General features: G+C 31.1%; 6 protein-coding genes and 1 non-coding gene across 8 annotated transcripts; 3 read left to right on the forward strand and 4 right to left on the reverse strand.

Moving 5' to 3' along the window:
• The first annotated feature begins 2,873 nt into the window (after positions 1-2,873).
• Positions 2,874-8,217, forward strand: LOC129319027 (enolase). Its single transcript, XM_054964061.1, has 17 exons — positions 2,874-3,031; positions 3,404-3,467; positions 3,761-3,825; positions 3,918-3,965; positions 4,144-4,230; positions 4,317-4,397; positions 4,660-4,761; positions 4,858-4,938; positions 5,236-5,310; positions 5,417-5,479; positions 5,585-5,662; positions 6,851-7,045; positions 7,252-7,302; positions 7,409-7,497; positions 7,608-7,659; positions 7,760-7,816; positions 7,918-8,217. Exons 1-17 carry the CDS (start codon positions 2,966-2,968, stop codon positions 7,996-7,998), a joined length of 1,335 nt encoding a protein of 444 aa, XP_054820036.1. The 5' UTR covers positions 2,874-2,965; the 3' UTR covers positions 7,999-8,217.
• A 6,154-nt stretch (positions 8,218-14,371) lies between these two features.
• On the reverse strand, positions 14,372-14,454 carry TRNAL-UAA (transfer RNA leucine (anticodon UAA)). The gene has a single exon. It is a non-coding gene; the product is annotated as a tRNA-Leu (tRNA).
• A 3,717-nt stretch (positions 14,455-18,171) lies between these two features.
• LOC129295151 (splicing factor U2af small subunit B-like) lies at positions 18,172-21,548 on the forward strand. Its single transcript, XM_054933627.1, has 5 exons — positions 18,172-18,564; positions 18,726-18,812; positions 18,906-18,987; positions 20,709-20,835; positions 20,937-21,548. The coding sequence occupies exons 1-5, from the start codon at positions 18,325-18,327 to the stop codon at positions 21,331-21,333; spliced, it is 933 nt and encodes a 310-aa protein (XP_054789602.1). The 5' UTR covers positions 18,172-18,324; the 3' UTR covers positions 21,334-21,548.
• Positions 21,549-24,675: 3,127 nt separating this feature from the next.
• On the reverse strand, positions 24,676-25,794 carry LOC129302125 (uncharacterized). The gene is made up of 2 exons (XM_054940804.1): positions 25,184-25,794; positions 24,676-24,937 (listed from the first exon to the last, which is right to left on the reverse strand). Exons 1-2 carry the CDS (start codon positions 25,792-25,794, stop codon positions 24,676-24,678), a joined length of 873 nt encoding a protein of 290 aa, XP_054796779.1.
• An 8,519-nt stretch (positions 25,795-34,313) lies between these two features.
• On the reverse strand, positions 34,314-36,661 carry LOC129302135 (replication factor A protein 1-like). Its single transcript, XM_054940814.1, has 9 exons — positions 36,541-36,661; positions 36,206-36,302; positions 35,981-36,105; positions 35,814-35,898; positions 35,557-35,689; positions 35,306-35,463; positions 35,112-35,232; positions 34,664-34,885; positions 34,314-34,580 (listed from the first exon to the last, which is right to left on the reverse strand). Exons 1-9 carry the CDS (start codon positions 36,659-36,661, stop codon positions 34,314-34,316), a joined length of 1,329 nt encoding a protein of 442 aa, XP_054796789.1.
• A 3,579-nt stretch (positions 36,662-40,240) lies between these two features.
• Positions 40,241-44,098, reverse strand: LOC129293712 (histone deacetylase HDT1-like). 2 transcript variants are annotated; one of them, XM_054931801.1, is made up of 10 exons: positions 43,058-43,277; positions 42,766-42,836; positions 42,467-42,678; positions 42,325-42,347; positions 42,198-42,236; positions 41,948-42,105; positions 41,280-41,372; positions 41,119-41,209; positions 40,698-40,836; positions 40,241-40,597 (listed from the first exon to the last, which is right to left on the reverse strand). In XM_054931801.1, exons 1-10 carry the CDS (start codon positions 43,125-43,127, stop codon positions 40,540-40,542), a joined length of 954 nt encoding a protein of 317 aa, XP_054787776.1. In that variant the 5' UTR covers positions 43,128-43,277; the 3' UTR covers positions 40,241-40,539. The 2 variants fall into 2 exon arrangements, with proteins under 2 accessions (XP_054787776.1, XP_054787784.1); XM_054931809.1 differs by lacking the exon at positions 43,058-43,277 and adding an exon at positions 43,861-44,098 and having other exon boundaries at positions 40,242-40,597.
• Positions 44,099-49,109: 5,011 nt separating this feature from the next.
• Positions 49,110-55,372, forward strand: LOC129292484 (delta(14)-sterol reductase). The gene is given in 14 exon segments (XM_054930037.1): positions 49,110-49,166; positions 49,271-49,388; positions 49,503-49,529; positions 49,532-49,572; positions 49,916-49,972; positions 50,469-50,560; positions 51,326-51,373; positions 51,939-52,059; positions 52,152-52,198; positions 52,944-53,025; positions 53,815-53,891; positions 53,987-54,106; positions 54,803-54,877; positions 54,982-55,372. Coding segments are annotated over 14 exon segments (1,107 nt in total). The 5' UTR covers positions 49,110-49,118; the 3' UTR covers positions 55,136-55,372.
• Positions 55,373-72,089: the final 16,717 nt, after the last annotated feature.

Raw genomic sequence — 72,089 nt, forward strand, 5'->3', positions numbered from 1 at the left:
AGAAAATACCCACTCAAGCAAAAACTCTCCAAACAGGCATTTAATCAAACATTTTATAAGTATCAATCTTTAAGCTCATATTAATTTTTCCTTCCTCGATATCACTTCCTTAAATTTTTCAATAACAATGTTATAATCAATAATCCAATCAACTTCAATTAAAACTCAAAACCACTCCATCATCTCCTTCTCTTATACGACCACACGTTTCATCTTAAATCAGGCTTTTCCTTCACACACACATATGCAACCAGTCACGTTTAACAGCAGCAGCAGAGGAGAAAATTTTTGCAACTCAAATCATCAACTCACACACTCGCTCGCATGAAAAATAAATAGGAAGAAGGCTTGAAGTTCCTATACTAGAAATTACCAAACAAAGATAGCGAAGGGAAGAAGAAATCACACCTTAAGCTGAATAGGGGAGGCAAAATCTGATACATCATGTGGAAAAAGGAAGACCAAAGCTAGCAAAATCAAAACAAGAATAAAAAAGAATTATGGATAGTAGCTCAGTCTAGTATTTCAACTTTCATGCATCAGCTCCCACGCACCAGCAATGATGTAGCCGTGAATGGAGAAGGCAAATCATCAAACGAGGAAGACAACTGGGTGACGGCAAGCGCGCTATTGTCACTGGCTAGAGGATAAGACCATGGAGAGGAAGATGATAGGAAAGGATTTTCGGATCTGAGGTTCGAAGCTACTAGAATCGAGAGAAAAAAAAATCTCCAACTGTCTCTCCCTCTAGTTTAGAACGCGTGTGCATTGCCGAAAAAGAGAAGAAAAGAAGAGGAAAAATGGAGAAGACTTGATCTGAGGCAAAACGGAGAGAACTCACCGAAAAAATTGAGAAAGAACAAAAGGAGATAGCAACCATAAGACCACCTCAGTTGAAGGATCCAGAAATATTTTTTTCCCTTCTGCGTGCGTCTGACAGAGAGGGAGGAAAATAAAAATATAAATATTAGAAAATTACAAAATTTACAAAAGAAGACACAGTATTTTCCTCTAATAACATAAGAGAAATGGGCATTTTTTATAATTTGTTCCAAAATTTTAAACTAATAAAATTTAAGCTATCAATTAAAAGAATTTAAACTCTAAATTTTTAAATAAACTATTAGTATAAGTTTCACTAAGTCATCACTTTTCATTTACTATAAAATTAATTTAAATAAAATATAAATTAAAATAATATTTTTATTTTTTTATATTTTAGGATTATTGCACATGCAGTCACGTTAAAAATATATAAAATATAGTAATGTGCTAAAAATAATCATTTTATATCATCTCAGCAACGCTGGATTGCAACTCACACACACACACACACACACACATACATGTGTGGGTGTATTTTAATTACAAAGGCAAGCCCAGCAGCTAGAGTACTTTGAAATTGTTCGTCTACAGGGGTACTGGCAACTAGTTAGTCATGCCAATAGAAATAGTATAAATTACCTTTACATGCCACGAACTATAAGTGTGTATATATATGTAATATATAGTATAGTCTTGGAACCTGATTTAGAGATGAACGCGTAGGCGTGGATGTGTGAAATCATCAAGGTAATTAGCAATAACGTTTTTGTTTGCCCTGATCTCGGAGAAGTCGGCAATTAATGGCACAATGGCATGCTGCATGCCAACGTGGTGCATGCGTCTACCAAACTTTTTCTAAGTCTGAACTAACAATTCAGCATTCACCTCACTCTTGGCAGATAGAACATGTAAAAAAAAAAAAAAAATCCCAAAATTGAACTCTTGGGTTTTTTCGTGATACAGTTAGTTTAAACACAAAAAAAGGGAAATATATTGTTAAAAAAAAGGAGGAAATATATTTGCTTGCAGGTTAGGAAAATGTCTAATGCCTTTGACGGATTTTTTTTCGTCTGTCCTTTCTTTTTTCACATCGCCATCCTTTTTCTGGTATTGTCAAATTTTTTTCTTACATTTTTTATGTAATTCCTTGGCACTGCTAGCCTTGTTTTTTTTTTTTTAAAAAAGCTCTCTCAATCAAAAAATTAAGATATTTTTAATTGAATCTTATATTTTGAGAAATTAATATCATTCTATATCTACCCTTATTCAATGAGATATTTTATTTTAAAATAAATATAAAGTAATTTATTTATTATAAATACTTTTATAAAAAATACATTAATTGTATTTTAAAATATTAAAAATATTTTATATTTTTTAATATTGAACTTTTCAAAGAATATTACAATAAAAAAGACGTATCCTTCATGTAAAAGGAAGAAAAAAAAATAAAAGGACACATTATACACACAATACATAAGATTTCAAGCTTATCTTTTATTTTGAAAACATGATTTCTCGGGTCCATTACATACTCCAAATCAATTTAAGTAGTCGAAATAACATGATGATATTTCTTGTGGCGACGATTTTCTTTTCAACTGGTCAATATAGGTAAATTTAACTGGACATTGGTTTGCATGAAGTATGATAGTTTTTATTTAATTGTTAAATATGACATTAACGATAGCATGATTTAATTCTAAAAATGGAAAGAAGTGCTTCCATTTCCATATTTTAATGCTTGCCACAAAAAAATGGTCAAATGATATTATTAGGACATAATCTTATAGAAAATCCGCCTTTGAATTGAAATTGAAATAAACGTTAAACTACGTTTAAAAAAAAAAAAACTGTTATGAGTATATGACTTGTCATCGTGTCGAAGGGATGGCATAATTTTACTGCAAGCCAAAAGGAACCAAAAGATTAAAAAAAAAAAAGGAATTTTTTATTTTTATTCTTATTTTACTGGGTGCGTGCTGAAACTAGTGGGTTCTCCGAGTCTAAACTCTAAACCTAGTGCCTGGAAACTTAATCAGGGGTTATAAATAACAGCCATTCTTCAGTGTTTTCGGTGTTCCCGTAAACAAACTGCTTGCAAGTCGCCACTTCTTCATCTTTCACTCGCTTTAGATCTATGGCTACCATCCAAAGTATCAAGGCAAGGCAGATCTTCGACAGCCGTGGCAATCCTACCGTCGAGGTTTAAATCTTTCCTTATTCCCAGTCCTTCTTCGCCGCCATCTTAATCTTTACGATTTTGATCATTTCTAGGCGTCCGATCTGTTCTTTAACAGTCACCGTCCCTACCATCCTTTCTTTCTGTCTTCCTTTACTTTCGCAGTTTGTTGGTCGTTTCCCCCGATTCAGCTCGATTATTTAATGTAAATGATTCCTCGGAGTTATTTTGAATGCTTTGAATTCACTTGAGTGGACAGTCATTTAAAAGCCTGAATCGAATGTTCTCATCTTGCTTACTTTGTTTTAATTTGTCCGTGAGAAATGGTTTTTGTTACTGAGAAGCCTTTTAGGCTTAGATCATCAGAAATTTTCATAACGTTGTTGATTGCTACAGGTAGATTTGAAGTGCTCCGATGGTACCTTTGCTAGAGCTGCCGTTCCCAGCGGTGCTTCCACTGGTATGCTTTAACCTGGTTTACCTTTTGTCGTGGGTCGCGTTGGTTTTTGACAGTGTGTGGGCATGTGTGCGTCTTTTCTTTTCCGTGCTCTGAACGGAAGATCGTTTCTCTTGTCATCTCTACTGATCTGTGATGTTAGAAACTTTGCAAATTTTTTTATTGTTTTTCATTTTAATTTTTAATTTCAATCTCATTCCGTTCAAGCACTTTATATCGCTTGACTTTAGTCATTTTAGATACTTACATTTAATGGTATTTTGCTTATTCTTATGTAAACAACCGATTTTATTCAGGGATTTACGAGGCTCTTGAATTAAGAGATGGAGGATCTGATTATCTCGGTAAAGGTGTATCAAAGGTAAGTCTCGAACCCTGCACTAAAAGTGTGATAAATTCCTGCAGCGACATATCTACATGTATCATGCTTACTTTGTTTCCCCCCTCAATTAGGCGGTTGATAACGTGAACAAAATTATCGCGCCTGCATTGATTGGCAAGGTTGGTTAAATTCTTTTCTTTTAGTATTGCTATTTCGGTATTTATAAAGTATGCCCCTGATAACTTGTGTAGCAGTCTTGTGATAGTCTGATTATGGTCTTCTAGTACATCAGTGGAGGATTTTAGTAGATTTGTCTGGCATAATCTCACGCCACTGTTACCCTGTGACAACGGACAGGACCCGACTGAGCAGGTTGCCATTGACAATTTCATGGTTCAGCAGCTTGATGGAACTGTTAATGAATGGGGTTGGTGCAAACAAAAGGTGCTTAATGGATCATATTTGTTACTTTACATTCCTCAATATAATTCTAATTGTTAATGCAACTTTTGTTTGTTTGTTTGTTTCAGCTTGGAGCAAACGCCATATTGGCAGTGTCTCTTGCAGTCTGTAAAGCTGGTGCTAGTGTCTTGAAGATTCCTCTTTACAAGGTATATGATGCTTGAGCTGTGAGAGTAACTTGCCACATGTGAAGTACACGAGTGGATCATTATAATGAATATTTTCCCCTGAGAGAGCTAGCATCTTATGCAAACTTATATTTTTTTTCCTATAACATGTAATGCTATGGATTGACCAAATCCATACTTATGAGAAAAACAATTAGATCTGGTCTACATTTTTTGAGTGTGGGGGGGCCAATGTAATGTATTTCAATATCTTGCACTGATATTGCCATGCCTTTTTATGCAGCATATTGCAAATCTTGCGGGTAACAAGAAGTTGGTGTTGCCTGTTCCCTCTTTCAATGTCATTAATGGTGGATCACATGCTGGAAACAAGCTTGCCATGCAGGCATGCTATCTGAACTCTGCTTCTCTTTTTCAGTTTGCACTAGAGAGAGAGAGTGAGTTTATATGCAATGAGTATCTTATCCTTTTATATGCATAGGAATTTATGATTCTTCCTGTGGGAGCATCCTCTTTCAAGGAAGCCATGAAGATGGGTGTGGAAGTATACCACCATTTGAAGGTCCGTTGGAGTGAAATGTATTTGCCTCTCAAAAAAAGTGTGCTTAATGCTTTCCATATGCTTTGTTTTGTCAATATAAGTTGATGAATAATCCATTCCTTTTATAGTTCTCAAGATTTAAGCCTTTGTTATCCAGCTTTATTAGGGTCCTGTTACTATAGTTTCGGATCATCTGTTGTTTTTCTTTACACTTTCTACTTATATCTGCTTTTGTCCCTGTTGATTTTCATCTTTCATGTAAATTTTTACTGCTGTTTTTTATTAGCCAATTATGGCAATCATGCTATGTCATTTCAGGCTGTCATTAAGAAGAAGTATGGTCAAGATGCAGTGAATGTTGGCGACGAAGGCGGCTTTGCTCCTAACATCCAGGTCTACACAGCCACAACCTCCTTTTGATCTTTCACGCATATATAACTTGGATCCGTGATTAGTTGTTGGTCGCTCACTGACAATAGCATTTCTTGTGAGTGTTCAGGAGAACAAGGAAGGACTGGAACTGCTGAAAACTGCCATAGAGAAAGCTGGCTACACAGGAAAAGTAAGTTTTCTTATTATTGTCCTACTTTAATTCTACTTATGGTTCTTTAAACTTTCTTAATCGCTTCATTTCTGAGAATTTGACAATTTTCTGTTATATTCTTAGGTTGTCATTGGAATGGATGTTGCTGCTTCTGAATTCTACAAATCAGACAAAACATATGACCTGAACTTCAAGGAAGAGGTGAGCTCATGGTAATATGTAAAACACTGAAGTGTGGGGTAGTTGAAATTTAAGTTCTGCTCACTCAATTTTACTTTGAAGATTCTACATTCTCCCTGTCCCTATAAGGTGTTTTTAACTTAATTTCGGATACTAATAAAAGTTCATTATTTTGTTGAAAGCACATAAGCCTACAACACATCTTAAATTTTGCCGGAAATAATGTCACAATTAATATCAAAGTACACAATTAATATCTCCTCCTTTTCAAGATAAGGGCAAAACTGTCTAATTACTTAAATATCATGACACCTCTTGTATTAAGGACAGAATAAGGTTTTAGAAAACACCCTATATGGGAGCACCTTGGTAACCAAAATTATGGTTAACACACGAGGTGTTGGTCACCTTGTACAGGCTCGAGAAATGGGAACTTAACTGTGATGTAGCAATAATTGATGGATAAAACAGAAGTTTCTAATATATTTCATTTCTTGATATTTCAAGTTGCTGTCTGCGCCTAAAGGTTTGTCTGGCTTGTGTCATACCTTTTTTCATGGAAATAAGATATGTTTGTTGCCCGTTTATCCAAAAAAAGGGTTAGGGCCTTTTTGGCAACATCTTTTCAAAACAGTTTTTTCTAAAAAACTAGAAAATGAAAAAACGTGTTTGAAAATGTGTTTTCTGTTACCTGTTCTGAAAAACAAAGAAGTTAAAAGTTATTCTGCAGAACTAAAAAACCAGAACATCTTTTGGATGTTTTGTTTCTTTTTGTTCTGCAAAACTAGAGAAAATGTGGAAAATATCATGCTTTCATTAATGACAATTATGTTAGTAAAATAAATTATTCATTCACCCTTTATTTCATCAATTTAGATATGTTTTTAAATATAATAATTCAAACAGATTTTTTTTTTCCCATTTTTTGTTTCCAAAAATTGTTTAGAAAAACTATTCTACAGAATTATTTTGAGAACATGAAAACAGAAAACAGAATCAAGCCCGCCCTATATTTGTTCTCATCTTTCTCCTGCTTGGTATTATGTGTTCGCATGTCTGACTGCTTGAGAAGATCATTAACAATCGATGCTAATATAAACAAATAATCCAATTTGGAAGGATCTCGTGTTAATGGTGTATGGTTTACTGTTATTCCTTTGTAGATATGTGCCGGTTTAATTTTATTTTTGCATTCTGTTTCACATGCAGAATAATGATGGCTCACAGAAGATCTCTGGGGATGCTCTCAAAGATCTTTACAAGTCCTTTGCATCAGAGTATCCCATTGTTTCAATTGAGGATCCTTTTGATCAAGATGACTGGGAGCACTACGCCAAGCTAACTGCTGAGGTCGGAACCAAAGTACAAATTGTTGGTGATGATCTCTTGGTTACCAACCCGAAGGTTACTAATGACTGAACTTTTTTTTTTTTTAATTGAGTTTACTTGGGTTCGGAGGGGGTGGTCTTTGTTGCATTAGGACTTAATGACAGAGCAGAATGACTAGAAGTTCATCTCAGAAGCAGTGGCGAGATCTTAAGTATAAGGATCGTTTTGATTGACTGTCTGTATCTCTCTCTCTTTTTTTTCATCTAAAATAAACAAAACAGAGGGTTCAGAAGGCGATAGACGTAAAAGCCTGCAATGCACTTTTGCTCAAGGTAATGATCTACTTTTCATTCTTTTAGGTCCAAGTCATTGGAACCTTCTATTGGTGCATGTATTATTTACTGAGATACACATCCGGTTGACACAATCCTGAGACAGGTTAATCAAATCGGATCTGTGACTGAAAGCATCGAAGCTGTCAGGATGTCCAAGAAAGCTGGATGGGGTGTGATGGCCAGCCACAGGAGGTTTGTGCTTTTCCTTGAAATGCTAGTGACTATTGAAGTATAATTGCTTTCTGTTGCAAGCTTATAATGCGCTAGCTTTTGAGACTTTTTTTTTTATGTTCTGCCTGCAGTGGAGAGACCGAGGACACTTTTATTGCTGATCTTTCTGTTGGTTTGGCCACGGTATAATCTTATTCCATCATTCATAAAAGTTGTCCTAGTGGTTCCTGAAGGCATTGTCCCAAATTCCAGATTAACTTTGTCATGATTTGTTCTTGGCCAGGGTCAAATCAAGACCGGAGCTCCATGCAGATCAGAGCGTCTTGCTAAATACAACCAGGTTCGTGATGGTCATATGCCCTAGTTGAATATTAGTTACTCGACGGTCTCATTTAGTTGGCTAGCCTTTTTGTAAATGTTGACTTTATTTTGTCGTGGCAGCTCTTGAGAATTGAGGAGGAGCTTGGTTCTGATGCTGTCTATGCTGGAGCATCCTTCCGCGCGCCTGTTGAGCCCTACTAAGTTTTTAAGCTGAGAGATATGTAGCATTGCATGAGTTAGGAGCAGTGCCGGTATGGTTTCAGTTGTGTGATGAATAAGATTATAGTTAGAAAGAGAGTGCCACTCTTGTTTACAGGAGTTTTTTGCTAATAATTCTTGAATTTTGATTTCCGGAGCAGATACTGTATTTTGCTAATTTGCGAGTTGGTTAATGTCAAGCTTCTTGATATTTGGACTGTGTCTTTTGTTGCCTGCATTATAATCCTCTTCACCATGTACCCACCAGATGTCCGGCTAGGGACGCGACTTTGCGGCATCCGTACTCCATGTCTACGTTTTTAAATTAACGTAGCGGTGCAGAAAAATTGTGGTAAAGGACAATCCTCAAAATTTTGTAATCAAGATTTAAAAGTTTTACTTTACCAAAAGAGAAAAGATAAAAGTTTTAATAGAGCCGATCTTAGTGTTAAATATAGTTTAAATATAAGGCAGATGTGATTTTTTTTAAATTCTTTTTAACCATACCGTTCATTAATTGCAATGAGAGTGAGATATTGGTATACTCTTAATTTTTATATAACATTTTATTATGATCATTTTAATTTTAATGGGGATAAAATTTAAAATTCACGTAACCATTTCTTAATAATTGTAAAGTTGACTTTGTATATATTTAAATGGTATTGTTAATTTTTGAATAATTTATTTTTATTGGCGTTGATGTTGAATTATTATCTCTTAGAAATATGTAATTAGATTGATGTAAAATTATTTGCAAAAACCTTAAAATAATTATGTGACATTTAATGACCGATTAGAGGAAATAAATGAGAGAGAAAGTATATAATTAGATTTGGAAATCACTGTTTCTAAAGTTTCAAATTCAAATGATTGTGATATTAAAAAAATGTAAGATTTTGGTAGATAATTTTATATACTTAATATATTTTTATTCAATTAAATTAAAAAAAATAAATTTTAATATATTAATAATATTAATATTAATGATAAGGGTTTGTTTAAGAATAAATAATCTATGAAAAAAATACACTCTTGTTTTATTTGAATATATAAAATTAAATATATAAACTTTTCTCAAAAAAATCCTCAATTCAAAAATATGAAAATTAAATATCTGGTTTCGAAAGAAAAATTGAATTAATAACAATTAAATTTTTGGCAATTCTTTTTCTTGAAAATGAGTTTGAAATATCAATTTAAATAATTATAAATTGAGAATGGATTCTCTCTTGTAACTATTATGTGATGGCTAGGAAGTGGATAAATTATCATATTATTTAGAGTAAATAGGCTTAATGGTCATGAAAAATATAGTTTTCATTGATTTTTGAATATTTTAAAATATGGTTTACTTGCAAAATTAATAAGAGGTGATTTTTTTTAATCCATAGAACAAATATATTATTAAAACACTTTAGATAAACTGATTAATGAATATATCTTCTATGATTAACTAAATAATTCAAACATTTAACTAACTAAATCAAATCCTCGCATACACGCTCATCTTATCTCTTCCATTTTTACAATCGTTCCTTCCCTTTCTTGGTGGGCAGAGGAATCAAGGTATTATTCACATATTATTTTATTATCCTAACAAATGCACTCTCTTGTAAGAGATGACCTAACATGAATAGTTCAATTTTGTGTCTCTGTAAGCGAGTCTCATTGATAGGTTTCCTTGAGTGAAGATGAATGTAAACCCAAAACTTTTATTGTAGAAGGGTATTTGATTCTCTGTGATAAATTAAAATATTCATAATTTTTTATAGATTGTGTTTGATCTGTTTTGGATAAATATTTTTTTTGTTTTTGATTCACGATAGTATATCAGTGAGATACAATTGTATATCATTGATTTGTATATCACTGATTAACCATATCAATGAAAACTTATCAACACCTTTTGGAATATCTCCTTTATCTAATTACAATTAATTCCAAAAGCTAAGGTAATTAAGAGAATAACCCATATAGAGATTACCATGTTTGTAATTTGAGAAATGGAATCCTATGGTTTTCATAATTTAAAATAAGTCAAAACACATTTATTAAACCTTTAATTAAAGTAAAATCATGTTATGAAAATATGAGATATCTCAAAAGAGTGAAAGGAGTTAAAAAATCTCACAATGTTGAAAGCAGAGTAGTGGGCCACAGCTAGTCACTCTCTGTGTGACGCGTCATGACATATTGCACGCTCATGATAGAAAATTCTACTATCATTTGACAATAGAAATTGAGCAACTTTCGACATGCTCTATTTCTTTATCCAACATCCAAGTGAGATGATTTAGGTGTTTATGGAAAACTCTTTACGTAAACTAGCTAATGTTATGATTTTTACATCCAAATCAAGTTGCACTAGAAAGTTAAACATTCAAATACATTTTCACAACTTTTCTCAACTTTCACAACAAAAAAGGTGTCCCAAACCCTATATAAGTGCCAAAAGGTCATTTATAACACCCAAATCATATTCATTGAACCTAAGATTACTTGTACAACACACCACATGCATAATTACACAACTATGTCAAAATTTCACTCTTTGACCCCTTTAATACCAAAAATAAAAAGTGAAGGTTTTAGCATTGTATTTCAAAATAATATTCACCACTGCAATCAAATGAACATTCATATACTTGCATTAGTATTTTAGTCCTATCAACTTTTATAATTTATTATAAACATCTCAGGGCTCAAAATACAAATCAGACATCGCAAACAACTATATAGTGTAAATGTAAACAAAATGCATCCTAATTGATAATATTAAGTCTATTACACAAAATAAATAAATCATAGAGGCATTACACTAGAAATATACTGATTCTTAAGCCTCCCAAGCTTTTTTTCTCTCTACATTAGAGCTAGAGCTTGTAAAATTTAAAAAAGAAGGGCAAGTCTAGCCACTTTGTAATCAAGGGAAGCCTACCTTTTACAGTTGCATATTAATTGAATAAACACATGAGACTGAAATTAATTTTCTCAAAATATACACTAATACGTATATCACGGATTATCATTTCTCAATTAACTCATTATTATCTAAATCATAAGGTACATTGTCACAAGATATACAAACATGTGACAATGATGCAATATATTAACATGAATTGCCATGAACTTAATAATCGTATGACACGTCATATAATCACATGCACGATCAAACCATCCTTATTTCTTTTGACTGAAACCATGGGCTACAATACCAAACAGGGCTCCTTTCATGTAATTGGACTACCTAAGCACATTAATTGTGAAGTGTGCCCGGCCAGAGATCAATGAACTCATTCTCAGACTACGGTTTTTCCTACTCTCGAATCTCTAGGGTATCACATATCTAAGCTAATCTTCTTGATAAACTAGTGAAGATAACTAGGCTTTAATCTCTCAACAAACTGTAGGATATGACTATATCCTTTGTACTGAAAGGCAGTCGAAAATACCATATGAGTTTTTATCTACTCCTCTTTTTAGGCAACCCACCCACTGATCATGCTATGTACGATGCTTACTCATTTTCACAATTTCATTTATTATTATCACATTAGGCTCACAATAATACGCTATCCAAGTGAGCATTTATATTATTTTCACAAGTGTACTTCACTTTACTCTATCATCAAATTTTCCATCTTTACAAAAATCATCACATCAAATAACATGACAATTCCCATCCCACAACATGAATGTTTTCTTAGTTTTAACAAAATCACTTTCACTTCAATTGCAAATTTCAAGTCAAAATTAGCCAATCATCAAGGCTCATGATATGCTTTCACATTCAAAGTCAAATCATATATGCCAACATACATATTTCACAATTTACAATCAATTAACAACAACTAATTAAAGTAGGATTTTCAAGGTTACCTCAAATTTTTGAGAAGTTAAAGGTTTACCGTTCAATAACTAGCTTTCAAGCTTTATTTTTTAAGCCAAAATAGTGTCCAAATGCTCAATCTATAATTAATCAATTCTAAATTTCGTCAACAATGTTAAACACACATTTTCAACTTTCATTTTTCGCTTCTAAAATTTTCAATGCCTATATTTCTCACATTTAGACTTATCCATTGGGTTTGTTAACTATCTTTAACTCCCAATATTATTAATAAGCCATTAAAATTTCATTAATGGCATTACAAATCTTTCGACAACCCTTATTAAGGCCATTTTTGCATATTTATGGTATTTACCAATGAACAACCTTTAAAACTATTAATACTTAATTTAAATACTATAAACAACTCTCTTTAATAATTTAAATACTCTAAATAATTCTCTTTAATTCTATTTGAGTCAATAAGTTCAAACCCATAATTTATATGGACTAAAAATCATCATCTTAACTCAAATCTTAATTCTAATCTCCATTAAAAATGAAAGAGAGAGGGAGGAAATGAAGTATAGGATACTTACCTTGGTGATTACTAGCTCCAAAATGCTCCAAATACCTTTTACATGTGAACCCTAGAGCTTCTTGCTTGCCCTTCATTTTCTCTCTTTTCTCTTCTCTCATTTTTAGTCCGTTTGTAATCAATTTATCAGAGATTTTAGCTATGCGGAACGGCCCATGTAGCCCACACAGTATGTGCCACGGCGCATGGCACAGAGGAGCCCTTCTCCTTCTAATTGTCATCTGTGTGCCACATTGGACGTGCTGTGCATCACAACATGTGGCGAAAAGACACTTTCTTCATGCTTTCTTCTTCTTTCAATGCATAGATGGCCCCAACTTCACTTTTGACCCATAACTAGGGTTGAAAACACAATTGAATATAACTATTAGACTTTTTCAACCACACACCACACCAAAATACTTAATTACTATAATTAAACTCAATTAATTCCTTAGTAATTTAAGGATTAAAATTTGGGATGTTACACTTTTAATTTTATAGATATGGAGATGCTTAATTTCATCATTTCTTTCTCTGTTTTTTTTTTGAAAGAGGGTCAAATAAAGCTTTATTCTATCTTCAAATATTTGAAAGAAGATTTTCATCTAAAAAGAAAAAATATTTGAAAGAAGGTCATATTTATTGAAAAGAAGGTAGTTTTGTCATATAAAGGTCAACTAACTATTAAAATGGCTATAATGTAAAACATAATAAATGTTAGGTTGTTTATTAGGTTTGGTTTTATAAAACGAGTTATATATATAAAAACCTCTTATTTATCTAATGATTAGGAGGAGAGTAGTGTGTAGTTTACTTCCTATTTATCCAATGATTAGGAGGAGAGTAGCATGTAATTTACTTGCAACTCATTGTTTTTTTTTTAAAAAACTGTTGATAAACTAATTGTTGTTAATTTAATTTTTAAGGATTCAACTGTCATTCTCTCTATATTCAACTTTTAAGGTTTATCATTTTCATAAATTGAATTTCCCACTTATAATTTTTTAGAAATCAAATAAAATATAAAATTATTTCACATTCTCAAACAAGATCCTTTGTACTTCTTAAAACATGATCTAAAATTATTTCACACTTCTCTTATTCTTTTTTTCATGTTTTCATATTTCCTTCGCTTCTCACTCTCTTAATTTTCTCTCAAAATAAAAAAATGAATTTATTTTATATCAAAATTTCTTTTTATTATATAATTCAGTGTAGAGAAGAAAATATATAAAAAAAATAATTAGATATGTATAAACTACTTGTAAATTTAATTATATGTTACTCAAAATCTATACATACTGGTCATTTAAAAGAAAGAAAGAATAATTGAGAGCATGAAATGATAATACACATTGGGTCAATTGACGATATATACACTAATAGGGTAATTTGAAATTTAGAATTCTAAATATATAATAAAAAATTAAAAATCAATTTTGAGAGGAAAATGTCTCTTGATGAGGCTTCCTTATACTACTATCAAGGTAGAAAGGTAGAGGCAAATGCACGAGAATAGACTCATGCCATTGCAATAAAAATCACGATTATATTTCAATAAAATAAATTATAATTATAAATTATTTAGAATAAAAAAAGCTAAATAAGATAGTTGAATTATAGTTTTGCAACTAGAGGCAAGTATGAAAGTAAACCTGGTAATAGAATAAACTAAATTCAAGATATATGTATGAGAAAAATTATATAAAAAATCAGGAATGACATTAACTCTTGAGTTTTAATCATCTTAGCAATTGTGTCTCTTCTTTGCAGTGCTTGAGAATTAGCAATTGTGCAAGTGGAGAAAGAGACATGATCTTCACTGATCAGGTTCTAACGGCAGGAATGCCTCATTGCCAGTTCACTGTGGCCAAAAGCACGTTCAAATTTGGAAAGAAGCCGACTATAAGCTTCCCATTCCCACATCCTAACAAGGATGAACAAATAAAATACAAAATAAAAAATGCAGGCTGTGGGGTTCGAACCCACGCGCACTTATGTGCAGAAGATCTTAAGTCTTCCCCCTTAACCTCTCGGGCAAACCTGCTCACGCCGGAGAGTTTCCACACTTTATTAAATTAAATAGAAGACCATACATTCATACTAAAAGCATGCCTCTCATATCCACAAGCATACCTTAGCTTTCAAAAATTGCTTTCTATTTTTAAAAATAAAAAATTATTCGATTAAATGTTTCAAACTTAATTATTTTAATTTTATTTTTTAAAAATAAAAATATCTTAAAATTATTTTCATTTTTTTACAAAATATATTACATTTGATTATTAAAAAAATATAGCAAGCTTGATCAATTTTTTTTATAAAAACTATCATTAATCACTTGCAACTTTTTATATTAGCCTATTTTTTAATTTTAATATTATTTTTAAATTAATATGATCAAACAGATTTTCATTTTACTTTGTTAAAAATTTATTAATATTAAATAGAAGACCATACATCCTAAAAACCATACCTCTCATATCCACAAGCATACCTTAGTTTTCAAAACTGTTTTCTATTTTTAAAAATAAAAAATTATTTGATTAAATGTTTCAAACTTAATTATTTTAATTTTTTTATTTTTAAAAATAAAAACATCTTAAAATTATTTTCATTTTTTCCAAAATACATCACATTTGATTATCAAAAAAATATAGCAAGCTTGATAAATTTTTTCATAAAAACTATCATTAATCACTTGCAACTTTTATATTGGCCTATTTTTTTAATTTTAATATTATTTTTAAATTAATATGATCAAACCGATTTTCATTTTACTTTGTTAAAAAAATTCTAGAAATTTTATTACAATTTTTTTTCAAAAATAAAAAATAAGAACAAATATCAAATGCATCCTGAAGTTTTCAGAGAACCATAAAATCTTGTAGGGATGTTTCAGAAACCGTGTATTTATTTTTTTAAGAAATTATGATTATAACTGGACATTTTTCAAATATATTTTATAATTTTTATTGACTTTTTGAAAATAATCAGAATTTTTTAAAAAATAAATTTAAATTAATTGGAGAAGATATTTTGAATAATTCCTAAAAAAGTTGATAAAGTAGATGTGAGAGTATACCAGAAATTTGCCTAAACATTATTATAAAAATTTAAAATAATTAAATAATATTTTTTTATAAATAGAAATCCATGAAAATATCAAAAAATTTTAAAATAATTAAATAATACTCTTTCTATTTAAAAATGTAAAACATTTTTTAAAGAGTTTGATATTTAAAAATATAAAATATTCTTAGTTTTTTGAAGTGCAATCACTGTCTTTTTTTTTAAAGTGTTCATATTGATAATGACATTATATTTATTATACGGTGTTTGATAAAAATAAATATAAAAAGATAAGATTAGTTTGAAAGTAGTTAACTATTTTATTAGAGGGTAAAATTAGGTTAAAAATGCCTTATATTTTTTAATTGAGAGAGTAATAATTTTTTATTATTATAACTAAACATAAAATAATATATATATTTTAAAAATGATGCACTTTCATAAAGTCTCTAAATTTTCTAAGAATAATTTATTTTTTAATATTAAACAACCCAATACTAAAAGGATGAGCGCGCATTTGAGATTTTTATCTGTTTATTTCACACATCTTATTAATTATAGACAATAAACATAAAAATAATATTTATATTTAATATATTTTTATACAATTGAATTAAATTAAAATAAGTAAATTTTAACGCTGTAGATTTGTAATAATATGAATGAAAGGCAATAACGTCCTTTCAAGTTTGTCAAAGTTACAAAGACTTTCTTGTTGTTTTTAAATTTTGCATTTTAGTTCAATTTTTAATCCAATTAAAAATATTTTATTTCAGATTCTAAAATATTTTATTATATTAATAAAATTTTTTTGAAAATATTAAAATGATTAATTTGCCTTCCTAATCTAATATCTTCTCTCTCCTCATATTTTAAAAAGAATATCATGATTATATTTGTATAGTAAACATTTTAAAAGTATTAACATTAATAAATATAAATTATATTAAAAATAATTATTAAAAATAATAAAATCAACATAAATTATATTAATCAATTTATGCATTATATTAAATTTAAATTACTTTTTATGATAAATTTTGTAATTCTTTGAATTTTCATTCATGCACATTTGAAATATTAATTTTTGCTAATTTATATATTTACAATTTAAAAATTACAATATAAATAGGTTTATTTATATGCATTTATTTTTTTAAAATTATATATTATAATTATTGTTTGAAAACTTAAATGGCTCTTCAACAACATGATAATAGAGAGTGGTATTTTTGTCCAAAATATATGATCTAACTATTAATTAACTTGGATGGATGAAAATACAATCTAAGAAAAATAATAATAAAATCCTACCAAAATATATAAATAATAATTAGGTGTTTCGAGTATTATAATTATTTTGAAGTTTCTAGGTACATTTCTTATATTAACAATTTTAGGTTAAATGATTTAAATTTTATTAAATTTATTTATTAAAAAAATAATAATGAATTTACATGAAAAGTTGTGATTTTTTATTTAATTTTTATAATTCACAAAATAAAATTTATACTTGTTTAAATAAAAGTTATAATTAATTATTTTTAAAATTTAGACTTTAATAATAAAAGAAATTTCATGTAAAAAGTTATGATTTTTTTATTCAATTTTTTTATTTAAAAAATAAAATTATGATTGCTTAAATAAAAATTGTTATTAATTATTTTCATAACTTGAATTTCAATAATAAAAAAAATTTCACATTGAAAATTGTAATTTTTTATTTAATTTTTTATTCTCATAATCAAGTTGTGGTGGTTTAAAAAAAAATTGTGATTGGGATTGATTATTTTTAAAATTTATTTATCAATTATAAAAGAAATTTTACATAAAAATTGTGATTTTTATTTAATTTTTACAATTCATAAAACAAGAGTTAAGATTGGTCAAACAAAAATTGTAATTGAAAAAATAAAAATAATTTATTATTTTATTTCAAACAATAGACAATTTAATCATTTAACTTAAAATTATTTATGTCATAAAGATACATAAAAACTTAAAAAAAAGTATGGTATTTCCATAGACATAATTATTCATTTAAATATTTCAGTGAAGTTTTCTTTTCTTTTTTTCTGTAATCTATATAATAGAAGGGAGTTATGTGCTATGTAAATTTTAATTTTAAAAAAGGTTTGTACAGGTTTTAAAGATAAAAAACAGACTTGTGTAATTAAGATAAAGTAGAGGGAAGAATAGTGATTTTATTCTAATAATATTAATAAAAAGAGCTTGCTATCTACTAAATAATATTTTTAAAAATTTATATGTTATTTTTTTTGAGCAAAAAAAATTTATATGTTATTATTTAGATGGAACTGAGCATGTTATATAAATAAGATTAAGCATACGAGTTTTTTTTTAAAGATAATCTAACGATTATATATTTTTGCAGTTCTATTTGTATATATCATATTAAATTAAAAATTTATTTTTATTTATATATATAAGATTAAATTTACGAGTTCATTTGATGATTATATATGTTTCGATCAACTACATTTGATGCTGGTAAAAAAAAAGATCAATTATATTTGATGATTATATGGAAAATAGAATATAGATATAGATAAAAGAAATAGACATGTAGAAATTGCTCATGACTTAATTACGAATTAATATTTTGCTGGCAAAAAAAAAATTACAAATTAATATTAATTAATCATATAGCCAAAGACGAGATAATTTCATAAACCCCATTTCTTCCTTCCTCATTCTCTCACTTACCCTCCGTTGAAGAAGGGATCTCTGTACTTGTTGAAACCAAACCCTAGCCAAAACAACACAGATTGTGAGACTCGGGCGAGCCACGCGAAGAAGGTGAATCTGTTATTTGCATTCGGCGATGGCGGAGCATTTGGCATCGATTTTCGGAACGGAAAAGGACAGGGTGAACTGCCCCTTCTACTTCAAGATCGGAGCTTGCAGGCATGGTGACCGCTGCTCCAGACTCCACACCAAGCCCACCATTAGCCCTACTCTTCTTCTCTCCAATATGTACCAGAGGCCTGATATGATCACCCCTGTCGTTGACCCCAACCAAGGACAAGCACTTGACCCCGACAAGGTTCAGGATCACTTCGAGGTTCGAATTTCGTTTTGCTTTGTATTTGGATGATGATTTTGCCTTTTTGTTGATATTGACTCTTCGCACTTTCTCTTATTACTGTTAGCATCTGAAATCGGCAATTCTGGCCCTAATAAATAACATTTTTAAGTTCGAAAAATGTCGGTGCGTGAGTGCAGGATTTCTATGAAGATCTATTTGAGGAGTTGAGCAAGTATGGTGAAATTCAGAGCTTGAATATTTGCGATAATTTGGCCGATCACATGGTATACCTTTTCCTCTTAATTTTTTCAGCTTGTTTCTTCTCCTATTTCTCTCTTTATGGTTGTTTATGTAATACTGTTAATTTCGTTGGTCAGGTTGGCAACGTATATGTTCAGTTTAAAGAGGAGGACCATGCTGCTAATGCACTGATGAATCTGTCTGGTAGATTTTATTCAGGTTAATTTCCATCTTCATTCCTTTTCGCTTTTCATTGTTTTATAACATGTTAGCTTTCTCCTGCTAGTCCTTATGGTTGATTTCATTTCCGATTGAAATTGCTTTATCATGGACATAATATCACAAGAGTTGATCCAAGTGGCATGTGTTGCTAGTAGTAATGCATTTGATTGGGAATGTGCTATTGCATATGATTGATACTTCCCTAAAATTATCATTTGTTTGTTTAGTTTAGTGATCTTAGGAGTTAACTCTGATTAGGGTACATATTACAACAAGACATATCTTACTAGGTGTAGTTTGCTATATTGATTGCAAGACACCACTGTGTTTTATCAGCAATCAATTTTTTGGATGTTTTTTTAGCCAAAAGATCTTGTTCAATAACTTTATTGAGTGTTGTCTTTGTTTTGCCTCTATCTCTCTTCGCATGACTCCAAAGTTCATCCTCATCGTTGTCTCTAATGGTCTTTTTTGTATATGACCAAACTATTTTAAATGATTTTCTATCATTTTCTCTTCAACAGATGCCGCACCAACTCTTTCATATATGATTGTTATGAGTCTTATCGTTTCTTGTACGCCGACACAACCGTCACAATATCATCATCTCTGCCATCCCAATCTTATGTCCTTGTTATTCATTTGAAACCTAACATTCGCTATTATATAACATATCTGATTTTATAGCAGTTTGATAAAACTTCCTTTTAAGCTTATTAGATTTGTATTAAAGGAACCATTTTTTGTATGGGTTTCAGGCACTACCTATTTTCCCCTAGAAATATAATTTAGCTCTTTGTATCATTTGTGACCTAACATGACTGGGAGTTGGTCTTAATGGTCGGACTTTTGACTGGTTTGAGTCATTGTATGGGTGAGGCTCAAGAATCAGGAAGAAAGTAAAGGTAATGTTCACGGTAGATTTTATCTGGACGTGGCCAAATCTGATGAACTGACCATGCTATTCTTGTGGGACTAATTTTCTGTGGGAAGGGTTTTTGTGCTCTAGGTTTCCCATTATATTTGTCTCCTTTTGTCTTGACAGCTATTAGCATATCTTGTTCACCGTTATTGCAAGTTAGATAGGTGGGGATCAGTGCAGCATCTAGTCTAGTGTCTTGAGAATTATATCAATCATTGTGGGTATGCGTTCAAGTTTCAACTTTCCTATGCTTTGTATTGATCATATATGTATGTGAGTATCCTTTCAACTTCTCCATGCCACGCCTTGGGTTTTTATCTATCCCTTTGTCTGTCTCAGTATTCTGCTTAATCCCCTATTATATATATATATATATATATTTTAATATTCTTGCTTGCACCTGATATTCATGACTAACAGGGATGCATTATTACTATGGTTAACAAGTCTGGTTAGTTTGCTTGCTCTCCCCTGCATCTATCTCTTGCAGTATTCCCTGTAGAAAGAAGGCATGGTTAATGCCATGTTAGAATTGTTCCTAGCAATGGAAATTGGAATGGTGTTTTTGTTAGAAGTGTTATATTGTTAATACTTGCAGTTTCTCCAACATGTGGTGATTGTCACTGGCAGGACATAAGCATGTGTAGATTATTATTGCCACGCTTAAATGGCCTTTTTTAAATCATAAAATGAAACACCGAGTGTTATGTGTGTTATGATTGAGGCATCTATTTACCACTTCAAACTGTTGCTACATTATTACTACAAAACTTCCAATTCTTAATGACACCACCAGGGCGACCCATCATTGTTGACTTCTCTCCTGTGACGGATTTTCGAGAAGCTACTTGTAGGCAGTATGAGGAAAATGTTTGCAATCGCGGTGGCTATTGCAATTTCATGCACCTGAAGAAGATTAGCAGGTTGCCCTTTCAGCATAGTGCGCTTCACTTTCCAAACATTTGTGGAACTGGCAAGTTAGTTTTGATTGTCTCTTTACACCCTGCTTTTTTTTTTATTTTAGGGAGTTGAGAAGGCGATTATTTGGGAGAAACAGGCGATGGCAAGGTCGTGGGGGAAGTAGAAGCAGGAGCCCTCCCAAGCATCGTAACCATGATGACCGTATGCATTCTGGACGCGGTTCTGGTAGAAGAGATTACGACAGACATCATGGCCACCATGGCAGGAGCAGGTTGCCTAGGAGCCGTAGTCCTCGGAGAAGAACAAATCGAAGTAGAAGTCCTGTGGGAAGAGAGAGGAGTCCTGTTAGAGAAAGTAGTGCGGAAAGGAGAGCTAAAATAGAGCAATGGAACAGGGAGAAGGAACTGGAAGAATCTGGCAACAAGGATAACAGAAATGGTAATGATAATGAACAGGGTGTTGCGCAGAATGGAGGCGAATTTGATGATCATCGAGTATAGTGGCAGCACCGTCACTGAGGCCAGAGAGATTATGACCCTGTAGTCAGTGTGGAGAGGAATCTGGTCTTGTACTGTTTGCACGTCCAGTAAGCTTAGTTTTTCATGAGTGTCCTAATTTGAATTGTTCAGATTTTTAGTTATAATAGTTTGTAATATCTATATTTTTGCAAGTCGTGTTCGCACCTAGAAGGAATAGATAAAGTTCATTTTCCGTATTTTTTCAAATCCCAACGTCATGTTTGGAATTTATGTCTAATTTTTCAGGAAAATGGATAAAGGCAGGGGAAGGATGGTTTCATTAAGGGTGAGCAAAATTAAACCTGAATTAAAAATCAAATTAATTTTTTATTATTTGATTTAGTCTATTTAGTTTCACAGTTTGATTTTGTTTTGTTTTTTTTTTATTTTTAAAAATATATTTCGGTTGATTTGTTTAATTTAATTAATAAAATTTAAAATTGAATAGATCAAATTAATTAAATTATCATATATATATGATTTATGAATTTATAGATTATATTTAGTTTATTAATTATTTTATTAATTTTACTTTTTTAATTTTATATTTAAATAAAAATAAATGTATTTTTTGATAAGTTGAAACTCCGACCCTCCATTAAAATAAATTATTATCACTTTATAAGTTTAATTTTATATATATGCTTAGTAGAAAAAATAACAAAATTGGTTTAAATTCAAATAACTCAATATGAAACTCAAAATTAAATTAATCGATTGAATGAATTATTAAATTTTGATTTAGTTTTTGTTTGGTTTGATTATTTTATTTCGTTTGATCCGATCTATATTTTTAATATTATTGGATTGATTGATTTTATACATTTTAATTCCGAATTGAACTGAGCTCAAGGAAAGGCCATATTGAGTCAAAGCTGTTTTTCATAAGCCTAACGAAATTTGAATTTTTTTTTTCCTGGTATGGGTGGTATAAATTGATTATTTAAAAAAATGTTTTAATAACCGAACGTACAAATGAAGGGGATACTATAGTACTGTTTGATTGAAGGGTCAAACTTGAGGATCAGGAGTCTCTCCTTTTCTTTTTCCTCCCTTTCCCTCCACTTCTTCCATCTACACCATTCAAATTTTTTTATTAAATAATTTTTTAAATAAAAAAATTAATGAATGATGGTGATGGGAGAAGTGAAGGGAAATGGAGGAAAAAGGAAGTGGAGGACCCCACTTCCCAAACTTGATGGGCCCGTAACAACCTAGCCAGTGACGTGGTTTTGGAAGCCTGGCAGAGAGTGGAGAATGTGTCGGAAGTCCATTTGGCCTTTTGTGTTGCCTAAGAAAGATGAACTGCTTTTTATTGATGCTTATCTAAATTCCTGAACTGCCAAATTAAATTGCATTGTCAAGAGCACCTCCTTAAAAATGTACATATAAAATGGAATTGATTCAGCTGACTTGGCCCAAAAAGAGATGAAATTGCTAGCTAGGAGGACTAGGATTCCCTCGGACTGAGGGAATCTTCCGACGGGAGGCAACTGAAATCTGGATGGCAAATTGAAAACTTTTAATTATTTTATTTTATATTTTTAAGTTAATGTATAAACATATCCTCAATGTTTTCACCCAGGGCACTTCATATCTTAAAATATTTTTTTATGCATGTTTACTCCAATATTTTTTATTTAATTACAATGTCGCCTTCTTGTTATCTCTTGACTTTGACTGTGTTGACCGTCATTTGCTTAATTGGCTTGCCACATTAGCAAGCCATGTCTAAGATTTTTTTTCCCCCATTGCCACATGTTCAGTTTGCTTCTTTGAACGTTTTCTCCCAAAAAAAAAAATTTCTCTTCCTCGTCCCAAAATCACCACTGAATCAGCTGCTCTTCCTCATCCCTAAATCACCCCCTCACCCTCACTTTTGGCTTGCTGCATAATCACGCACTGAGACCTCCGCTCGACAGTTGCTCTCCCAACATTAGATCACAGGGACAGAAATGGTCTGTGAACAGTGTTCAACAACTTTTAGGCGAAGGGGAAGAGGAGCCGAAGTATTGGCGCTTTCCAAAGCTGGGTTGGGTTTGATTGGTACAGGGACGGGGACAGGGGGCTTGATTCAATTGGTCAAAAGCTGGGTTGGGTTCGAGGGGTTCGATTATAGGTTCTATGATTTCTTGGTTCAATTCTAGGTTCTGGGTTCTTTGAAATAATTAGATCTGGAACAGAAATTCACCTAGATTTGGAAACAATAAAATCTGCTCGTCTCTCATTCGATTCTGAGTTTTTGGGTTTGATCAAAGGTTTCTAGCTTGTTCTTCAGCCCAAGTGAGCGACCTTATTGGGGATCTAGGTTTCTAAGTTTGATCGAAGGTTTCTGGGTCCTTTGATATTTCTTCTTCAGCAACAGTTAGATCTAATTTTGGGTTCGAAGGTTTAGGTTTGAAGATTGATTTTCGATACTTCATCTTCTTTGCCTATTTGTTAAAAAAAATTTATTTCAATTTGTTTATTTTGTTGTAAAATGTGGAGCTTGCTGGAATAATGTCGATTGTGTGGTAGTGGATTTGGGATTTTTGTGTAAATGCTATTATGGTAGATATGGGATTTTTGTGTAAATGCGGTTATGGTGAATTTGGAATTTTTATGTAAATGCTGGAATGTCAATTTTTAGATTTGATTTGTTCATCTATGTTTTGGTGGATCTTACTTTTTGGTGCTTGATTTCCCTTCTCGTTGCCTATCGAACTTGTGGCTTACTCGTTGCAGGAACAAGAAGCAAAACGGTTGAAGAGGAAGAAGAAAGCTTGATTTCTTTCAAATATGAGTTGGATTTTTTCTTTTCTTTTTTAAATTTTTAATTGTTAAAATAAGCCATGTGGCTGCCAATATGACAAATCAAGATAAGCTAACAGTCAACGTAGCCAAATCTTAAAGGGTGGGCAAGATTGTACCTAAATAAAAACATTAGGGTGAAATTACGTTAAAAAATATTTTAGAATATGAGATGGAAGGTGAAAACATTAAGAGCAAATTTGTATCTTGACCTTATTTTTCTATTAAAATAACTAGTAAAGTACCCGTGCGATACACGGGCTATATATAATAATTTTTTTAATAAGTGACATATTTATTATTTACGACGAACTAAAGTTTTTATAAATAAATGTCAATCTTGTAGGAAGATTTTTCTTAAAAGAATAACTTATAGTATATCATCTTTAATACTTCATATCATCATAAATATAGTGGGGCTATATATATCATTTTTAATGTTAAATATGCATATTAGTATTAAGTCAATGTAAAAACTAAATGAATATAGTGTGAATGGATACAATAAGCATATTCATAAAAATTTATAATTAATTAGACCAAATTATCGAAAACTTCCCTATAAACAACATTAGAAGTTTTATCTGTGGATTGACCATCCTCATTAAGAACCAATATTTTTAAATCTTCCTTACTTTGAACACGAGAAACAGCAACATATAACTGGTTGTGCATGAAAACAGGACGAGGCAAGTACAAACCGACATTACACAGGCTCTGACCTTGGCTTTTATTAATGGTCATTGCAAAAGCTAGCATAATAGAAAATTGCCTCCTTTTCAGAGTAAATGGAAACCTAGAGTCAGATGGACACATAGCAATACGAGATATGCATACTTTCATCCTTGTAGTTGACTAAGACATATCTTAGGCTTCAATAACATGTTTTCCAGTTCTTGTAACTATGAGACGTGTACCATTGCACAACACCATAGACTTATCAATGTTTCGCATCAAAATAATTAGGGCACCGACTTTTAATCTTATTTCTTGATTCGGGAGTCCTGACATCGTAATTGAATTTAGAAAATCTGTAGAGTACAAGTCATCGAGTGAATTTATGTCCCCATCATCTTTTACAATACTATCAGAACTCAAGTAGACAACTTCTTCTCCAGGGATCATGGATAACATGTACTTGTTTACTTCTTCAATCACAGCCAATGTAGGGGCTAAGATAGCCCTATCTCTAAAATATGAAGAATTATTGACATTGTTAAGAAAATTCAGGAAAGTTAAATCAACAATAGACTTTCTTGAATTTTCTAAACCATCCAATAACAAATTAGCTGGGATCTTAATATCCACGGATCCTTCATTAACTCCAGCCGCAGTCCTATCACCAATTGAGATAATCCAATCAGTGAAATTTTGAATATCACTGTTAGATGCTATAGTATTTGTTGCCATAAGTCTCATGTTTCTTGTTAATGTAAGAAGTTGACAATTATCCCATATGTATGAAGAGTTAATGGTAGCAAAAACAATCTCTTCTCTGGATCCACTTGGAATAACAGGAAGGATTTGCTTGAAGTCTCCACCAAACACGACAACTTTTCCTTCAAATGGAAGATTGGCAGCTAATAGGTTACTAAACTTTAGAATATCTTTTAAGCATTTATCAAGAGCTTCAAAACAAAACTTGTGCGCCATTGGAGCCTTATCCCATATAATTAATGACGTGTGAACTAATAATTCAGCTAAGTTACTTCCTTGTTTTATGCTACATATAGTGTCTTTTGTCACAGAAAGTGGAATGCAAAATTGTGAGTGAGCTGTTCGTCCTCCTGGAAGCAATAAAGAAGCTATCCCACTTGATGTTACATTGAGAACAATTTTACCTCTAGATCTTAATGAAGCAGACAGTGTCTTCTAAACATACATTTTCCCAGCACCACCATATCCGTAGAGGAAAAAAACTCCTCCTTTGTTAGATGCAATAGCACTAATGATTTTATCATAAATTGTCTTTTGCTCAAGTGTTAGTGTCTACAGCAACTTTGCCAATTCAGTAGACAACGCAACCCTATCATAATTTAGTTCGTTTCTTATTAGCCTGTTCTTACTTACATCCAAGCTTGACATGTCAGGTAAAGACATAGGCTCATAATTTGTGAAACTTTTTCCATTAGATTGAAGTATTTTCTCAATCTCAATCAATGTAAAGTTGCGTAAATCAGCATCATCTAATTGTAATCCTGTGAAAATATTGTTGTTACATTAGTAATATTGTTTGATAATTTATATAAACTTTATTACTACTATTATATTGTAGAAAAAAATTAAAGAATGTAAATGTAATTACTACATACCGTGGTGTCCAGTAATATTTCTTTTCCTGTACACAATATCATCTGATAAGAAAACCTATGTACTATCCCATACAACCTCTAGTCGAGAGAAAGAGTTACAAATAAGAGCAGTATAAAACAGCCTTCTTAAAAATTGTCCAGATGCCCATTGGCCTGCTTCTATAATGCCATCAATATATTCTTTATCATCGTCTAATACTCCTAGTGCATAACAGGCATCTCTAAAAGTAGGGTAGACGACTCCATCAATGGTACGTATACTCTCATATGAAGTACAGCCTTTGACGATGGTTAGCAAGGTACGCAAATAATACAATTCACCACTACCTGGAGGGGTATAGTATAATCTTCCAATTGAAAAGCCCTGCTTCCTAGGCTGCCACTCACATAAATCTTTCTTATAAACAAATTTAGTTGGGAATTCAGGATATGTTAAGCCCTTAACCTCATCATTATTCTCATCATCATTAGTATTAAACTGTGCCTCAAGCATTGTAGTCTTTCTTGTATTGCGATTAACAGCTGAATCTAATGGTTCATCGTCATCAAATATGACATTTTGTTGGTTAGGCAAGTGGAAAGTTAACCTTTCAACAGATGGTTTTTTGTAATTGATATCAAAAGCAAATATTCTCCATACAAATTCACAAGGAGACAAATATCTACAATCATAATACAATTTAATCTCATCATAGATTCTCCCACTAGTTGGGTCACACGAATCAATAAAAAATGCTGCTGTAGCCCTATCATGTCCTTTTGTCACATACTTGAAAAGATATTTAATTGACTGAGCTTGATTGCATCTTTCAATATTTATATGAGCATTATACTTTAGCAACAAATATGGATTATATGGTATTACATACCTGTTGTCCAAATCAATGCCATTTCTTGTTATTATTCTCCCATTGTCTAATCTCCTATATCGTGGGTAACCTTTTTCATCAATAACTGTGCTAGAGTTGAATGACTTAGGATAGTGTTTAGAGCATTTGCCATCAACCATATATGGTGAATTTGTATTCATCGACCCACAAGGACCATACATCATAAAAGAACTGACTGCTTTAAACAGCTTTAGATTTTCATCCTTATTTGGTATCTCTGCTGAAATCACCTTATCAACATCCTGAGATGTTGGAAACTTATCCTTGTTACACAACCAAACCAAAATATGTGCATGTGGGAGTCCACGCTTTTGAAATTCTATTGTATATATCACTAGAAAAGAAAGAGTAATTGTACTTAGAAACAATTTTTGTTATATTAAATGGAAAATAAAGATAATAAAAATTTGATATTACAATGTCAGTGAATAATAAATACATGCTTTGACCTTTCCAAAAATTTCATTCTTACGAATGTCATTTATCATCATGCCTAACTTAACCTTAAAAATACGTGCTAATATATCAGGACGATCTTCTGCTTGAAGATTTGTGAAATCTAGGAATCGAGAAATCTCAAGCTATTTTGGATTGCATGTGAAAGTTATAAACAAATCTGGATATCCCACCCACTTGAGAATCGCCATTGCATCTTGGTAATTTTGAACAGTATAGCGAACACCACCAGTAAATGATGACGGAAGGATGATTCTCTTACCCATTAAAGATGGAGCATTTTCACCCCTTAATACAGCATATGCAAGACCTTGGTACAACTTTGATCTTAATTTCTTTTGATTGTGCCTTACAAATGATAATCTTTGTGACTCAACCATTGCATACCCATCAACTAAGAATTGTTGGAACAATTTCCCACCTCGTCCAATTAACAAATGATTAATATCACGATCTTGAATCATATATGCAAATTATTCTCGCAGTGATATATAAGTAACTTTACCTCTCGGCTTTTCAACATTATGGGGAATATCCTCTCTATACCCGTCCTCACCATATGGAAATAATAAAGGATACTACATTTGTAAATAGAGGGGATGCTTTTCAGATATACGCTCCAGCAAGCCAGTCTTATGTTGTACAATTATGTCTCGACCAGCTTCGGTATAATCAATGTCACCAACAATTAATGCTGCAACTTCGTTTGATGTGGTTGGAAGGTTGTATCTCCTACCATCTGTATGATGTTTATATATTAATCGGATCTTAACCTCTTATGAATCATTTGCACCTATCATATCTCTTGCCTTCCTGTATGTTTGCACAAGAATGTTGCATGAATCTAACGTTCTCCTTAATTCCTCAACAATATTATGGCAGCATAGGTCCGTCTCATTACTTCCACTGCAAGCCATATAAAGAACTGATTAGTTAAATTTAAACATTCACATGGCTAAACCTAAAGACCATTGACAAAAATATATGATTATCAAACTCACCAAACAGCCCTCATCCTATTTGAAATCTCATTGTTTGTGTCATAAATGTAAAGTTGAGCGAATTTGGGAGGTGCCCCATCTATTAGGAGGACACTTTCAATAAGGTGAACATTTTGGCCACTCATTTTATATACGTATGGACCATGACCATCATTTATCTATCTATCTATTTTACCCCCCATTGATGTGAATGCAAACATCATGTTGTACATCCTAATATTACTGCGAAAATTTTTACTCCGACAGTCCCCATTATTAAATAGTTCATATAATGATTCAGGAGGCAACTTAGGTTGAGGTAGCTTAATCTTTCCTTGAAGACAACACATGCCAAATGACGGGCAAGATTTGTTGGCATCCTTCTTTAACCTCTTATCAGACCAGAACTTCATGTGGCAATATTGACATGTCTGAACTTGATCTCCATTATCATAGTAATCTATACATTATAAAAATAATATCATAGAGGTGGGCCAATATTGATACTTATGCTAAAACAAAAATAAAATATTTAAAATAAACTTACCTTGCTCTAACATTGAGATATATGCAGGATAATTAGTTGAAACAACATACCCATTACTTTGATTATCTACAGAAGAACTTGATTGACAACATCCTGTGCATCCAACATAGCCAAATTAACAACTAAAACCATTTTGAAGAAAAGAATTGTAGTGCATTTCAAATATATATACTTTTTGTCCTTTTTGATCTAGCTAGTTGTTGTATTGAATGTTGAGTTGAAGGAACACCTGAGATATTTAATTTATCATTAATACAAAGAAGCATATTCAACGACGAACTTAATATGCCAACTGAAGGGTTGATTCAATATTTTATATATAAACAAAAAAATGAGTGATCACTGACCATTAGAAATATCTAATAGTGGAGAATGTATCAGCACATCCAAAGGCAAGCCTTGACGGTCATAGTTATTTTCCCCTGTACTTAAATATGCTGCTCCTAAGGAATTATAAGGAATAATCAATCTAGACTTTCAAGATGAACATACACATTACTACTAAAAAAATTTCAAATCTAAATGCATGCCATACTCTTCCTACTAATAATATATATACGGTGACGCCGTGCGTTAAGTTGGGCTATGCTATTGCCTGTTTGCAACAATTGCGGATCATTTTCACTATCATTCGAACTCCTATGCCCTGAGAAATGCATAATCACACTTACTCTATAAGTTAAAGTTGCAAGTTAATACTTTACATACAATGACTACATTTAAAAGGGTCACATGTACTTTTTTCCTTGAGAATTTGTTTACGATGATGTCGTGCATGAACCTGGGCTTCATTATTTCCTTGATGTAATAAATTTACACCTTAAATAATCAGATAAATATTGAATGAGAATAATAAACATGTTTCATGAAAATTAGTGATCAAATATGTGTTAGTATAAAAAGAGATGATACTAAGAAATATATCACAAACCATTCGAGATATCTAACAATGGAGAACAAAGCACCGTATCACTTCTCAAGCCTTGATGGTCAAAGTTATCTTCACCAGCATTTAATTGGTTATGTCCTAAGATATTATAATGGATAATCAATATATAACTACAAGTAGAAGGTATATTATACCACCAAGAAAGTATAATTACAAAAATATTACATACTTCTTTTATTAACAATATCCAGGCGATGGTGTCATGCTTGGAGTTGGGCTAAGCCACTGTCTATGTGCATTGAAATTGGACCTTAAAAAGAAAAACAACTAATTAATAAGTATGAGCATAGTTGTCAAAAATGCGACTCAACTCATTAAGTTGATTGAGTTAATATCTGTATCTTAGGAAAATGAGTCAACTCATATGTAAACTTGCTTTTATACAAACTGGAGTGAAATCATTTATCACTCGTATAAAAATAGTAGAAATTAATGCATGTTAACACCATACAAAAGCCATTCATATGTTGAATTATTTTGAGGTAAAATCAATCAAGTGTCACACATTCGGATGCTAGAACCTATGCTATCTATGCTATTGCCCAAATCTTTTAAAGTTATATCTATATATATTTAATACATTTATTTATTATAAAAAATATAAATTTTTTGTTTCCATTGAAAAAAATTAATTTTCAAAGGTTATCCAGAATTAATTTATAAGATAACATAATTTGAACTATATAATTCTACATTAAAGTTATCTAAAATTTAATTTATATTTATTATTAGTCCACTTGACTCATTTTTATCAATAAATTATATAATTAATTATGTTGGAGGTCATAAAGTAAGTTAGCAAGTAATATATTTTATGAATTTCCATAAAATAAGTTATTTTTTATGAATTTATGAATTTTATCTTCACAATTCATGACTAACTATTTTCATACTTCACAAAAAAGTATATTTTAGGAATTTATATGGTAAGGTCATATAACTGACTATGTTGGAGGTCAAAAAATAAGCTTATTTTTCATAAAAAAATTTAAAAAATATAAAATATATTTATGTATGGTCTCTACGACGAATAACGTATCAAAGTTCATTTCACCACCACAGCACCAACCCTAGAATTATTAATATATGAATTTAACATAATGATACCCAAACAATTAAATAATATATGGAACAACTGGTTGCAGAATCCAAAATATATAAATATGGGAGGAATTAATATATGAATTTAACATCATGATACTGAAACAATTAAATAGATTAATATATATATCTTATCATATTTATAATTTTTAAAATTCATGAGAAAAGATTTAAATAGTAAAATATAAACAGATATATATTAAAGTAAATTTTAATCCTACTATACATACATATGTATGTATGTATGTATGTACGTATGCATGCATGCATGCATACTCATTTTTGCCATAATAGTTGGGAATATATCATATCAAATTTCATATATTAATTTTTATTATATTTATAATTTTTGAAATTCATGGGGATAGATTTAAATAGTAAAGCACATATTCTTTTTTAAAATATTTAAATAGATATGTATTAATTTAAATTTGAGTCCCAATATATATTTGAATATAAATATCCTAAAAATTATGAACCTAGAATTTCACCATATATTTAGGTTGGATAGAGTGTTTAAATAAATAGATATTAATTTAAATACATATATAATTAGATTTGAATTTCAGATTGGTAAAAATAGATTTTAAACACATGTTATTTTTTCTAAATATTTAAACACATATATATTGATCTAAAATTTAATACATATATACATATACATGTGTGCTAAAGTCTTTCACGGTGACCTGATATGAATATACATATTATAGATATTATATGTATATATATTATTTAGATATAATATATATTATATAATATAATATATTTAGATATATATTAAACTAAATATACATGTCTCGAAGCTCCTTCACGGCAACCTTATCTGTTGTTATGCGTCTATGTATCCATATATATACATGTGTGCTAAAGTACGAAGTAGACCTAGATTCAACTCACAGCTAGATTCAACTCGCATCATTCAACACATATACGTGCACAAGAGAACATAGATTATGATGAATTGAATATACATGTGTGTGTGCGTACTTGATGTTGCAGAGAGAGAGAGAGAACAAAAGAAAGGGTCTGTGTGTATTAGGGTTTCAAGAAAAGAAGAGAGAAATGTACGAGAAGGAAGAAAGGGATGGTTCTGTGGGTTTAAGCTAGTATAATTCATACAAAACATTATAAATAATTATAATAAATTATTTTCACTTACTCTCTACACTTTATTTCTTCCAAGCCCTACCATCATTATCGCAATTCATAAAGAACTCAAACCTATCATTATCAAACCAAATTCAGCTCACCTTTTATTTGTCTATATGAATCAACTAACCTGTAGGAATTAAAATATGCATGCATATGAAGAGAGCTTAATATAAGTGTATAAACTAACATGTATGAACCTATCATGTTGCTCTCGACCAATTCTCAAAGATTGGTCTCCCAAAATCAATGAATGAACATGTACCTAGGAGGCTCTATTTATAATTAGCAGCAGTGTTGATGTTAGAGGGAATTTTGAATTTAAATTTTCAATCAAATAAAATTTAAATGAAATTAAAACCCAAACAAAATAACTTATTATCAGCTGAAGCAAGGATGATTATTAATATTAATATATAAAATTGAAATTAAAATTCAAGCAATCAATTTATAATCTCTATATAATTTAAATTTAAATTTGAATTTGAATATATTTTATAATAGTTTTCTTGTAAATAAGTATATTTTTCATTATCTACTATCTAATTATATAATGATATGATCAAAAATATATTTTAGTTTAGATTATATACTTCAAAAAATATATTATTACGAAAAAAATAATAGAAGAAAAACATATCAAGAGCTAATAGGTCATTTTTAAAATTTGGTCATCTTAATTTTTTTTCCACACCTTAATTTTCTATCAAAACATTTAATATTAAAATAATTTTTTTAACTACAGCAAAACATAGAGAAAAAAATTCAAAGAACTAAAATTGGACATTATAGCAAAAAAAAAAAAAAATAAAAGATAAACATATCTAGAGCTATTAAACCATTCTTAAAATTCATTCATTCTATTTTTTTCCACCTCAATTTTCAATTAAAATGTTTAATATTAAATATATATAAAAATGATTATTTGAATTTTAAATAAATAAACCCAAAATCTTTAATTCTAACCGACATATTTATACTTTATTATAAGATAGATATTAATTTTTCTAAACAAATGTTTTAAATTAAGGAATTTTATTTAACAGGAATAGTTAACTGAATATATAATATGCTCATCTTCAATACTTTTTTAATTCTATTTCTTTTTAACATATTTGTAATTGAAACAGATAGATCTAGCTAAATAAAAATAAATGCCAATCAGATTTTAAAGAAGATTTCAAAAATTATATGCATATTTGGATCTTAATTTTTAGGAAATTATTAGGATAGATAACAAATTTAAAATCAGCTTATTTTTTCTATATATATATATATATATATTAATTTGAATTCAAATAGATAGATAGATACTTTATTATATCAAGCTAAAATTTAGGAAAACATTAGAATTGATTGAAATGCACAAATTAATCAAGGTATATTGGGAGTTTTAAATACAGATTAATTTTTCTAAATTTTTATTAGAAAGATCAATATTAATTTGACTTTCTAAATTAATTAGATAGACATATAAACATAACTAAATATTGATTTCAATGTCATTCCTTTGCTTACTCTATTGCGAGAAGGATTTACCATGTATGTTTGTAAAAGGCTCTTAAACAAATATAAAATAGTAAATAGGTCCCATGTGTAGAATAATAAAAAACAATTAAATTTATAAAGGATGAAATTATTGTCATCATGCCAATAGAAGGACACAACAAAAAAATATAAAGATCTCAAAGACATTGGAAAAAAATTGAAAATAATATCCTAAGTAGTTAGACTAAGAAAAAGTTTAATCAGTGCTCATAATTAATTAATATAAAAAATATTTGATCATTTCTCTATCTTTACACGCTTCACAACCGATGAAATAAGTTCATCATCACTACTATCATTATCGACAGTCATGTCACACATATTTTTTCCCTTTATTGAGGCACCAATTGGAAGGGCACGCATCTTATTCACATTCGTGGAAAAATCACCACTATTAGCATATTTCTCACTTAACTTTGGGCATGTTTTAGAGCTAATACTTTTTGAAGGAGTGCTTTCACCTGTATTACCAACTTCTGAGTCTACATGCGAAGTATCACATTCCTAATAGAATAAAATTTATATTAAAAAATTAATATTTCATGCATTTTATTTAAATTTAGAAAACAAATTTAAAAAATACTTACAGTTGTGGTTTCAGTATGACTGTCATTGTGTAGACTATTTGGAAGGTCATCTATGCCTTCCTTATATGCTCTTAATACATTTGAATCTTCACAAAGACGGGTCACTATGTAGCCAGCCGAGAAGCCTTGTTTCGCGGGGTCTCTAATGGAAACCTTGAACACAAACTCCTTCCCAATAAACTCATAAAAATAATCTGGAAGCACAAACTCATCTTCAGATTCCTACATTTATGATAATGTATTTTATGGTTGAATATCATATTTGATTTTATAAAATTTAATTATTAATATAAAATTAAAAAATAATAGAGTCATCAATATTAATTAAATTAAAATTTTCACTAATTCAATATCTATTATATGTGTATTGCTGTTGCAATTTGATATTCAATATGTGTGTGCAATATTCATATTGCTATTAAACATAAAAATGGCATTGAATACATACCTTAGGAATAGACTCTCTTAGGTGAGCAGCAGTGCAATTTACAAACTTAGAAAATACAGGATCAAACATAATGAATGTGTCAGATCCAGTACCATCAGCTGCAGTAAATGTCACCTTAAACCTACAAACATACATGTAAAATTTTAGAATATAAATGAATATCATTTGCATTGATACACAATTTTAACAAATACCTTGGTACAACAGTCTTGACTTTTCTATTGCACTCTGTGCAATAGAACCCATCACAATCAAGGAGTACTCCCTTATTACATTTCTTGCATGCATTGTAGAACCAATCTCTATCAGTATAAATATCGACAACAGTGCCAAGAGTCACAACTTCATCCTCCTACAATTATATTAGCTTGTCATATCACACTCCAACCATCATACAAAATTAATATAATATTCATAATATACTTACAATATACACAACACTTACATGTTTACAATCTGATAGTTCTTCAATCTTAACCTTATTTGGTATTACGAGCAAAGATTCACCAATAGATTGAGAATTTTGGCTAGTCAATAGCTCTATGTCTTCATCCAAGTGATTACCTGAAGCCTCAAGACTAAAAATAAAATAAGATTATATTAGTATAATTTACTTCTCAAAACCATAATCATAACCCACTGACAATAGTATAAACATGACATAACATACCAAATCAAAATTTTATAGTATGACAGACTCACCTAGAAATAAAACTGGAGACCTCTGGAATTGAAGAGTGTACAAAAACTCGCAAGCAATACATTGTGCTAGTAAGCCTCCTCATTTCTATGTAAGAATCAAAACATTTAAAGAGAATGTATATATAATTGAATCAATATTGTTCAGACATTTATGTGAGAACACGTACTATTGAACTCTCTAATCTTAAACCACTGCAATATGATAATAACTGGCTTTTTTAGTGCCTCCTCTATCAAGTTTAGTACATCATCAGCAAAGGCTCCCCATAAATTACAACTCACCTTGTTTTTCCTATAATGATAAGAATAGTATCAAATGAATGTTCATCACAGGCACCAAAAATTAAATAAGGTTTCAAGTATATTAATTGATGAAGTTTGTGTCATATTACTTTGCATCTTCTAGGCTTATTTCTATTCGTTTTTGTTTTTTCCCATCCTTAATCGGTTCCTCCAACTCTCCAATTCCAAATAATCTTCCAATCACATCTGTCATGAAAAAAAAATATGCCATTTAATCACATGTCATTAAGAAAAATAGACCATTAAAGATTAAGATAGATAAAAATAGATAATTTTAACTTGGTAATTGCCCTACTTTTATTTGATTGGCAAGTTTTTTTTCCAAAAAATGCAATAAGATTTTTAATAGATAAAAAAAGATTAAAATAGGACATTATCAAATAGCGTTTTTTGAAGAACAAATTTAGAAAATTTAAATACATACCAATCAAGTAATTACCATTCGTTGCCTCCCTATCTGCAATATCTGGAATATTAATAAAATTGAAGCCAAAACGATAGATTGAACCTGTCTCAGGACGTAACTTTATAGTAGTAGAGAACATGAAGCTAATCTTATAAGGATGATCCGTTGTTTGATATGATTCAGAGCACTGAGAGGCTCCAAATTTTGAAATTTTATATATTTTAAAGGGATGCAACCTATCTTCAAAACGTCTCACAAAAGGTTTTCAAATAATTGCAGAAATCCAATCACCCTATGATAAGTTGATTATTAAAGGAATACTTAATCATAAATCAATATGAAATATAAGAACAAATAATACAAAAGTAAAAATCATTAAGGAATTTGAATTTTACCAAACTTAATATATGAAATTAATATATTTTGAGTTCCAATATTCATGTCTTGAAACTCCTTCATGACATATTATTTTTTAAATTTCAAATATCAAAAAATCAAAATTTTTTGAGACTCACGTGCAATGCATGGGCTATATAATTAAGGGGATCTGAAAAGCAAAATGCATAAACACTTATTCCAGCATCCTGGAAGACCAATTCAACACTATTGGATTCTTCGGATGTATTTCTACCTGGTAATCTCCATATATGAATCACCCTAACCATAATGGGCCAATCTTTTTTGTTGTGTTGATAGCACGAATAGCATGGATTTCAAAAGTAGAAGCCATGGGTATTATAAATAATGGTGAAAAGAAGAATGAACTTAGTGCAATTAATTAGAAGAGTGACTCTAATGTGAAGTTGTAAAATGTGCTATTAGCCTAACCTAATTATTTATAATTGAATAAGGATGATTTGGGAGGAAAAATTAAGAGGTGATTTAAAAAAAAATCAAAATGATAGATATTAAAAATTATTTTATTCAGTATAGATATTTAAAGAATTTGAATTTTACCAAACTTAACATATGAAATTAATATATTTTGAGTTCTAAAGTGCTTCACAAAACGTGATCTATGTGTGTGTGTATTTAGATATATATTAAACTAAATATACATTAATAATTGTATTAATAATATTTAGATATATTTTTAAATTTTAAATATGTACAAATCAACATTTTTTGAGGCTCACGGAATTATGAGATTTGCCAACCACATCTATAACTAAATATATATCATTAAATTTACATATATGAGATTTGCTCACGGAATTTCAAACTTATCATTAAATTTCAAATACATTTAGTTATGGGCGTTGAGGTTAGATATAATAACTGTAAATATATTATGTCAAATTTTAGAGACTAATAAAAATAAAATTTTAATTTTTAATCTAAACATATATGTATTAATTTAAATTTGAATCTTAATATATATATCAACATACAAATACCCCAAATATTATGAACCTAAAATTTAACAATATATTTAGGTTGGATAGAGTGTTTAAATAGATAGATATTAATTTAAATACACATATAATCATATTTGAATTTTAAATGTTTAAAAATATATTTTTCAACACATAAACTTTTTCTGAATATTTAAACAGATATATATTAATATAAATTTTAATCATAATATATATATACACACACACATATATGTATGTAGTATATAGACAAGGAGTTATGGACGTTGAGGCTAGATATAATAACTGTAAATATATTATGTCAAATTTTAGATACTAATAAAAATTATATTTATAATTTTTGATATTCAAGAGGATATATTTAAATAGTAAAAAAATTTTAATTCATAATCTAAACATATCTGTATTAATTTAAATTTGAATATCAATATATATATCTGCATATAAATATTATAAATATTATGAACCTAAAATTTTACCATATATTTAAGTTGGAAAAAGCATTTAAATAAATAGATATTAATTTAAATACACATATAATCAAATTTGAATTTCAAATAGGCAACAATAAATTTTTAAACACATAATACTTTTTCTAAATATTTAAACAGATATATATTAATATAAATTTTAATAATAATAATAATATATATATGTAGTATATATACACGGAATTAAGGATAGATATAATAACTATAAATATATTATGTCAAATTTTATATATTAATAAAAATCATATTTATAATTTTTGAGATTCAAGAGGATAGATTTAAATAGTAAAAAAATTTTAATTTTTAATCTAAAAAGATATGTATTAATTTATAAAAATACTCTAAATATTATGTCAAATTTTAGTTACTAATAAAAATTATATTTATAATTTTTGATATTCAAGAGGATAGATTTAAATAGTAAAAAAATTTAATTTTTAATCTAAACAGATATGTATTAATTTATAAAAATACTCTAAATATTATGAACCTAAAATTTCATGGTATATTTAGGTTGGATAGAGTTATTAAATAGATAGATATTAATTAAAATTTAAATATAATTAAACTTGAATTTTAAATAGGTAAAAATAGATCTTTAAATACATCTAAAAATTAATAATTCATTCTACACCTAACTCCAAACCTAAATATCATATTTTATATTTTATAAAAAATAATAAAACTTTCCTAACCTAACTACAAACTTGACTCCGAAGCATAGAATCACTCAAAAGGCATCTCGAAGCATTGAAACACGGCAAACCTAAAATTGGACACATGACATTCTCTCATAGCCTTAAACCCTACTTTTATATATATAATGATTATTAAAATTTTTTTAATAAATTTTCTTGATCATCAACTAAGACAATACAAATTTTATCTATATGATTCAATATAAAAAAAATTTACAATTTTTATGAATGAACTATTCATATATATTCTAAATAATGAATATTTAATATTAAATTTTTTATAATTTAAATTTTGTAATATGAGATTTGAATCATTTATATTAAATCAAGACTGTTTAAATTGATTATTAAATTTATTAAAAAAATTATAAATTGAACATTCAAATTTATTCAAGACAATATATACTCAATGTTAATTTTTTAAAATTCTATAAATTTTTAATATTAAATTTAAACTATTAATGCTAACATGGACTATTTAGACCTGTGGTCTAATTTATTAAACTTTTTTATAATTTTATCAAATTTTTATTGTAAAAAATATTAAATTTAAATTCTAGATCTTTCTTAAATGGACTGGAGAGGGATGGAGAAGGAAGGAAAGTGGCCTAGCCAGAAATAGTCAAAAGATAATCTATTGAGCACACTTTAGAATTACTCATTTGTAGCTGAGCTGGTGGCAGAATATAGAAAATAGGGGTGTTAAAAAAATTAGACTACCATATTAATGTTAACATAAATCATTGGATCAATTTCACAGTAAAAGGTTTATCTAGTTTTAAATTATATTTCATTTTGTTCAATTTAATCTAATTTATACTAATTTTTAAGTGATCAATTGTACCTGGATTAAACACAGTTAATTAATTTAATAATTAATTTACCGGAAAAAAGAACACATAAATTATAACTACTTTTCTAAAATCATATATTTCTCTAATTTTGTTCAAATGATTATCATTTCATATACTTGTATTCTATATCATCAATATTTTATTGTGATTATTATAAAAGATCTGTTTCCCTGCTCTGAGACGCTCTCAAATCATCACTGCCATCAATTCAGCTCGTAATAAATTAGTTGACATTCAAAAATCGATTTAAACATCCTCTGCTGTTTCTCCCCTCCCCAACATTTTATATGCTGATTTTCTTTTAGGGGTAACCTGTTGACTGATTTAATGTAGTTTAATTTAATCAATGTAAACAAACTGCTTGTTTGTTCTGTAGCAATAGCACGAGTCAAACTTCATTGAAGGTGTCAACTGTTAAGTGGGAAATTGTAACCGCAAACTACCAATAAGTGGAGGGGACAGAATTAGGATAGTTCCACTTTCCTATCTGATAAACCTCAAAACCAAAGTAGATCTACCGCATGAATAAGGTCTCCCCTAACTTTGATCCACTCCAAAGGCCATGGGAAGAACTAGACGTGCAACCACCCACCTTCACTTAGGCACTGTGCTTGGCCCTATTATGAGACTGTAATCCATTTTCTGTCTTAAATAACCTGCAAACCATTGTAGTTACCTCGTCATCAGTATAAACATAGGACCCAACAGGTTAAAAGAAATGGAGGTGGAGAAGGAGACGCGGGTAACGCCAATCACCTGTTGCAAGGCTTGCAGCTGTACTCTGCAGTCGATTCGTGAGTCTCCTTCGCCTGCGCCGCGTTGGTCGGAACCACCTTCCCAGCCTGCTTAGAGGGGTAAGGAGTCGCAATGTGGACATGGCCCCCCTTTTTGCCATCTGAACCAAACATAGATGTTCGTTAATTTCTTTCCCGTTTCATGCTCTAGCTCAGACCATACATATATTGCATGTAAAAACGGATCACAAGCAGAGGTACTTGTGTATCACCCCCGTTCCATATTAGTCCAGACTCAAACGAAATTTCATCTAATTTCTCCAGCGTTGAGAAAAAGCAGCAGCAGGAGCATTTTAGACTACGGGTCTAAACGCGCACGCACACCCAAGCAAAATAATCTGTCTCCTACAATAATTAAGATGTAAAGCTTTAATGTACTTTACCAGTCTTATGTGGAGTAACTAATTTTGCCATCTTCTCTGGAACAGGTGTTTTCTTGGAAGATTTGGCAGGCCTCTTGATGCCAGCTTCGGGCTTTAGGAAAGTAGAGAGCAAGTTCGAATCAATCATGAAAGCATAGCATACATTATTAGTCTCCTTTTACCTTTTCGGGTGTCTCTTTATCCTCACTTTCATTGTCTCCCTCATCAATATCATCTCCATCTTCGCTTCCTGCCTCACCGCCATTCTCAGTGGGCTACGCATAACCCCCCCCCCCCAAAAAAAAAGGATAAAATTATTATAAATATAAAAGATAATTACATTTACTGTAACATTCACTCTAAGCTGTCTCTAACAGTTATAATGCAAAATTATCGATCTGCACAATACAAGTTGAACGCAACTTCATCCGAGTAACTTTACTGCAACAGAATATGCAGAACAATCACAACCAAGCTTGGAACAGTTAGTAAAATAAGAACGAACTGGAACGGTGTTTAATAAATTCTACAGTAGAATCTAATTGCGGAAAATATTTACAGTACAGAAGGAATCAGAACAATATAGTAAAACGATAATAATTAACAAGATATTGACCAAGTATTCAAGTTGAGATAATAAGAATGATAGAATAACCGATATATACAATTACAGGTGGAGCAGAGACTATTGTTATTCCTGTGTATTCCCTGTGAAGTTGGAATATAGCAGGTGGAATAAACTTCATCAAATCAAGTATACAAATAACTATCGTCATCCAACCGTTTGGATAAGCTAATCAATAATTAATCAAACTTAAAAAGCCACTTTTATATATAGTCAGGGGAATACCTCATCTTTACCAGAATCCTCATCCGACTCATCAAATTCGGACGAATCTTCCTCATCTTGACCGTTTCCATCCTTTCTTCTACCCCTCATCTTTCCTGTCAGGCCAGCTTCAACTGCAACAAGTCGCACAGCTTCCATCACTTTAGATTCAGGTTCTCCTGCGCAAAGTATATAACGTATAATGAACAGGAAGCAAATGACAAAAATAACTTGTTTGAGACAGTAAAACTACTCAAAAAGGCATCTCTACCATTGGCAGCTCTAATTGGAATATCATCATCTTCATAATCTGAACCAAAGACAACAGAAGAAATCAGAATGCAGATAGAAATCGTAGATGAACTAAACCGAATTTTAGTTTGTGAATAGTATCTCACCAGAACTATCAGTCACTTCCTCAGTAAAATTTAAAAAACAATATAGTTAAGGAAGTACTGCAAGTGAGAACACAACAATGCATATTTAATTATTGACAGCAAATTCGACGCCATATCTGAATAACAAATCATGTTAGGATATTCAACTAAACTTCTTGCTCTATATCCGGTAAAGAAGACACTTCCATGTTTCCAGCTGTGGGAGAGCTCAAAGTCCTTTTCAAACACCAAGTTAAGTGATATTTGAGGGAGCTTTTCACTTGAAAGAATTCCAATCCCAAGCTTTTGATCACCAACTTTCACAAATAGGCAAACTGGTTCACTCTCTTTTCCCTGCTTGATTCCCAGACATGCCTGTCACATAATAATTTATTCAGTTAAAAACAAACAAACAACATGCAACGCAAAACGTCTTGCTATTTATATGTCGTTATATGTAACCTGTGTAAGATGCAAGATCATGTCTTCTCCTGGGGTAACCTTGAGAGATTCTCCATTTTTCAACTCGAAACCTGGAAAGTCAATTGTTCTTTAAATGTCTAAATTCTTATGCATAGCCATAATTTCAGATAGTGGATAGAGACTCGAGCTAGTAACTTGATATGATAATATTTGGATTATCAACTTCCCACGTGTAATTAAATGCAGTAGTTTTTAAGTGTGTCAATAGATGAGTTGCTTTAAAGCGGTATTATCTTTCATCCAAAGATCATTGACTACCCAAATTGCTTACACCACAACAAATGTGTTTTGTTTTTCCCCCAAGAAAAAGGCACAAAAAATTGGCTCTGCGATGAATTCATTCACATCCATTACTCCAACGCTCCCGATATTTGTTGAGTACGTAACTAAAATGACAGGAGATGATTGGTTCAGCAAGGAACGGATAAATTAGGGTGTAATTGTAATAACAAGTGACGCTACTGCTGGTGGTCAGAGAGGAGTAATGGGTGACAACGGAAGCTTGATCACATTTCGAAGAGGGGGACCATAAATGAGAAGAAAAGATCATTTTCCACTTATTGATCAATGGTCACTATTAAAAAAAAAAACAAGAAAAGGACAGTCCAGGCCCCAGTTTTGTCCAGAAACAAAACCGAACAAAAGATAACGGCAAATAATATATTACAGGTTAACACATGAAAAAAACAAATAAAATAAGACAAAACGTTCGAAATGATCTACAAGCATGAAAAATGATTCAGTGTATCTAGTCTCTCGAATAGGATGAACGACTCAGACTACGACAAAATCAGCATGCAGAGTAGCTTCAATTCCACAAAATCAAGTCGATGTTAGGCGAGAAGAATTAAGTTAAATACGTAAGTAAAGCCTGTGCGGTGATAAGAACGAGCAAAAGGAATGTAAAGAAAGTTACGTTCATGTTCGGCCGAATGCCGGAGGGTAACAATAATAAACTAGACTAGACTATATCTTCAATTTCAAAACTGAAAATGTGGAATTTCAGTAAAGTTACGTATGAGGGTGTGGAAGACAATGACAGAGTAAGGATCGACATGAAAGAGGTGAAATTACCCCAAAACGCCATGAATGACTGCCGAGGAGACCGGCGAGCTCTGAGGATAGAAGATGAAAGGTTGGTTGCAACTTACCAGAAAGCACAAGAACTTACCCGTCTATTAATTGTTTGGGAGGAATGAGAGGTTTGGCTGTTTGGGTACTCCTAACCCCCTTATATATTGAAAACAAAGTTGAACGTTTCATTTTCCGACATATGTTGCTCTTCTTTTAATAACTTCTTTTTTTTTAATATTTTAAATAGAGTTAACGAGTCATTGATGTGTGGGAAGCTGCAAGTGTTTGACATGACAAATTGACAATACAAGTCCATGTTAGCTATCACGATTTTTGAGCTCTCTCAGTTCAAAGTGATCACATTGATGAACTTTTGTAGACATGTGAGGATACCTACGGCACAAGCACCAGGAAGAGACCAGTTACGATCAGTGACGGAACTGCTAGGGGGTGCGAGATTTAAGCGAGCCTATTGGTGGGGAGTTGGAGACGCAGCCTGATTTTGATCAGACCGAGCACCTGAGGATGTTGATGGAATCTTCTACGATTTTGTTGGCTTTGAAAATCGTGATGAGTAGTCTGCAGGGAAGGAGCCTCTCTGTATTTTGATCGTGATTTGCATCTGGAGTCTTCAATTTTGCTCGGATTGGAAATAACTAACAAGGCACCCCATCTCGTGTACTCGGTGAAGCTAGATTTGAGGGTGATGATGTTATGTAAAAGCAGTAAAGCTAAATTTCACATAGGGTGTTCAGTCTGAACCATTCTAATTGGCCTGATTTTGTCTTAATTATATTAGGACGGCTTTTATCCCGCCCGACAATAATCAGGACGAGACTTTAAGGGATATGATAGAAAAGAGGTTTGGAAAGGGACGAGACACGAGATTACTATCGAGACGTCCCGTTCCGAATATTATATATATTATTTTTATTTTAAATATATTAATTATATTAATATAATTTATACTTATCTTACTTATATCAATTATAATTTAATACTTACAATTCTTATTTAAAACTAAAGTTTTTTTATATTGATAATTTTAATGGCATGGAGTAAACATGGCGATATTTTTCTTTATAATGTATTAATTATATTAATATAATTTATTCTTATATATATCTATTCAATAATTTTTATTTATAACGTATTTCTTGCTTTATTTTTAGAAAAGTAATTAATTTAGCACATTTTCATTAAAGTAGAAGAACAATGATTTGATGTTATGTTTGACTTGCCTGTTGTTGCTAATCTTATAGCATAAAGATCACTTGTATTTGTTATTATAATGTATAGTTGTGATTAATATAATTCAATAATTAATTTTAAATTATTGTTATTTATGTACTTGTTTTGTTTTGATTTTAAACTTAATAAATTATATAATTTAAAATTTAAATGAATATTATTATCCAGATCTTTTTTTCGATATTATTCCATTTATCGAGATGGCGAGACGTCCGGATCTTGTCCCGATCCCGTCCCGACTCTTGACGGGACGGGATGACTTTCAGGACGGAACGGAACACAGGACTAAAATTCAGTTCTGATCTCTTTTTCGGGATGAGACACGGGACGGAGGTGTCCTAATCCCGTCCCGTCCCGTGAACACACCCCTAATTTGACAGTGGCAAAATTTATTCCATTCTTGAAATATGTTCATGTTAAATATCTTTGCTGCGGGTGCTGATTGTAATTAATTGGAATTTTTGCACATCTTCCCCATTTAACAGATGATAGCCTAACATTTCAAATATTTTATAATATGATTCAGATTAATATTTAAGTTAAATTAAAATGGAAAAAACCACTCCTATAATTTAAAATTTTATTGTCATTCTCAAATCTAAAATATATTATGTCAACTAAAGACAGTAAAATATTTAAAAGTGTTTAAATATTAAAGTAATGTATGATTATAAATGAGCCATGATTATAATCATTTAGATACACAAATTTTGCTATTCTGTTACACAAATTCTTTTATTTGTTTTAGGGATGAAAAGGGAACGTCGCAGCCCAAGATTATAAATGCGCTACATTTCAGAATTTTTAAAAACGTCTTCCATAATTTTTAGTTAATAGATTTTGCATGGTTATTAGGCTAATTTACTCTAATTAACTGTGTTCCATTGATTGAATTACTTGTATTTATTTAACCATGTGTATTGCCAAGTCATTTTATATTTTATAGGAAGTTTTTTATAATTTTTATCAATTTTATATTAAGTGCTTGTAGTTTATTAAATATCTTAATTCTTAAGAATTAATAAATTTTTCCTTTTAAGATATGAAATTAAGGGTTATATTTTTATTAAAATATATAATTTTAAAATTAATTATATAATTTTTATAACTCAAAATTTATATAATTAAGTTATTTCTTACAAATAAATTTTTAATCTTGTAAAATTTTCATAAAAAACTTATTAAGATGTAGACATTGTATTCAATCAAATTTTCTTTTTTCCCTTTTTGGCCAGGAATATTAAATGAAGATTTTTATAAATTTTAGAATTATTTTTATTTTAAAAAATAAATAATTCATTAATAATTTTAACTTTTAAGAATTGACATATTTTATCCATCAAATTTTAAGGGCCTAATTAAAACAGAGTAAATTATAGAGGCCTAGATTTTTTTTTGTCATGTTATATATAATATATTTTATAAATTTTATTTTATTCAAAAATATAAAGAATGTCATAATATTTTTGAAAAATTAAACAAATTTTTTTTATTGTCTTGAAAAGGGGAGGAAATATCTCTAAAAATCAAAACCAACCAATATTCCAATAAGCTGCATAAACTTTTTCTCCCGCTGGTCTATCTTCCCTGTAGAAGATTCTCATATTATTTTAATGAGGCAGCCATCTCATTACTTTAATGGTTGATAGGCACACCATTTTTCTTTAAAATTTTTCTAACATTATTAGAGATAAAAACTGAAAATTATTGTGATTATATATACTTGCACCTAAATAACAAACTTAAGACAAGAAAAAAAACTAAATAATAAAATTTATTTATATGTAAGATTTAAGTAAAAATATTTTATATATAGAGACAAAGTCAACAAATTATCTTACTGTAGAGTCATTTGTTAAAAAAAAGAAAGAAAGTGAAGTCATATTTTGACAAACTTTGTCAATGACCAGCACAAATACTGTGCCACGCAATCTAGCCATCAAGATTTAAATATATAGAATTAAAATTGAAATTTTAATTTACATATTTATGACATTTGATAGTAATGTTCCTCACTTTTTATTTATTTATTTATTCTAAAAATGGTATACATGGTATATGAATTGAAGCATTCATTTTTTTTTTTTTTTTCCTTTCCTCTTTTTCTTCCCATGTTAAATCATGTAATTGCTCTTCCTCCATATTCAAAGCCCAAGTTGTTAGGTCATGTTTAGTATGATGAAAGAGTTTTTAATGAAATCAGAATTGGAATCGGAATCGAAATTAGAATTGAAATTGGAATAGAATTGAATTTAAAAGTGTGTTTGGTATGATGATGGAATTCTGATATAATTTTTATAAAATATAAGTACTTAAAATAAGAAAAGACTAAAGTGTCCTTTTTAAAATTTAAAAAAATATATTGGAGGAGAGAGAAGGGGCAAATTGGAGAAAGGGAATCATGGAATTGGATTCTATGATGCATATAATAAAATTGAATTCTGTCAAATTTTCTTTAATCCTGATTCCAAAGAATCATAATTATTGCATATCAAGTACATATGTTAACAGATTTTATGTTCAATTTCATTTTTTTTTCTATAATTTCAAGCTACCAAACGGAGCCTTAGTTTCAGAAAGCGGAATCGATACGTATGAATCCGCAAGAAGGTTGTACTATTAATTATGTAGGTAATGTGTGTCTCATCAGGCAACGGGCATGGGTTGTCATAACAAAAATATACGAGCACGCGACAATATATCTATTTGAGAAAAAAAGTATTATAAATAATTAAACATTTTAAAAAATTAATCAAGTCAAATTAATGAAATTAATAATTAGATCTCATCCATTTCTTGAATCACGTCAGGATTTACAATATTTGAACAAGAAATAAATAGATAGATAGGTACATGCCACCTAAGGATTGAGGGTGAATTTTGGATTTGAATTGCAAAATTAAATTTTATAGTAATTGATTTGTAAAATTAATTTTAAATATAATTTAAAACTAAAATTTAAAATAAAGTAAATTTATAATTTTTATATTTTTACAATGTCATGATTTTCGCTTTTAAAATTGAATGATCCTCACCCCCTCCAAAAAAAAAAAAAAACGACTATGAGAATTTTCAAACAGGCACTAACGTCATCGGAGGCACGTGGAGTAGAGGAGCTTGATTGATAAGCAAATGATAAGTAAAAATAGATTATGCCTCTTAACAGAATCTACAATATGATCTATTTCAAACTTAGCCCGACATATTATTAAATAAACTTAAGATAAATTTAAATTTTTAATTAAATTTATTTAATTAAATAGATTAAATTTATTTTTTTAAAATTTAGCCTATTAATTCAATAGATCAGTCTATTTGATATTATATCACAATTCATCATTTAATTTTTAATTAATTTATTTTTTATTTTTAATTATATTTTCAATGATATTGTATTTGTATATTTATTTTAATATTATTATTTTATTATTATATTATATAATAATTGATAATTTTTTTAATTATTATATATTATAATTGATAAATTAAATTATATTATTATTATATATTATAATAATTTTAAAATATATTTGAGATGTTTAAAATTAAAATTAAAATTTATTTAAAAAATTTTTTAAATAAGTTTTTAGATTAAATCAAACTTTAAGCAAATTTAAATTTATAAAAAAAATATTATATAAATTTTAAGCCAAACCTAAATCTCTAATTTACCACATTAGTTTAGCTTTATTTAACCAAAATCTATCTCACCATAACTTATTTTCATCCTGTTTAAATTCCATTCTCCTGGAAATTAAATTTACGGCTATCGCCCAGTGTCCGTTCCGCAGCCGGGAAGTTTAACTATACAAAAGGGCTGCGGAGAGAAGAAAATTTTAAAAAAGAAAAGGTTTGGAGCGCTTGTTGTTGTACATCACATATCAGCTGCGGCTTCAGTAGCTGAGAGACTGAAAGGAGTAAGGGGAGAGAAGTGGCCTGGCATCTAATCTAAACATTGAACTCAACGAGGCCACGCATTTGGGAAATTTTGAGTGAGAGGGGCAGAGATGGACCTGGGTTTTCTGATTCACGCTCTGATTCCGTCCTGGAACTCCGTTAGTACCCCAATTCGTGAATCAAGTGTTCATCATTCCGATTATTTGGTTATAACGTGAAATTCCCTTCTGTTTATTTTTCCCGCCCGTTTCATCTTGACCAGGTTGCTTTACTGGTGGGATTCTTTACTTACTTGGCGATTGCTGGAGCCATTGTGCCTGGAAAAGTTGTTCCTGGGGTGATTTTGGCGGATGGAACTCGTCTTCAATACCGCTGCAATGGTCAGTTTTATTAAATTTATGCTATCTCTCCCTCTCTCTGTCAGAATGTCTCCGCTAAAAGAAGACAGTTAAGTGATCTGCGTAAATATATAATTTATTTTTCGCACTTCCCAGGTTTGTTCTCACTACTTCTGTTGGTTGCACTCTTGGAATCAGTGCCAATATGGGTTTCATATCGCTCACCGTATGTATTCTCTGCGCGTGAACCTTCTGTTGCTTAATCCACTTCAATGGAATTGGCTTCCTCTATGGTTATTGTTTTTTGGCTCCTAAAACATCAGTCCGTAGAGGCAGTAACAAACATTTCGTGATGAATGAAATCCCTCAGAACCAAACACCGATTTTATGTGTTTATTTTTATGGTGAATCAAGGCAACTAGATTGCACCCACCTGTTATACTTATACCGGTGCTAAAAGTTTAAAAAGAAAAATAGTGCACGCAAACCGAAAGCAATTATGAATTCTCAGTAAAAAGCACAATAATTAGGATTTCAATTTTATATATTGACGATGATGTTTCTTGCAGGTTATATCTGAGAGAGGACTGGAGCTGCTGTCCACAACTTTTATCTTCAGTTTTCTTGTATGTGAAGCTTAATGTCACCACTTAAAAGATCACATGTTCACTATGATTTGACTTTCCTTTCCAATATCATGTGGCTACATTAGCTTGATTGGAAGAAGTTTTATAGGGCATTTATAACTCAGGCAGACGCAGTTGCTTTTCAGCTGTATCCTCCCGTAACTTGGAGTTGTGCTGGTGGTATTATAATATTACTTGATACCAACGTGGCTTAATTAGAGAGATTTGCATTTCAAAAGTAACAATAGGGTGAAATTTGGAAATAAACATATATAGCCAACTTTTCAGTTTTATACCGAGGCGCAAAACAAGGTCTTTCTCTGACTAGTTTTAAACTTAAAAATCCTAATGTCATCTTGCAAGTTGCAATGTTGTCAAATGATAACTTATTTGAATGTCTACTTATCTGTTCTTGTTATTCCCCGTAGTGCTTTTTTTTTTTTTTTTTTGCCTTATCAGTTATTTTGTTTGCTCATTTCTTCCATATACATTTTAGGTGACTCTGGTACTCTATTTTGCTGGCTGCAAGTCACGCAGTAAAGATTCATCTCTAAAACCTCATATCAGTGGAAATCTTATTCATGACTGGTATGTTCAAAATAGTGAAATGCCTACTCAAGTTAGAATGGTTTCAGGTTTTTGTTTCATGTATTTTCTGCCAACACCCTATTCCTATGTTATATATGCTACAAGTCTTTCTCACTTTTAATTCACTACAATAAAAGTTTCCTGGTTCTTTCAATTCCCAAGCCTTAGCTTTTCATGCAAAATTCTGTCTGGTTTTTTAAATGTACAATAAATAAACCTAAAAAACTGTTTTCCTGACATGAATCTCAAGGATGGGTAGAGTAAAAGTTAAAAAAGGTGTACCAGGCTATGGAAGCTGTGGAACTTAAATACAGATGCTTGTGATACAAGATGAGATGCCATGGATTTGGACAGAAAAAGTCTTAATATTCGAGACATGCCTCTAGGTATAGGGTTATAATATTTATTATAGTCTAACTAGTACTTCACTACTTTGTTTTGATTTAACCCATGGGATGCTTCATGCACCTTATTCTTGATATTAGAATGGGAATATCAATATCTTTTGTTTACTAACCCTTGGCTGCATTGATGGTATTAGTATCAAGGTTTCAAAATTTTATTCTGCAATATGCATACACATATTTTGAGGCATCATGTTTGTCTTATAAAGATTGAATTAGACTAGAAAAGCCATCATTCTGTCTTTGAGAAGAACTACTGAGTGCTGCACTTAGAGGTGAAATGATTGACTTTACTCCCTTGAATCAATTGAACTGTGGTGGTCAATATTCTCTTGACTTGTTTTCTATTCTAATTTAACAGGTGGTTTGGGATACAGCTGAATCCTCGTTTTATGGGTATCGACCTCAAGTATGTGATCTACTCATCATTTTCCCTTGATTTTTTTTATTCCCACATATGTATTAATAAGTTACAAGATGGTATGAATGGCATCTCTCCCTACCTTCTTATGGAAACTATTTTTCATTTAGGTATCTTGTAATGATTATTCAAAATATTGAAAATTTAATCATTTGTCAACTTTATTATTTGTATACTGTTGTCTCTATCCATATGGGAATCTTGACGACTTTTGTCCTGCAAAATGCATTGGCACAACCACTATTTCTCATATTTCAGCATCCGACTGGCTGTCTAACACACAATCCATACAGCATGCCTTCAAAAAAAGTGAAAATGATATATGCATGCAAGAGAGTTTTCCATTTTAGTACTTAACACCACTAATCACAATAGAAACATGGGTAGGATAACAGAATATAGTGTTCCAAGTTTAACTTTGTATCCTAATATGGATCATGACTGACTTTCTTAATGAAGACAGCATGTAACATCATTAGCAGAGTGTAATGGCTGTGAGGATAAAATTTAATCCAACACATGGCCAAACCTTTGACGGAGTTTTATTTTGCAGATTTTTCTTTGTTAGAGCTGGAATGATGGGGTGGCTTCTTATCAATTTATCAGTTCTTGCTAAGAGTGTTCGAGATGGTACCTTGGGCCAACCAATGATCCTCTACCAATTGTTTTGTGCGGTAATCCAGAAATCATGCATGCTATCTTTCTCTAACAACAAAACCATTGCTGCTGGCATCTGATGTGTGAATTTCTCACCTTAATATTCCAGTTATACATTCTGGACTATTTCGTGCATGAGGAGTACATGACATCCACGTAAGTGAATTAATTACTACTCTCAGGAGATTAAAAAAAAAAAAACCTGGCTAAGAGACGGAAAGCTTCATGTTAATTTAATTATTTGGCTAGAAAACTGCTTTCCGTACCTTATCTCTTCTGCAGTAGGACGAGAAATATTTTGTTCCTCAGATAGATATCTTTTGTGCAGTTTTTCCTGTTTGATTAGATGCAATCGGTAGAAATCTATGCTTCTTAGTTTCCCTCAAACTTTATTTTATGCTAGTTTAAATATCTGTATGTGTACAGATGAAGTTATGCCTTTTTATGTGCTTGCTGGCATATCAGGGGAATTTTATGTTGTCGAAATGCTTGTTTATTGTGTAGTAATATTTTTTATTTATTTCAACGTCTTCTGTTACATTTTTTTTTTAAGTGAAACTAGTACATGTCTCGTGGTGCATGGAATAAAGAGTCGCACTGTTCATGGCTCGTGACTAGTGCAACTTGTGAAGAGTTTTTATGTTATAGATGGACATACATATTTGTTGTTAAATTCTTAATTTATCACATAATTCTTTTGCTCTGCAATGGTTCTACTAGTAAATGGGAAGTTGTTGCTCAATTATATCTCATCATTCCTCAATTTTCTTTTGTTGATAGAGCATAATGGCGTAATGCGATTCATGTAGCCAACTCCACTTAGTGGGATAAGGCTTATTGCTGTTGTTGTATTCCTCAATCTTCATTATCCACTGATCATAATAAAAGTCTTCTCTTGCAGATGGGACATAATCGCAGAGAGACTGGGATTCATGTTGGTCTTTGGAGATCTAGTATGGATTCCCTTCACTTTTAGCATACAGGCAAGTTGCTTGAACCATGAACTGGGATGGGGAATAACAAGCAAAATAAAGATTTTGCAAATGAAAGGGAGAAAATTCACCGTATGCTAGGAAAAAGTTACTTAAATACAGTTCTTATATGTCCTTGCTATTAAGTTTCCCAATTAAAACATGATAAGTATATAGTTTTTCATGTACAAGTTAATCGGAGAACCAGGCAGTTTACTGTAAAAACAATATACTTGTCATATTTTAATTGGTAACTTGACGACAAAGATATATGGAATTGTATATATTTTTTTTTCCTCAAAAAAGAATGATAACAATAAGAAAAGAGACGAGGAGAGTTTGTGGCTCAATATAGCCTTATAATCACCATGATTCTATTTCAAATAGCAGGTCTTGATTTAGATTTACCTTTCCAAGGTTGATTACCATTTTTATGAATTGATGCGTTATAGTCTCAAACTGTTTGGAATTCTTGGGGGACAAGCAAAGTTATTTACTTTGAGCAGTTATAAAATCACTTTCTTGGGCCATTTGCTCAGGCACCTTTTCTCTTGCCTTTTTTATATTCTGAAGTTCAGTGATGGCAAATCTTCATGTGCTGGATTTGTACTGCTCCTTGTAGCCTGTTCTTGTACTTTTATGAAAATAATGTTTCTACATTAATCAATACTAGATTGGTCCTGAATGATTTGATATTGATGCATGCTTTAGGCATATATTTGTCTCTGTAGGAGAGAGGAACTTAACCCAGCTATTTATAGATGTACCTTTGCGTGACTTAACAGTCTGTATTGCTGTTAGGGATGGTGGCTTTTGTTGAACAAGGTGGAGCTACCAACTGCTGCTGTTATTGCAAATTGCTTCATCTTCCTGATTGGGTAACTTACCCATAGGCCATAATATCTTATTAGCACATAAGCATTTCTCTATGGAGACCATATTGATATCTACTTTGTTGAATAAAAATGCACAGGTACATGGTATTTCGAGGAGCTAACAAGCAAAAACATGATTTCAAAAAGAATCCAAAGGCTCTAATATGGGGTAAGCCTCCAAAAGTCATTGGAGGCAAGTTACTTGCTTCTGGTTATTGGTAAGATTTCATGTAATACTTTTCTTCCCATTGTGAAATATGAGCATATTTTCCTGTTCATCCTTATCATTTTACGTTGTCAGATTATGGAGTTAAAAGAATAGTCAATTTGTTCAGCAACAATGTGCATTTGTGTTCTTCAGAGGCTATTAAATTATATAAATATGCACGTAGCACTTTATGGCAAGAAGCCATGATCTACGGGTGAACAAATTCTAGTGAGACTGAGCTTGTGAAGGCAATAGGCTTGATTGTACCATTTAGTTGGCAGGATTTAAAAAAAAAAAAAAAAACGAGAGAGAATCGCAAATATGAATGCTGATTCTGAAGTTCCTTTGGACAAGGATAGTTTCAAGGTAAACAAATGATGGATTCCGGTTTGCCATTCCTATTTTCTGATAATTAAATGACAAAGTCATCATATATTAATTCCTTTATTTTTGTTATGATTATTCTTGTTAATTTTTTAAGATTGAAGGCGTAATTAAAAAAAAAATGCATCACCAATCACTAGAACATATACCACTTGGCATTTTACGGAAAATATGCTTTTTTGTCAGTCGAAGTTTGTGCTTTTGTCTGTATCACTACTGTACTACGTCATTGTCATCCAAGAACTGTTGTGAGAAACTTCCATATTCTTGATTCTGATTTTCATGGAAGTTATTGATGCAGTTAATTATTTTTTTGTTGAAGGGGCATTGCTAGACACTGTAACTACCTGGGGGATCTGCTTCTTGCTCTCTCCTTTAGCTTACCTTGTGGCATAAGGTAACCTCTTTGATCTTGTTGCTTAACTTTCATATTAAGATATGGGCTTTAATTTCAGTCAGTAAAAAGGATTCCAAGCATTTATTGTTTGCTCATTTTTACAGTTCACCAGTTCCATACTTCTATCCAATTTATCTTCTAATTCTGTTGATCTGGAGGGAGAGAAGGGATGAAGCTCGTTGTGCACAGAAGTATAAAGAAATATGGGCGCAATATCGTCAACTAGTTGCATGGAGGATTCTGCCTTACGTATACTAAGAAACATCCTTCAATGTGTTGACCGCAGGACACCCCTGCCAGAGATCTTGAGCTTCCATGCTTTGTTGATCACACATTTGATTGAACAGAAAAAATGGATCTCTTGCTAGTGAGTTACTATTGTACATTATAGCGTGCTTTTTTGACGAGTAATGAGGGAGATTATCAATTTGGTTTAGTTTAACCCTGATCACTGTGTTTTGAGATTAAGCATGTTACAAATCTTGCGTTCTCAAACTATCATGTGACCACATTTGATGGATCGCACATTAGTTAAAAAAGCTAATGAAGCAAGTTCTGAGAGAAAAAGTGGGGAATTTAAAATAAAATAGTAGAATAGTTTTATTTTAATTGATTTCAATTTTTTAGTTAACAGTATTGATATTTAATTTGAATTTTAATCTTGTGATATTGCTAGAGAAAATGAAAAATAGATTTTAGCAAGAATATTAGTCACTGAATATTATCTGTTTTCTCTTTTCTTCATTTTGAACTCCATCATTGTTGGTCCCAAAAAAAAAACAACATTTTTTCCTCCCAACTTTTCTCTAACTATGAGATGGAGAAATGACAAAACAGATCGATAAAAAAATTACAAAAAGGATCTGAAAGAATTAACAGCAATTTCAGCAAGTGGGGTAATTGCAATTGTAATTAAAAAATATAAAAATATATGACAGGAGAAGAGGGAGTGAGCACCTATTGCTTTGTATATTCGAAAAATGGAGACTCCTCTCCTCGAAAACTACCATTCGTGTTTCTGATTCACCTCATGACCGTGAAGCTGGTGAAGTGGCTGCGCGTGCACGATCACTATACTTGAAGGTGGAGGAGCGGGTGGAATCTACTTTTGCAGGAACAAACCCTTGGGAGTGACAATGCTAGAACTTGTGCAAAGCCCACTGCTGGTGTTGTTTCAGGCTTGGATGGTATGCGCTTTCGCGATCTCTAGGCTCTGGAGGATGCTGCTTCTGAACACTTCAGAGGGAATGGAAGATGAAAAAAAACTGCCAAGGAAGATTCTGTGACCAAGTCATTGTTGGTTTCTTTTACAGTCTTTCTGTATTTATTTTCTCGTAATTAATATTTGTACAGATCATGACCTTTTGGGGAAGCATTTCCCATTTACAAACTTCTTAACCTTCTCATTTGCACTTATCAATAATGTTTACGACTAGCGGCCGAAGGAAGTGCAGAAATAAAGTAAATGCCACAATGCTAATAGCTAATTACCTAATCATGCCAAACACCATTGTAAGCGAATTAATTTCTCCATTTTCTTCAAAACATTTCTCAATTTCATTACTAAATTCTTAATTCTTCACACGCATTTGTATCATCCAGCTATGTCTGACAATATTATTTTCAGTTGAAGTTAGGACAGATCTATTTGGTAGAACTCGAATCATCAAATATGACAACTTGTTCAGAAAATACGTTGCGAAAGCCCTTATAATTTAAATTGGACCCCTTACAACGGGAACAAAAATTCTTACCTAACCCTGCATTTGTTGGACTTCATTATATTAATTAAGCGGCACGCTTCTTATTTGCTAAAGTGACGGGATGAACATTGTCGAGCTTGTTAAAGTGGAAAGTCTATTAACTATGAAGTTTTACCTAATTAATCATTAATTATATTTGACGGTTTGGCGAGATCAAGACGGTCAGTGACTTGAATTCTTTAGTTACCGTGTCACTATCATTAGGGAAAACGTCACCGTGCATGTCACATTTTTGGCCCACATACATAGTGCAGAGAAATGAGTGAATTGACGGGGGATTTCTTTTCGGCCTAAAGTGACGAGGGATCTCGCTCGGGTCGGTCCATGAACAAAAAGGGGCCCACAACAGCAAAAGAAAGGGGATGGTTTGGGACTTCCATGAAATTTGCGAGTCGATAAATTCGTTCCTCGTTATCATTCCCGTCTGACACACACTTCCAAGTGCTTAAATAAAAAACTACCCCTGCCAACAGTGCACAGAATCTCCATCATTTTTCTTTGAATTCAGATTATTTACAGCTTTAAAATTACTCAAAAATAATAATAGAAATTGCTCTCTCTCTTTGTTTTTTTCCTTCAATTCACTGGCTACATAATATAAAATTTATAAAACAGTTAATAAAATGTAAAAATGCAACTCTCGTCAAATTTCATACAAATCAAATGACCCACAGTTTAATCATTTTAAATTATTTTAGTCAAGGCATGATAATTATTTATATCACCTAATTAATTGATTTAAGAAAAAAAGAAAAGAAAAGCGTTTTGGCATTGATGGAAGAGAATGGTTTGGGGAGGTTGGTGCGGTGGTGGGTTAATTCGAGTCTTGTCATCATAAAATAAGAATCAGTCAGAACGATAGATGGTGTGGTCGGATTGTGGATAATCTTATCTTGATGAAATGCAAACACGCAGTACAGTCGGTGAGAAAGTGGATGATGACGGGCACCGTACAACAGTCACGTGAGAATCGAATCCCTGAGCCAAAGCTCGTCGACTTGTCTGATTCTCTTCTCTCTCTCTCTCTCTCTCTCTCTCTCTCTCTCTCTCTCTAGTCTCTCTGAGGCCTTTATTAAAAAAATTAGAGAGAGAGAGAGAGAAGATACAAGCATGACTGCATGAGGCTGAGAGGTCGATCGGTGGATAATAAAACCCAGCCGTGCAACAATACGTCGTACTTCGAGGAAATAGGATGCTTATGCTGCTGCTGCTGCTGCTGCTGCTTCTCTTCCTTCTCTTCTCTTTTCAAGGATACAATTTTAATGATGTTAACTATCATTATTAGTCTATTTTTAAAATTCTAAAATTATTTTTGAATTAATATAATTAAATGAATTTTCATTTCATTCTATTTTATGAAAATAATTTTAAAAAATATATTATAAAACAGTTTTTAAAAATTAAAATAGAAATAGAAACAGAATAGGCTCTTAAAATTTTATTGTGTGGCTTTGTTTATGCGTATGAGTTGATTAGCTAGTTGAATTGCCTTTTAAGGAACTTACCCTCGTCACGATATTTGAATTTAATCCGATAATACTAGATATATAATATTATAATTATAATATTGTATGGACAAAAGTAGAGATCGAGCTTGCCAGAAGCGAACGTCAATATCTGAAGCTGAAGTGCTTATTTGGATTTCATCCATAATTGATTCTAAAAACCCAAAATCATAATTTTGTAAACTATATTTACACAACCCTACGTATAAAAATTAATTATAAATTTAAAATTATATTTTTTAAAAATATCCAAATACATCTATAATATATATGTCAAAATTAATTATGAATCTAAAATATGATTTGTAAAATAGTATATAATATTTTTTGAATAAATTTTTAAAAGTATAATTTTTTATTACATTAGTACAAGCAAAGTTAAACTACAACAGCACAAGAAAATCTCCATCAATTTCTCACCTCAGGCAGCTAGGATGGGATTTGATCAAAGACAACAGAAGTGTTTGACATAGAATGAGCCATATTGGCTTGGAAAACAGCACGGAAAAGTTGTTCACGCCTTTGCCACTCGAAATGCACATCCCAATTAATTGTATGTGATAAGTCTTCTTATCATCTGTTCAATGACATCTCTGTATGGGTGTTTCAGAACGTTGTCCCTAGTGATTGAATTAATAGCTCCTATTTAGTCTGATCGCATAGCCACATTTCTATATCCCTTAGCTTGGACCGACACAGCTCTAGACTAGCTTTAATGCCAAGAAGTTCTACAATATAATAGTAGATGGACAGGGCTCCAATTTATGTGCAAAGCTCACGATCCATTCCCCTCTCTCTGTGTATGCCACCCCTCCACATGTGCTCGATCCTACCCCATTAACTGAACCATCTTCCCCCAGCAAAACTCTTTCCTCACAAACCTCCCTTTTTTATTATTTTTTATCGTATAAACATATCCACTGGAACGCAGCAATAATGATTTATCCTGCCAAGCTCTAAACAGGGTTGCTGTGACATTTTCAGATACATTTGTTTCTTCTAATCCAAATTAGTACTTCGACGGCAAGCAAGAGATCCAAATATCCCATGCAATATAAGCAAAAACCCATTCCCACATCATTTGTCTTACTAATTTTTACCTACTTCCTTCCTCAGATTCCAGTCAATCCATTCTTTGGGTCCCAGCATCATGAATTCCTCCCACTACCAGTAAGCAGCTTTAACCACGGCTCTTAACTTACTCTGAACAAGGAGGCAGTCAAGGACAGCATGAATCATATCTTCTATCTCCTATTGGCATGTACTACAAATGTTGCTGTGGAGCAATCCTCTCGTCCACCTTAGGTCAGCAGTGTGTATTCGGTCATGCCCTAACAGCTAGAGGAAGGATTTGATCTTCTCTGGTATGTCACCACGCCAAGTTTTCCTCCATGTAGAACTACAAACATTACTAGTACCTACAAAAAAAAAAAAAAAGTTAAGACGTAGTTCGCAGAAAATGAGCCATCCAATGATGGCTTCTTTACAAATTTATCACCCTCACTCCTATTTATCTCAATGTGAGTTGAGTAACAATGCCAATCAAGTGGGCAGGGAGCTAGAAAGGTATAATTAAAAAGCAAGTAATAATAGCTTATGAGATAACTTTATTCTTAAACTCGTAATTAATTTTAGCATCTACGGGGATATTTGGATATTTTTAAAAAAATCATAATTTTTGGATTAAAATTGATTTTAATATATATATATATATATATAATGGGTGTTTGAATATTTTTAAATAAAACTATGGTTTTAATTGATTTTAACATGTAACAAAATATTTGGATATAGTTTCATAGAATCATGATTTTATCTGATTTTCAATTCTGCTTTTCAATTTTACTTAAAATTAATTTTATAAATCAGTTATATATCATATAATATAATTAATTATATTAAAAATTAATTATATTAATCAATTTTTTTCTAATGAATTGTGAACGGGCCCAAAAGGATTGATATTAGTGCATGGTGTCAGGTGACATGTCTTACTTGTTACATCACCCTAAAGTGGGCTCAGTTCACATAATTTTTATTGATAGCTTATGGTTGCTTTTAGGCTCAGCCTTGTTAGAATATATCATTTTTATACTTTAAGCTAGCATTTGGATTCGTAAATTTATATTTGGATTTTAAATTTTAAATTTTATATTTAAAATTATTTGTTTGAATGATTTAAAAATTTTTAAATAAAAAAATAGGCTAAATTGTATTTTTAATCTTTTAACTTTATACAATATTTTATTTAATCATTTAGTTTTATAAAATGTCTTTACAATTCTTTAACCCTAACATATTTGGTTTTATAAAAAAAATTTCTTTAAACTTTTAAATATTGATAAAATATTTTTAGATGTTAAGATATTAAGTTTTATTTTTTAAAATAATAATAATTGACACGAAGAATAATTATTTAAAACTAATAGTGTTAAAGTTAAAAGATTAAAAAATTATTTTATAAAATTAAATGACCAAATTGAAACTTTATATAAAGCTAGAGGATGAAAAGCTTACTTTGGCCAAAAAAAGATGAGTTGAGATTTAAAACAAAAATAAAAAATTGTGAATAATAAATTTATCTCTGTTTTTTTTATAAGAGATGAGAATGAGATATGAAAAAAATATATGAGAATCATATCAATAGTGAAAGGGTTAAATGGAAAATTTTCTCCGAAACTTTTCTCCAGGGGCGTCTGGCATCCGAAACTTTTTTTTGGAGCATTTTTGCCCCGCCGTTAAATATCAAAACATTAACATTAAACTAAAATTTGACTAAGGGTTAAATAGTATATCTGCCTTTGAACTTTTTCTCCAGGGGCACTAATATCTTAAACTTTTGTTTGGAACTTATTTGTCATGAAAGTTTTAAAAATGGAGCAATTTTGCCATCCCTCATCCTTCTTCATCATGCTCTTCTTCTTCTTCTTCTTCTTCTTTCTCCTCCTCTTTTACCAACAAGCTCCCATACTACTATGGATTGGAGTCCAAATACAAAGTTAGGAAAAATGGGTATTTGAGATTCATAAATCTCACAAGAAGTCTTGCATCTAGCTCGGCACTCTTGCCCTCTAGAAATCATTACTCAAGCCCACAACATCGCTGCTTTGTCCATCAAAGGCAAATCCGCCATTCTTAACTTCCCCTAGATTGTCATCATCCTCTCCCGACTTACCACATACTCAACTAACATCCAAGCCACTGCTTTCACCACCACTATCATGGTCAAGTTTGATGCTGTGAGCCCTCAGAAGCATCTAAGTGAAAGTCAGAGTTTGCAAAATCATCATAGTTGAGTAAGGTAGTGGAATTATCAAATATAGAATAAGAGAGCTTTCATGTAGTAAAGTTCATAGGATTGAATCAATAGATAATTGATTGCTTTCGGGAATAGATATGGGTTTGAATGATTTAGAACAACTTGCTGTTCATGGAATTATTATTGCTGTTGTTATTTATGTTAATGGAGGTGTTCTTATTTTATTTTTTAAAATGCCGCATGGCTACAAGTAGCAATAAAAGTCAAAGTAATGGTCAATACCAACAGTAGGGCAAAATTGCTTTCCTTTTAAAACTTCCAAGGCAAAATGAGCTTTAAAAAAAATTTAGGATACCTAGTGCTCCTGGTGAAAAAGTTTCAAAGCAAATATGTCATTTAACTCTTGGTCAAACTTCAATTCAATTGTCAACATTTTTTTATATTTAATGATAGGAAAAAAATGCTCTTTTTGAGAAGTTCAAGAAAAAAAAAAAAAAAAAAAGCTTTAGAATGCTAAGCGTCCCTGAAAAAAAGCTCCAAGACAAATTTACCATTTAACTCATAGTAAAAATATGAAAAAAATATAATATTTGAAATGATTGAAATTTCAAATAATTAGAGTATTGAGAGAATTTAAAATTATAAAAAAATTACAATGAAAAATGAATTTGGATTTAAATTAAATCTAAATGAAAAAATTATAATTTTTTTATATATCCAAATAAGGGTTTAATTCAAATCTAAATACCTATTAATCTAAAATCACTATATATCATTTAAACTCAATCTAATATCAAATAATTATATAAAATAAAATTATATAATTATTGTTATTATTAAGAAACTATAACCTTCAATCGTTAATAAAACTATAACAAATATTTTTAAGTTAAAATCAAAAGGTTTCTCAATGCTTAGATTCATTAATTATAACCAGCTGTTTCAGCCAAAATTTAGATGATGCGAGCTTTAATATTGTAAATTTTTCTGGCCAACCATCATTTTTTTATTAACGCATGACAAATATATAATTTTTAATAACACGACAAGTAAACATTTCCTCTTTATATACTAGAGAATTGCTCTTGAATTCCGGATACCACTCACAAATATCACATAAAGTCTACTGACAATATGAGTATATAATTACACATTTGCTATATCAAAGAACCTTGAAGTAATTTATGGTGTTGTGCCAGTTCAATTCTCCATCTTCCTTTAGAGTATTAATTATGACTCCCTCCGTTCTTATTTATGCACAGGAGAAAGCGGATTTATTTTTTTTTTACTTTTAAGAGTCTCATTATTATATTTTTATCACAAATTTTTTATTATAAATTAAATACTGATAAAAAATATTTTATTAAAATATGTGTATATTTAATAAAAATAAAATTATATATTTATTAAATTTTTAAATAAAGTCAATAAATTTTAAATTTTTTAATTTTAATAAAATATATTAAAAATAATTTATAAATAAAATTAAATTTATATTGTTTTAAATTGTTTCTTCAATTTATATTGTTTTAAATTGTTTCTTCTATAGGTAAGCAAAATAGCTCTTTAACATTAGGCATTGAGTGGGAACGAGCTAGGCGGGCTCTGACAACTTTTCTCACCTGAGGCTCTAACCCCAAGACTAACAAACATTATAGTATTACATACTACAATGATAAGGCAATCTTGACCTAATCATTACATGCCTCACATGTGACATGACTTTTAATTTAAAATTATCAATACCCATAGAAAATATAAAATATTTTAGATTGAGAAGTACAACTTGCATGTTTAGATTCATTCATTTGAAAGCGAGACTTTTAACATCGGTTTTAGAATTAGTGTGGAAAGTCAATGTTAACTGATGTTAAAAGTATTTTTTTTATTACTGTGATCAAAGCAAAGTGATCAATTATTTGCTCACTCCGTTGAAAAAATATAAAATATTTTTTAAAAAATTAAATATTTAAAAATATAAGATATTTTTAAACTTTTAATGTGTGTTTATTAATTTGTTTTTAAAAAATATCTTTATTAAATAAATTATTTTATATTTATTTTAAAGTAAAATATCTTATTAAATAAGAATAGATATGAAAAGATAAAATTAATTAAAAATAAATAATTAATTTATTAAGATAAAATTTAACTAAAAATGTACTATTATATTTTTTAACAAAAGAGTATTTATATTTATAATAGTATAGTTTATCGTCATGAAAATAATCACATGTGAAATGATATTTTAAAAAAATAAGGTGCTAAGAGCTAATCCTGATCTTAGCTAATAATAAATGAAGGAGGGAAGGGAATTTTTTTGGGTGCGCTCCTTTTATCCACAAGTTAATTATAAATCACCAATACTAATGTGCGGTGATATGTACCTTAAATTTCTCATTTAATTCACATAGTCACTCCTTTCTCTGTCAAATGCATTCAATCAATAAAATTAAATATCGATAATTGATGATTTGGAACCTAAAGTTAATAAACTATAGGAATTAGATATTAAATTACAAGATATCTCATTTAATTAACACCACATGTGTCTGGTCCAAAAAAATTTATGTGTTTATTTGAATAGGGTGAGTGATTGATAAATTTCTCTGAAATAAGAAATGATAATTTAATCTTATAAAATATACTTTCTCTGTTTTAAAATATAAGGTATTTTTAATCGAATCTCACCCTCCAATAAAATAGTGACTTACTTTTAAACTAACCCTGTCTTTTCATATTTACCCCTATTAAACACCCTATAATAAATATAAAGTCACTATTAATAGGGGCATTTTTGAAAAAAAAATACAATGATTATACTGTAAAAAATTAAAAATACCTTACATTTTTGAACACTCAACTCCTCAAAAAATGCCTTATATTTTTAAATGAAAGGAGTAATAATTATAGTAAAGTTTTTAAAAATTTCTTAGATTAAATTTTTACATGAAATTACTTTAATTATATTCTATGACTTTATTGTGATTCAATCTTGATGAAAACACAAAAGGAAAAACAAATTTTATATAAATTTTTTTTTCAGTGAAAGGAACAAATATTATTAATAAAACACATACCCAGCACAATGAATTATTAATACGTCAATATTATTAGCATAAAATATATAAAAACACACAGAGACTAGCCATCCTACCTTACGTTCCACATAGATATAAAATCGACCTTAGTAATACCTGTATTATTAACAAAGCTATATATCATACTTTCTAAAGTGCATGATTATTATTTTTTGGTTAAGGGACAAAAATGTCTCAGAAGTTTTCTAAAAGGAGCTATGTGTCACGGGCTGAGAGTCTAGCGCAGCACACGGCGCCCGTGCGGCGTCTAGCGCAGCACACGGCTCCCGTGCGGCGTCCTGGAGGACCCCATAATCCTCAGGATAAGCCTTACCACATACGAATCACACTGGTTTTGTCTTGCCATGGGCTCATCAGGGAGGCGGCACCAGCCCCCGACCAGTTGTGCACTCAATCCGAAGACTGAGGCAGAACACCCCCAATGCCAATGTCGCCCCCTTTACCCATATTGTGCGAGGCTAACCAGCGGATCGTTCATTACATTGGTCTTTACACGGTCACGGAGATATCATCCGTGACATTCTCCCACACCCAATCTGGCACGCCCTCGTGCTAGGGGAGAAAGACTCTGCTCAAGGATCGTACGTACAGTACTGCCACAAACACATCAGCTTACTGCTGAATGGCCACCCGAGTCCTGCACTTTTCGGACCCACTCGCACCCGCGAGCCAACAGGAGTGGAGTCGACAACGGCCAACCTTCCCGCCTGAGTCCCTATTTTTAGACCCACCTACTCGGAGGCCTTTCTGGAGTGGTACCGAGGTCGACCAGTCCCAACGTGGGACCCCACAGGCACACGGCAGTAAAGTACGTCCCGCTCTGATACCACTCTGTCACAAGCTGAGAGTCTGGCGCAGCACACGGTGCTCGTGGGGCGTCCTGGAGGACCCCATAATCCTCAGGACAAGCCTTACCACATACGAATCACACTGGTTTCGCCCTGCCATGGGCTCATCAGGGAGGCGGCACCAGCCCCCGACTAGTTGTGCACTCAATTCGAAGATTGAGACAGAACACCCCCAATGCCAATGTCGCCCCCTTTACCCATATTGTGCGAGGCTAACCAGTGGATCGTTCATTACATTGGTCTTTACACGGTCACGGAGATATCATCCGTGACATATGGGTACCCTTACCTTTTAGTTGGAGCAATGTCGTCTTAGAACTTTTAAAAAGGAGGCAATGTTGCCCTACCGTTAAGGCATTAACCCACAATCACGTTAACTGTTAAATATTTATGTTGACCAAAATTTTCCACGTGTCTCCTCGAGTTGATCTTCTTCTTCCTCAACTTCTTCTCTCTTTTCTTCCTCTCTCTCCCCTTTCTCATCCTCTTGCTGAACCTTGAACTATCCCTTCTTCTCCATCACTCTAGCAACCACCACACCAGCAATATTTGTCTTTGCCAAGCATGCCGACAAAACTAAGACTGTTTCCACCATTGAGGTAGATTGTCGTGTCAAAGACATATGGAAGAAGAGTGTGTATGGTCAAGTGTCATTCACAATATGGATGGTTTCTCAACTACACATGTGAAGTAGTCAACTCCTATATTCCATTTTCGTGTCTTGTTCATCACTTCATCATTGTTCAGTAGGCAAGTATTAGCATGGTTAGCGTTGAAGTTGATGAAGAAAAGGACCTGTTGATGAGGCATATGAAGATAAGCTTGTTTGACATGCTTGCGCTCTTGTTTGTTAATGTTTTCATGGCCACCTAAGGCTTGGGAGGTTGTGAAGTTTCTATAGCAGTAATGGCATTTAAATCTCTGGTTAGTCTTACTATTCTCATTGGCTAAGCTGTCTTTCCCATTCAAATCTTTAGTTGACTGCTGCGTGTGAATGATGCCTAATTGCTTAGCAAGACGGTGAGAGGGGGGAGAGAGGAAGAATAGAGAGAAGAAGAGGTTGAGGAAGAAGATCAGCTTAGCTCAAGGAGACACCTTTGGAGTATTTGCTAAAGAGCTCCTTAACTTCTCAACTTTTTCCAGTGGCACTACCGTTGAACCACTATTAGAAGCACATGTACATTGTGTATATTCTCTCACGTTTAGAGTTCAAGAGAGAAAGGAGATGTATTACTCACTACAAATGCATGAGTCGTAGCAAGTAATATAATGAAAGTAAAGTATCGTTCCCTTAAGGATTTATTTAAAAACAATGATTAGACAAAAGATTAAGTGAGTCCAACTAAGTTAAGCCAAACAAAATTAGGTAAAAATGATTTTAAAACTAAATTAACACTAGAGAATAAAGAAAAAAAATTGATTCACACATTTTAAACACAAATTAGGACCTAAGATTATTTATCCCCCTTGCATTTCATAACACCAAAATTACCTCTTCTCATAAATGATTTTAATGAAAACAAGTGCTAACCTATGGTTCTAAAAATACTTGGACAAGCTCTCTCAAGTCATGAACAAGTGTTTAATTAAATTAATTGCCTAATCTCTTATCACAATTAATAAAACTCAATTTCAAACACTAACCTTAATGTGGCTATATAAGACTAGCAAGTATATCTCTATCTTACTAGCAAAACTATCAATTCAACATGCAAATATCAAGTTCTTACACTATTTTATTCAAGTTTTACACTCAATCTAGCCCTCTCAAGTATTAATCAAGTGAACCCAATATCTAAATGGTGACCAATCACTTAGAAACGTTAAGGAAGGAGTAAAGTAAAAAAAACACACACACACACACACATCATTAATTATAAAAAGAGAGGAGCAACATAGTATTAATCCATATAAGGGTTCAAAATAATCCTAGAATAAAGAGTTTAGCTACTTATAAACATCAAAAAGCTATAAATATACAAGATATTCACAGCCATTACAAGATTACAAGAAGGAAAGGAAGAGGAATAAAAAAACCAAAGAAAAGGAGCTCTAAATATCTTCAAAACTCTATTCCCTTACTTCAACCACTTCCAGTGCCTAAACCCAAGCACACCCAAGTTCCAAATGTGTCTAAAAGTCTGAAGAATGCGTTTTGGGTTGAGCTTTCAATATATATGTCCTAACCAACCAATTTTTGATAAATAAAAAGCAGTGTTTTTTTGACAGCGGTAAAAGTCATGAACGAAAGTCATGACTTTTTGACAACTTTGACATTTTTGAACTGTTTTTACAATTAACAAAATTTATCCTTTTTGCACTTGATTTTTTCATTCGAAAGCTTTCTAAAAACATCAACAAAGCTCCAGAATAATCAAATCTTAAACTAAAATAACACGAAATAAGGTCAAAAATATTAAATTAAAGCTAAGAACACAAACCTAAAGCAAAATACACATTTCCTAATTTGAGCAATAAAAATATATATATAAATGAGGCAAATTGGATTAAAATCTAAAGAAAATATAATGAAATGACATAAAATTCTAGAGGTTAACAGGATGCAATGAGTGTAGATGGCTAAATACAAAGGAAATGGGTGATAGGTGTAATATTTCCATAGGTTAAAAAAATTGGTTAGTTAAATGTTAGGAAAGAGCAACATTGCTTTACTTTTAACACTTTCAGGTGACATTGCTCCATCTTAAGAGTAAGGGTACCCATAGCTCTTTTCAAAAAACTTTCAGGGCATTTTTGCCCTTTAACTCTTTTTTTTTTGCCAAAAAGATGCATGATTAATGTCCATGATTAAGATTGGCTTGCTTAGGTGCTTTAGTAACTTGGATACTAAATTTTTTTACAATCCACCCCTAAGACATAGTAGAAATTTTTTCAACAATATTAATTTGTTATATTTTATATGGTCTTGACTATGACCCTTTATTTAAAAAGGTACATAAGCCATGTGAAACTTAGTTGCTTTAGTCTAAAAGCATCCCTTACCTTACCGCAAGACAAATTGTAACGTTTTACAATTAGGAGTGTATTGAACAAGTTTGGTATATTATCTATGAAGATTTTTATATATTAAGATTTTAAAAATATTTTATATTCATTAAATATTAATTAAAATATTATTCAGATTTTTCATATATTAAGATTTATTTTAGTGAGATTTTTTACCCTTTATATTATTAAGGCTTAGCAATGGACAGGATGAAACTATCCTAACCTATCTCGTTTTCCATAAAATGGGTTGGGTAAGCCCATATCTATTCTTAACCCGTTTTGGCCTGCGTGGGCTAAAATGGGCTAAACCAACTTATTTACATGATTGCCCTTTAAAAAAAAATAATAAGTAAACATTTTCCTTTAGCAGTTTCTTTAAAAAACTTCAAGAAACATGCTTCACCCAAATCAAAGAAAATTAACTAGAAAATCTAAAGGCCGCGGTTGGAAGATGATGAATGTGTGAAAACCAAATACCAACATAGCGTCAACAAAACAAGCCTATCTCAAAGGATATTAAAAGAAAGAAATCACTAGCTTGTGATTTTAGAGCACTGCTCCTTCCAAAAACAACACCTTACTCTCTTATTTACTTCCATAACCTTTGAACTTGATAAAGAAAAAGCTTCCACGTTAAAGGAACATATTTTAATGTTTTTAAAATACATCAAAAATTCTATTCCACAGTTGCCAAGTTGACTTCACAATGCAATGATAGATAAGATGACCAACTATTTACTCTAAAAGTTGATGGAACCCAGGATAGAATATATTGAATATTACCTTCAAATTAAAAAAAGCAATATCATTTTGACCTCAAAACCAACCCCTAAATTGTCTAAAAATTTGGCAAAGTAAGCCATATGGCACATACTATTATACTATAAATCTATACAATATAGAGTGGAAAAGTAAGAAATGAATGAAGGAAGAGAAGATATTAGGCAACGAGTGTGAGATTGAAAGAATAGAAGATTAAATAACCAACTAGAAGAATAAACCTTGTCGAAGGGAAAGGCTAGAGTTTTAGACGGAGATTGAAAAGCTCGAGGTTGCCGACAATGAGCGCGAGATTATCATGAAGTAGTGTTAGTGCATCACAATGAGGCAAATGAGAAGAAGTAAAGAACTAAGAAGCATGATCGTGAAGACTCGAAGAGATAAGGGATAAGGGACAGCGATAGCAACTGGTGGAGACAGTCATATGAGAGAGAGCAAAGGCAATGAGTTAATGAATAATGATATGAATGAGAGAGTAAGAGCCAAGAGCGATTCATCGAATAAAGGTTTTCAATTTTTTAGCTTTTATAGGAGGGAGATGGATAAGAATGCATTGTTTTAACCTTTTTTTATATATTATATATATACCTCTAAAATAAGATGAGATGAGCTGCCTAAAGGATAACCCATAGCCTATCTCGCCAATTTAGATTTTACATGAGATGGCCCATAAAAGTAGCCGACCAATTTTTATCCTTAAATAGGCACAAGAAATCTTGCCTGTTTTGTCCAGGTATGGGCAAGTTTGGCGGGCCGCTAGTTGTTTACTCACTCCTAAAAATTATACAGTAGTCATTTGAACATAACCATTATATAGTACACTGTCTATGCAATGATTATATTGAAATAACTATTATATAGTGTCTTTTTAAAACTTTTTGACTACCATTTAGAATCAAAATTATAATGTCTTAGATATGATAAACTCCCTCTTCCTCCCATGAAAATGAATCCTTTTCCCCATGAAACTCTTCCAATCACTATAAGAGAGTGTTTTTGGCCTTTCCCTTCCGTTATCCATCGTTGTGAAGTACTGGGTTACCATCCAATAGCATCGCTGCTATTCTCTTGTGGGTATTTTCAAGTTTGAAGTTCTTTGGGTAATGTGGATCATTTTACTAGTCTTCTCCCTCTTCTATAGTTTGTAAGGTTAGTTTTTCCTTTCATATTTTCCCTCCATTATAATTTATATTGGGTTTTAGTTCTTTATGGTTATGTTCTGTTCTGATTGTTCACCATGAGTTCCTTTATAGAGGTACTCTATCTTTGTTTCTTGATTTATAAATTTTTTGGCTTTATATAATTCTTGTTTTGCTGCGCGCACGAATACATATATAATTAATAAGATATGATTTTTTTGGCTGATATATCATAGGCTTTGAGTAGTGGGTTGTTTATTCTGTTCATCGTAGGTTCTTCATTGTTGATTTTTTTTTTCTTTTTTGAGTAATATTTTTTTTTGCCTTTATGATAAACTGGATTATTCTAAATAATATGCATGGGTTATGGTTTTTGCTATATATTTATTATGCTTTTTCCTCTACATTTTTTAATAATGGATTGCTCTATTTGATTTTCTCTTTTAAAATTGGTATAATTATGAGATTCAACTATTTCTCATATGAAAATAAGGGCATTAGGCTTAGGAAAAATTCATATTTATGTTGCTATGCTGTTGATCTTTTTAAAATTTATTGTCTTATGTTTATATTGAACAATTAGGAGGTAAAATTGTTTAAAGTATTATGATGATTTTAAATCATTATGCCATCAATAGTATTACTAGTGTTGATTTTACAATTAGAGAGAGATAATATGTGACAACATGTGACTCAAGCATTGATTCTATCTTACTTTAACTGTCCTAATTGGCATTGAGTTGCTGATCACATTTGTAATGTTCGCCTTAAAATTACCAGGACAACACTCTTATACACCATTGTGATAACTCGGATTAGACAAAATCTCAAGTAAAAGTTATCATAACCCAAGGGTTTAAAAATAATGATTTAAAAAAAAGGGATCCTAAAAAGCCTTTTTTAAAATAGTGTTTGATCTAAAACCATAGTTAAAAATTAATTAAATACAAATACGAAAGCATGAAAAACAAACAGCATTTAAAAATAAGCTGAAACAAGCCATTTTTCAAAAATTTGGTCTGTCCATCGTAGTGGATGGCATAGAAGGACGAGTTCCTCGAAGCGCACTTGTGCCACAGCGTAACTACTATGCACCGCGGTGCACACCTACTGTCATAATAATACTCCAAACTTCTGGAGCGTGCCGTTTTGCCATTCGATATTCGATTTGAGCTGTTCAAGTGTCCACACAAAGATCTTCAAGCCCTCTAGCTAATGGCACTGGTCTCATTCTTAAATAATCATCTATTAAAAAGATAGATACCTAAATTTAAAATGGTTTGTTTTCACCTCAAAAATACTTTTAGAGGTGTCCAATTCACAATATCAAATGCCATTAGCCTTGGGAACACTTTGCCCACCCTAAATAGACCATACACAATATGACAAAACAATCATATCACATAAATAAGTATTTGTACTCAAAATGACCACCAAACTCCCAATTCACAATAACATAAAAGGGTGGATAGAACTTAACACACATATCAATTTGGTCATTTTGATACATAAATCAATTTAAATATATCACTTGTAATTGTATCTTGGCTAAGCACACTCATTGAATTATAATAATATTAACTTTAGGCTAAGATATGCACATATATTATAAATTTATACAAGTGATAACAAAACATATCATATTCTAAGTTGGCATAGTAACATAGCATATTCGTTACAAATTTAAAAAGAAAAGGGAAGAGCTGTACAATTATTACTCTTCACCTTTCAATTAACCCTTCCTTTTCTTTGCCCTTATCGGAGCCCTCACCTATAAAATATAACTATGGGGTGAGATAAATATCTCA

The sequence above is a fragment of the Prosopis cineraria genome, unplaced genomic scaffold (assembly GCF_029017545.1).
Source record: "Prosopis cineraria cultivar Desert tree isolate PC_DT_omini unplaced genomic scaffold, ASM2901754v1 PC1, whole genome shotgun sequence".
Lineage (NCBI taxonomy): Eukaryota > Viridiplantae > Streptophyta > Magnoliopsida > Fabales > Fabaceae > Prosopis > Prosopis cineraria.

Coding starts and splice junctions, on each gene's coding strand:
- LOC129319027 (XM_054964061.1), top strand. CDS start 2,966: ATGGCTACCATCCAAAGTATCAAGGCAAGGCAGATCTTCGACAGCCGT. Junction 3,826..3,917: donor TCGGTAAAGGTGTATCAAAG/GTAAGTCTCGAA, acceptor CCCCTCAATTAG/GCGGTTGATAACGTGAACAA. Junction 7,817..7,917: donor GTCTTGCTAAATACAACCAG/GTTCGTGATGGT, acceptor TTGTCGTGGCAG/CTCTTGAGAATTGAGGAGGA.
- LOC129302125 (XM_054940804.1), bottom strand. CDS start 25,794: ATGGCGCACAAGTTTTGTTTTGAAGCTCTTGATAAATGCTTAAAAGAT. Junction 24,938..25,183: donor ATAAATTCACTCGATGACTT/GTACTCTACAGA, acceptor ATCTGACTCTAG/GTTTCCATTTACTCTGAAAA.
- LOC129302135 (XM_054940814.1), bottom strand. CDS start 36,661: ATGTTCTCTACTACTATAAAGTTACGTCCTGAGACAGGTTCAATCTAT. Junction 36,303..36,540: donor GAATGGTAATTACTTGATTG/GTATGTATTTAA, acceptor TTTTCATGACAG/ATGTGATTGGAAGATTATTT. Junction 35,690..35,813: donor GTCTCCAGTTTTATTTCTAG/GTGAGTCTGTCA, acceptor TTTTATTTTTAG/TCTTGAGGCTTCAGGTAATC.
- LOC129293712 (XM_054931801.1), bottom strand. CDS start 43,127: ATGAATTCATCGCAGAGCCAATTTTTTGTGCCTTTTTCTTGGGGGAAA. Junction 42,679..42,765: donor TGATCTTGCATCTTACACAG/GTTACATATAAC, acceptor ATTATGTGACAG/GCATGTCTGGGAATCAAGCA. Junction 42,237..42,324: donor GGAAGTGACTGATAGTTCTG/GTGAGATACTAT, acceptor TCTTTGGTTCAG/ATTATGAAGATGATGATATT.
- LOC129295151 (XM_054933627.1), top strand. CDS start 18,325: ATGGCGGAGCATTTGGCATCGATTTTCGGAACGGAAAAGGACAGGGTG. Junction 18,565..18,725: donor AGGTTCAGGATCACTTCGAG/GTTCGAATTTCG, acceptor GCGTGAGTGCAG/GATTTCTATGAAGATCTATT. Junction 18,988..20,708: donor GTCTGGTAGATTTTATTCAG/GTTAATTTCCAT, acceptor TGACACCACCAG/GGCGACCCATCATTGTTGAC.